The sequence below is a fragment of the Tubulanus polymorphus genome, chromosome 1 (genome assembly GCF_964204645.1).
Source record: "Tubulanus polymorphus chromosome 1, tnTubPoly1.2, whole genome shotgun sequence".
Classification (NCBI taxonomy): domain Eukaryota; kingdom Metazoa; phylum Nemertea; class Palaeonemertea; order Tubulaniformes; family Tubulanidae; genus Tubulanus; species Tubulanus polymorphus.
Genome location: NC_134025.1, coordinates 907,222 through 975,000, shown reverse-complemented (window position 1 = coordinate 975,000; position 67,779 = coordinate 907,222). Strand labels below are relative to the sequence as shown.

Here is a 67,779-nt window from a genome sequence, read left to right as displayed (position 1 = left end):
CTTTTACTTTTATCCCGTAGTTTATCTCTGCTTGTGAAAGGAAATCCATGTAGTTCGAACCATTCACGCAAATCTACCAATACCAATAACTCAATTTTACACGTGTGCATTGTTTCCCCGGTTTAAGACGCTACAGCATCAGCCGCAGCAATTCATTATTACTCCTAAAAGATATTTCTCGCACCAATCTCTCGAAAAAGCTCTTCTATTTCCTGCTCTTTTTTCTTCATTTCATCACTCGCGTGCGTTTCTGATTTGGCGAGAGATTTTGTGATAAGAGGTGTTCGTTGGTAATCCACCGAATGGTAAGGGTGTATCTCGTAGGTCTTGGAGTGAACGATCAAGACAGTGCCTCAGATGCTGCTCTGTGGGTCATGGGTGCTTCGTGAGATTTCCTTCCCTGATTTTGTGATAAGAGGTGTTCTGATAAGATATCCTATAATAGTTTCATATTCGGTATTGCGGTCAGTTCCTGGAGAATATAGTCAAAGCGTTAGATAGATTTCAGTTCAAGGAACCATTTCGGACTGTTGTTCTTGATGTGGGATTTTATGGTATCGTTACAACAGGCACTCAAGTTTCAAGTGTTTCAAGTGTTTATCTGCTGATTATTTGTTCATTGACAAAATCATGTCATTTGATAATTTAAAAAAAAACTAATCTAAACTTTATTATAATCTTATCTAAACTAAAGTTGTTCAGATATATCGGACCCGTTGATTTATATAAGTGGAAAGCGCTCTTCAACTTATCATTCATAGATATATTTCTATCGTTTTTGAATTGTTTTTTCCATCGGGTTTTTCTGTGTAATGAATATTGAATTGAATCCATAGGCCGGTTCAACTCAGTAAAACCTAGAGGCAGGTTCAACTCAGTAAAACTTAGAGGCAGGTTCTACTCAGTAAAACCTAGAGGCAGGTTCAACTCAGTAAAACTTAGAGGCAGGTTCTACTTGGTTTAAGATCGTTCGCTGCTATACATTAGTACTGAGTGTACATTCAGTCTCTACGTTTTACTGATTCGATTCCAGGTTAACATTGACAACTTTCTATATCAGACTCTTAACCGTGTTTTATATTTTGTCATTTCAGATCCGTCGATGTTGCATCCGTTTATGTTGAACCACCCCGCACTACAACCACCCCGTTCGAGTACCGCGTCCCAATCGAGTAAAGATGTTAACGATCAGCTGATGTATTTACCGATGATGCCGCAGTATTTCCCCTGGCCCATGATGCCCGGACAATACCAAGATTTCGCCCACCTACAAGCTTTATACCCCGATCTGAAATCCAGCGCGCCATCGAAACCAGACAAACCGACCGAACAACCACCGTCGGCTCCGATGTTTGCGCACCCGATGTTCATGCCATACATGCACCACGCCGGATTACCATTCATGTATCCGACTGACCCGATGTTATTACACGCCATGCCACATTTACTTCAACAGCAGGAACTAGCCGCCGCCGCTGCCAGAGCACAAGCAGACATATCAACTAAATCCAAATCATCGTCTCATTCTAGTCCTTATTCGCTTGAAGCGCTTTATCAAGCGGCTAAAGGCGGAAACAGCTCCAGTCATACTAGTCACACATCGTCATCTCTGAGTCGATCTTCATCATCGAGAACGTCTGGATCTCCATCGAAACATTCCGATCGGGACCGTGACCGTGACCGTGACCGTGACCGTGACCGTGACCGCGACCGCGACCGAGATGTACCTTCAAGGTCGAGTTCGACGAGCGGTTCGACCGGATCTCCCAGAACAGTATCCGGCGGAAGTCCGTCAGTCGCAGCCCACCAGCACGCGTTAGGTGGTAAAGATTCGGGTCGCATTAAAATAGAATCCGTTGTCAGTTTAGCGATTGAAAACGCTTATAAAGAAATGATGAAAAGAGATGACAAAGCGGATGCTCGTAGCGGCAGTAGTGGTAGCACTAAATCATCATCAGATGGCGCTACTAGTAGCAGCAGCAGCTCGACCAAGAGGAAACATTCCGTTGACTCTTACACGCCGCTGTATCTAGACCCGAAACGCGCTCGATATCCGGACGATCTATCCAAGAAAACCCCGAGTCCGGCGCATAGCCATAAAGAATCTCAATCGAATAAATATCGATCATCGCAGTACGACCAGTACGCTAAACATTCAAATTTCTCCGTAAAATCAATGGCAACTTCGATGTATTCGTCGAATAATTCTCGATCTCGAGACAGTAGTATCTACACTAGTCTGAACATTCCACGTGTCTCTTCTTCTGTCGTTAAATGTGAAGGCGACAGTACGAGTAATAGTAATACGAGTTATCCGAGGTTTGATCTACCGTCGTCGTCGACACCGTGTCGTGATGACGTAATACGTGGCGAGGAGCATCAGGTCAGAGCGGCTCGATACGCCGTACAGAATCTATCTATGGACATTTATAAGAAAGCGGACGATCGTATCGAGCTGGTGGAACCTGAATACATGGAGGACGATCCGGTTTATAGTAAACAAGACAATAATAAACACTCCGAACAATCAACCGCAAATACAGCGTCATCGTCATCTTCATCATATCCTAGTGTTATTAAACGAGCACCTGAGTATAAGGGTCACCACGATAAACCTGAAACCACTGAAGTTATCGATAAACTACGTCACAAATTAGACCGACGTCGAAGTGATTTGTCTCTAGCGGAGAAAGAGTCCACTCCCAATCAGCAAGAATCGGTTACTGATTCGTCGTACGACGCGCCGTTAAACCTGGTGTGTACGCGACGGCGCGATGATGATCCACCCGGACAATCCACTGACCAAGACAAAACCACTTTAACTAATTCTAAACTGGACGAAGAAAGTAATCAACAGTCGGTTTCGGTAGCGGAGAGTTCAGTATCGGGAGAACAGTCGGATACAAGCGATGAGAAGTTCGAAGAATCTGACGCTAACAAGGATGCGTCAGGTGATGTCGTCTCTAACTCAGATGTCGTAAACAGTATGGATAAAGCGGCTACGAATCAGGTAAATGGTGAAATGAAAGAAGACACGAGTCCAGCAGAGACCGAGGAGAATATAAAACCAGAGGAACGCGTTGATGTTTTACCGATAAGTTCCACTCAAAGCGGCGTCGATTCAACGGAATTAGTCGATTGTAAGGAAGAATTATCGCGTCCCGACGCGACGAATGACGAAACACAAGTGGAAACCACCGTAAACAGTAAGTCTGATGAGCAAGATGGCGATGAAAGCAACATTAATGATTTAGACTCTACAAATGTCGACACAAATGAGTCAAAACTCGATAACGATAAATATGAAGATGAAGCTATCGTTGTTGCTAGTAATGGTATCGAAAATAACGAACTCGATGATTTAAACGAATGCGAATTTACGACGGATAAAGATGGAAGTATTCTATCGGCTGTTAATAAAACGAAACGACCAAGTGATGAAGGTGACGATACCGTTCGAATAGATACCGATACTGATGTTCCGAACGGAGTGAACGGAATCTGCAAAACTGATCCGATCGATTGTAACAAGAACGCGATGAAGAATCAAAGCGCAGATTCGTCCCCGACCGAGAACGATTCGGACATAAACCAACAACCGATAAGTCCCGATACAAGTTACGAGCGCGTTTTGAACTGTTATAACGTGTCCATATCGCCGTCTGATCACCTGAAATCACTGCCTAAACTTACCGGCGCTCCATGGCTTCCCGATACTCTCAAATCGAAAAAGCGATCACTCGTCGATAGTTCGGATTTATTGCGATCGGTAAAACCGAAAAAATCCGAGAAGATCTGTACGCAATTCGAAATGGCCGGCGGTGATACGGTTAGGAATGACGAGGTTATTAGCTGTAGCGAAACATCTGTGAAAGATGATGTTACAACTATGAAACCTAGACTTCTTTTACGGCTACGGAACGTGTGTAGCGGTAATAGCAGACTGTCTGCCGGTAGTGTTGGTGAATCAGAAATGTCTGAATACGAGAGCGACATTGATCCCGATATAAACGACCAAGAGATGAATGTTTATAGTGATCGTATGCTCAATGAGAAGGTATTCTGGCCCGAAGAGAATGAGTCGGATATCGCTAACGTATATGAAAGTGCAAATGCGAATCCTGCTAGTCAATGTAACAGTGGCAGCGGCGGCGCGGATGCTGTTTATTCTAATTCGCAGAAGAAATGCGGTAAACGGCGAAAGTCAAAGAAATCGAGGAAATCTACTGGGACAAAAAATACTAGTGATACAACATTGATTCGTGAGGATTTAACCGATGAAATATCAGCGCAACCATTAACTGAAGATAATTCATCATCGCCATATTCTCAGAATCAGTCGGATAAATCGAACCCAACTGAGCCATCCTCCTCGTCAATCTCCTCCTCGTCAATCTCATCCTCTTTCGCGGACTGTTGTTCATCGAACTCGGCCGCCAAATCAAAAAACAAATCCAAGTCGAAAAAACAGGAAGATAGAATTTCAAAATTGAAAGAGAAACTACGCGAACAACAAGAAGCGCTCGATAAAATTCGTGTTAAACCGAATGATTCAGATAAAAATGACGGGTAAAAAAAAACACTGAATCGAGGCAGTCAAATACAGTAGAAATCCTTTAGAATGCCACTGGTGGGATGATAGATGAAAAAAATAACGTTATAACGTTATAACGGCACTATGAAAAATGGTATTTTCATTGAGTTTGAATAAGATTGGACAAATTTGTTCTTAGAAAAATGTAGGCGTAAAGAGAGTAAAGGTTGGCGTTATAACGAACATCGACTGTATATTGAAATATGTAATGACTTTTCGATGTTCCTGTTTTTTCAGCTTGTGCGTTATTTCAGTTTCTGAAAACGTTAAGTGTAAATAATTACCTAAATTAAACTCTAGTTACAATAGAAAGAAAATGGTCAGAATTAATGTGCAGCTTACATAACGCGTCAATTCAAAGGTACTTATACTTTCTTCCTGATTATTGAGTTTAACTTTAAAATGTCCTCTGAATTCAGGGATAGATGATTATTATTTCATTTTCTCAGATCATGAAAATAAAAACACTTAATGATTAATAATTCTTTTACGAAATAAAGAATTAGATAAGGAAATTAGAAATCTAGATTTTATCTCTTGGTGTCGTCAATTTTACGTCTATTTCATCTTGAAAATGAAGATGATTCTCTTCACGTTTATGTAAGAAACTTCAACTCATTATTTAAAGTGATTGTATTCATAATGTATATGAATAGATATCTTGTAATTAATTTATTAATGATATGCAAATATATGCTGTATATATCAAAATATATAATGAGGTCATCACTTCAAGGTGAATCAAAAGTAATTTATCGTATATTTTTGTATAATTAGTGTCTGAAGTAAAACTAGTGTTTTAATGAATTTTACTGGATGTTTTACTTATTGAATGATACCTACCTAATCTCCTTTGTACCTACTTTTTACCTACTAAATTTAAATATCAGGGACCCTAATTTGATCCTGAAATACCAGATAATATGATTTATTTCTAACTGACTCTGAATTTCACGTATCTATCATGAAGTTTGAAGACGTTGAAACCGAAACGCTTACTGATTTTCACTTCTGAAAGCTTAAACTTTTAACGAGGAAGCTTTGAACTGTCTGAGACTATTGTATATGTATGAGACTGTGTATATAGTCAAATATGTTTGAATTATTACTCGAACGAACTAACTGCACCAGGCCAAGAGGTTGTTGCAATCTTTAAAACAAACTCGTCAATGATTATTTATTCGTGTACAGTTTTAAATTGTGGTGTTATGTATAATGAAGGTTTTGTCCACTTTGTAATGATACATATTACAATATGTTGTTTCGTCGTCAAAAATCATGTAACAAATAAACGCATTTTTATTGCAAATCGTTCTCGTTTTCCTCTAACGTCGGAGGCGTCACATCGGAAGAAAACGGATAATCAAGGAGCATCAGAAATACTGATGTCGGATCTGATCAACTCATCCTCGCTTGCCAGGGGTCCGGTATCGCTCCCGAACTCGCTTTTCCACCAGTACGACGCGCGATTTCATTACTGGCGCATGATGTCATATATCGACTTGCGAGATACTTCCTTGTTCTGCAAAACGTTCGCTGATTGGTCCATTTATCGGGAATTCCAACAGAAGCCTAATATCGTTTGTTACAAGCGCTGTGATTGGTACGACCGGATTCTACTTCAACTAGTAACGACTCGCGATGTCAAGGGGTTCGGGTAACGGCTTTAGCGTAGTGGGTTCGAATCCCTTGACGGGTGAAGGTAGTGAGACACGTTATATCTAACCATCCTCGCTTGCCAGGGGTCCGGTATCACTCCCGAACTCGCTTCCACCAGCCCCCTGGCCTCACGAAGTGTGATTTCATTACTGGCGCTGTTGCGCGTGACATCATATATCGATTTGCGAAATACTTCCTTGTTCGGTAAAACGTTCGCTGATTGGTCCATTTATCGGGAATTCCAACAGAAGCCTAATATCGTTTGTTACAAGCGCTGTGATTGGTACGACCGGATTCTACTTCAACTAGTAACGACTCGCGATGTCAAGGGGTTCGGGTAACGGCTTTAGCGTAGTGGGTTCGAATCCCTTGACGGGTGAAGGTAGTGAGACACGTTATATCTAACCATCCTCGCTTGCCAGGGGTCCGGTATCACTCCCGAACTCGCTTCCACCAGCCCCCTGGCCTCACGAAGCGTGATTTCATTACTGGCGCTGTTGCGCGTGACGTCATATATCGATTTGCGAAATACTTCCTTGTTCGGTAAAACGTTCGCTGATTGGTCAATTTAACGGGAAAACCAACAGAAGTCTACTGACGGTTTGTTACAAGCGCTGTGATTGGTACGACCGGATTCTGGTCGGCTAGTAACGACTCCAACGACTCGTGAGGTCAAGGGGTTCGGGGAACAGCTTTAGCGTAGTGGGTTCGAATCCCTTGATGGGTGAAGATGTATCTAACGCGCATATCCATTCTCAAGTCGGCTAATCACAAGGTCTAAGAGGTTACCTTTGATGGTGGAAAAGTTCCCGTCATTGAAAAAAATGGCTCGTAATCAGTGGTATTGTGGTAAGCGCATGCTGGAGCACCGGGGTTCAATTATTTATGGTGGCTCGATTGGTTTCTCGGAGGGGCTGCCACCGCCTCGAGTCTTTTCTAATCGCATTGATTCCCCCGCCCCCTCACGTAGCAATCCCCATTGATAATGAGACGAACGATGAGGGAAATCCCAAAAATCTATTCTTGTACTTCCTGTTTTAAAAATGAAAAGGAAACGGGGGAATTCGTTCCTTTCGTTATCTATATGCGACACTCGGCTTTTGGAATCGGCAGGGCGCAGACGTAAAATTCAAAATGTGCGTCTTTTCGAAACAGATGGGAGAAGTAGAGGCCGTTTACAAACAGAAATATGCAAAATTTCTGCGGTCTAGAAAGAGCTTATGTCAAATGATTCTGACAATTGCTGCAGGTTACAAAAAACACGACAGAAATGTGAGAAAAGCTAAGATTACGATGGCTGCAGTTGGTTTAGGGGTCGGTCTTCCGCTGTCGGTGGCTACGTTGGTACTGTTCATTGTGACTGCTGGTATAGCTGTACCAATCGTTGGTGGTGTTGCTGCCGGAGTTGGTGTAACTACAGGAGTTGCTGGATCTGGTAGCGATTTGACGCTATGGATAATCGGCAGAAAGATCAGAAAACTGGTGAGACGAACTATTGAGGCTCATATCAAAGAAATGGAAGAGTTGAGGAATTCGCGAGCTAGATTATCTAAGATTTATGAAGAGCTGAAGATTGAGCAGATTAAACTAGGTAAATAGATATCTAGATAGGAAATAGCATATGTAACAAAATAACGTAATCAATATCTCCAACCTTTGTTATTTGAACAGGTGTATTTGGAACAGCGGGCGTGTTGAAAGGAGTTGGTACAACAATCGTGAAACCCCTTTCCTTAGTTGATGAAGTCGCAGTTATAGGACGTATAGCCAGTGAAGGTCTCGAGGCAGGTGGCGCTGCATCGAAAGCCGGAACTTCGATGTTCAAAGCTGCAGGAACCGCGGGTAAAGTCTTCCAGATTGGTGGATTCGTATTTGCTCTTGTCGGGGCTGGAGTTGATATCTACACAATAGTCGACTCGGCTCGAGAGTTACAGAAGCCGGGTCCAGAGTTAGAGGCGAAACTTGTAAACTTAGTTTTTGATGAGATGGTTTTGGATGATGAGCACCGAGAAGAGCTGAAACTGTTTTGCATCGAAAACGACATTTCTGTGATTCCTGAACCAGTCCCTGAAACAGAAAATATTGAAAGTATTGAAATTGTTGAAAGTATTGAAAAAAATTGAAAATCGAAATTTGCAGTAAGTCTCTCAGAACAGTAACCTTTATAGATACAGACTATTATTTATGATTTGGCTTGTGATTAATTCTTGTACTCAAATTACATCAACATGTATATGTATCATGTAACCTAATTTCTTGTCGGATATCAATATCATGGAAACCCACTGGGTTTATTGCACAATTACTTGGGGAATATATAAAAAAAATATTTACATAACACAAATAATAGATTGTACGTAGTTGGAACTTGTCCAATCATGGTCAAAGTTAACAAATGATATGTGAAAATGTTCCATTTACCTAAATAAATCATATATTGCTGCTTAATTTAGTATTTCATACTAAATCATTTAACAGGACTCGGGCGCAATACGTCCAATTGGTGAAGATAGTGGTTACATATATTCATCCTGCCAAGGCCCCCGTTTAGCTTGCTCGAGGAGACCCACTGTCATCCTTCCTCGCTGTTGTCACGAACCTGTAACTTTCAAGACCCCCGAAATACCACCTAGATCTACCCCTACAGATGGTGCGGACACCTACAACCTCAAACATCTCCGCATCTTGTTTTAAATCTCACTCATTTCTGTGGATTATACCTCACTGATTTAATATCGAAATCTACGAATCGATAACGCGACTGCCGTGCTCAATATTAGATATTCGTATTAAACCGAAGCTGATTCAATTTCTAAAGGAGGAAATCTAAACGACGGTATGAACTATTCTCAACGTTATATCATTAAGTAATGAAAAAGTAGTTGAGGGTTGGCATGACAACGAGCCGGTGATGAACTGGCGAGAGGGTGCGCGATATTGTTTAATTTCATGTTTCAATATGAAACGTCTTGTTCGGTTTTAATGAGACGTGTTTGAATTCAGTGATTCCGACACTGATCACAGACAGCTGCAGCTGCTGCTGCTGCTGCTGGCGCAGCTGAAGATGTCGCCATAACAACAACATCGACATTGCATCTTTGATATACACCGTTAAATACATTCGATTAAAACTAATCGAAACACGTATTTAAGATATCTACGTTTAAACATCTTTCGCCAATTAGTTGTTTCAAAAACTGTCTCACTTCAGAATAAACCTCCCGAAATTGTTATCAATGATTCAAAACAATCACCAGAAAAAAATAGATCACGGGTTTTGAAAATGAAAGCGTTATAATTTGAATATCCATTGTACTGTCGTCAATGAGATAAAAATCAAGATGGGACGCGAGTAACTGCCGTAATTTGACGCACATCTGCCATCTGGCGGACTTTATTATGGTTGACATAAAAATTGTTGCAATTCAAAATCACGGTTGCAATAAGTCTCACGAAGTTTATAGTCTCTCAGGGATGACTCTAAGCATATGCCCCGGCTGACTATGCAGAGGGTGCTGGATCGTTTTGAGTCAACATCGCTTGACTCCCCGGGATTTGGTCCTTTTTCGGATATTCAGTCGAGCCCGGGCATGGATCGATAGTCGAAATATAAAAACCTAGAATTATTTCAAATTTCATTCAAATTTTATTGTATTTCTTTTTTGACAGTAGTTTATATATCGTATTTTGACAGTGGCAAAACAAACACAGCAAGAATTTGTGAAACACACATGAACAGTACCCGCTCCAGCAGGATTTAGGTGCACCAATCAAGTTGTTGTTAGATTGATTATACATGTATCATTTGGTACAGTCTTTAGACTCGGGGGTGTCCTCTCAATAAATTATGTCAATGCTATATATTGTAATAATGTACATATTTATTGAGAAATATAATTCATATTCATATGTGGAAACCAAAGTTGGCCTTAGACTGAAATTCTAGGCCTCGCCTGTGCAACTGTTTTTTTTTACAACCCTAACTCCAAACTTTGACGCTTTCTGTTGTCTTGAATGTAGGTCTAACTTGTATGTTCTGTACGCTATCGGTCACTTTTGCCTTATTAGTCAAAGTTTTAGCTCCGTAGTGTAAAAACGCGTCTAATAATTCGCAGAACGTAATCAGACTCGCTCCAGCAAACAGTCCCATAGTTCCACCTATATCACCTAAAATACAATATTAAATAACAAAAGATTCAGATTTGGAATCAAGAGTGAAATGAGGTCGTTTCCGATGTTTTAACCCGCAAGCCAAAACTGAACGAAATCTCAGAAATAATATCTCAATTCAGGTTTCATCACTTACATAAACAAGCGAGACCTTCATAACCTTCCTGTTGGGTAATTGCCTGCACGTTCAGTTCTTCTTGGAAAATATCAACTTCCAAAAAGTTGTCCCTGAAATTTAAGCATAGTACGTATGGGTAGAATAGGACATATTCATACGGACAAAGTGCAGAGCTAATTGAAGTGCCTCAAAATGGTTTCTGGATCACTATCAACACTAAACAAAAAGCATTGTAAAAGGGAAAACAACTTGACGATCACGATCAAAACCCGTTATATGAAAATTCAAAAGATTAAAAACGACATTTATTTATCAAGAAAAAGAAACATGACATTTCAGACTCTCCTCAGAGATTATCGTCTTTTGAATTTGTACGGGTTTTAATCATGTTATCTCTTCCCCACGTGTGAGTGAACAGGGTTATCCTTCTACTTACTTGACGAATGTAGCGTCGATAGTATTTTCCTTCAAGAACTGAGCGTACGATTTTTTCAACGCGGCCAAAGCCGTTTTTAAAGTTTCATCGTTGCCGCCGATAGAACCGCGTATATCGTGAGTAGCGGCTAATCTGGAGAATTGATCGGTTATTTCGGAATTCTTCGCCGATACTGTAGTCCCGGTGATCGCCGTGTTACCTTTATACGTGTGGTACGGATTCAAAGCAGCGACCCCTAGGATCGTATCCCAGAACTGTTTATACTGGTAGGACAGTTTGTTCCAATTGTCATCAGTAGACTGCGACCGCGTCTTCAATGAAGTGATGAACGCCGATAATTCGGCGACTTTATCTTCCAACTCTAGAGATGTTACTCGTTTTGCGACGTGAGTTTTCTTCACGTTAGGATTCGTCAAATAAGAAGCCGTTAAATTCGAAACGGTTTCGATCGAAGGCCACGTTTCGGTTTGAATTCTATTGAGATCGTTTTTTAGAATGTTTACGGTAACTTGCATGTCTCTAATCTGCGTTAAAACTTCATCTTTAGCCGAGTCTAGGTCTAACATCAGTTGAATGAGGATCGGTTGAGGTCTGCTGTAATGGGAATTCTTCAGTTTATCGATATCGATGATAAAAGTCTTCGCGTTGCCGATATATCCGACCTTAGCGCTGTTATACAATGTAGTGTTCATCGTACGGCTATTCTGACACTCGTCAGCTATGGCCATCAGTTGCTCGACGCTCGATTTGAAATTCTCTAAATCGGTCAGTGTTATTTGGTGTCTGGTGGTTAACGCGGTGAAATCTTCGTTGATGTAATAAGTGGGAAAAGCTGCTGAATCTGCCTCGTACGACTCGCTACTCGAGACATTAGTATTCAAAGGCTGCATGAATTTGTAAGCGTTGTAGATCGTCTTCAAAGCTACATCGGCTTTCTCCGCCAGTACTTTCCTGGCTAACATGTCATGCGTGACGACACCGTGAAATACTTTACGATAGGCCGTGTCGTTAAATGTTAACAGTTCGTTCAATCGCGTTTCGAAAGTCTCGAACATCGTAGAATAACCGGGCGCAACTTGAGCGATCGTTTCCGAGTATCTCACTTCCACTCCGCTATAGAAATACTGCTCGAAACTCCAACCCATACGAGTTAAAGCGTGTCTCTGTAACGCGTAGATACGATTGGTCGTATTCGTCAATTCAATCAAATCGTGTTCGATTTTATTGATGACCCCTGCCAGTGACGTCATTATGACGTATCTAACAGTAGTAACCGATGACGTAAACGATGTAATGAGGGTTTTATCGAGTTGAATGAATTCTGGTAAGCGTCGGTTCATGGATTCCCTGGCGTTGATGAATCGTTCCTCTAAAGCGGCGGTATCGACTTGTCTCAGGAAGAGTTGTGTGTCGAAACTGGATGTTGTACCGTACGAGAGATTCGGGGCGTACAGAGTGCGATCGCACGGAGTCGGACAGTTACATTTCTCCTTTTCAACTCTTTCATATTCCTCTAAAGAAATAAAAACACTGTTAATTTCTAGTTAGTTTATACAGTAAATTTTTTTTGATTCGGCAGAGTTTGGTCGATGAAAATTTCACCGAGTTTAGAATCATACAGATTTCACCGAGTTGAGAATCAGACAGATTTCACCGAGTTGAGACAGGTCAGGAAAATGAACTCACTCGAAGATTAGATCATCTATTAACTTACCTAAAGCTGGTATTAGGCAATTGTAATAAGTTTCAATGTCACAAGTCGGTGGATTATCTGAAGATACAGAATATATTCAACAATCAAAGAAATTCCTAGTATGCACGTAATATCTCTAGGCTTCAACTGAATCTTTAATTAGTCATTTTCATTATCGTTATATATTCAATCATTGTTTATGCGTTTAGTTATTTGGAGAGCTGTGAAGAAGCCGTGTCAATCCGGTGTCGAATCACACGTTAAAACGTGATAGTACTTTGGAGGTTGTCTAGATTATTTTCGAAGTACGAACTTTCGCTAATTGTGAAGGTATCTTCATCAGGTGAATTAGTCAAATCGTGCTGTTTTCTTTAAATGAACTGTTTCATTGTTTAGTTTAGTATATAAGGAACACTTGACTGATTTTAACGTACTTGGTCCTTTCTGAGGCATGTCGATATCTTTACAGTTGCATTTCTTAACGACCCATCTCGTCTCGCAGTCGATGCGACAAGCCGTCATTGAATACACTGAGAAATATTCCAGTGTTTTCGTGCTCGTACAATTACCATACGGATGAGATAAACTAGATTCCTGTCGATAAATACAAATATTAATATTAATATTAATGTTGGTGATATTGATATTGATATTGATATTGATAATCTATTTATCCTTGCACAATAAGAATATAATAATCATATAGATGTTATTATACAAGTTGAAATAGAATGTATTCATGTCATTAAGGTTCAGTATCACAAATCTTTTTGAACTACTGTCAAAATCATAGATATTGTCATCGGATTTATCGCTAAACTACTGCTTTTTGAGTCCCAATTTGTATACATGATTCAATTTACCAAGTGTAAGTCGACATCACTGAAATCACTGAAGTTGTCCATCACTCATAATTTCTATTCAAACTTTGTATTTGCAATTCTAAAAATCATCATTCAGTCAGTCGTCAACTACAACTACGACTTTCAGTGTAATTCCTATATTTCTGAGAGTTTGTTTTATACCTGTCTAACTTGTAAACCCATGAATGCGTGTGTACCGGGAGAGACAGCCTGACCTAAATCTTTAACTAACGGGAATTCATCAGGATCGTGAACGAGTAATTTCAGGCCTGCTCCACTGTTCGGTCCTCGCATATACTCATATTGCTCAATGTTGATGATCAGATTCAAACCATTTTCGCTACCTATACAGAATATCAAATCACTATTATATAATTTCAAACCCCAGCTATGTATTAAATAAAACTTCATGTATCTCTTCATTGTACAAATCTCTGACATAAACAAATAATTCGAAGTGAATGTTTTGAAACCGCTGGTTCCAATATGCACATAATCAGTCAAATGCTAAACCATTTGACTTGAGACTCGTTTAGCTCCAGATCCAACTAGGAATCTAAGTTAGGAATTTGACTAAAAAAGCGCTATGATAAACGAGTTGAATACTTGCCGGTTTCGGCGACGTATAACTGATTTCTGGGGTTAGAATTGAAGGTGTAGCACAATCCATGATCGGTTACTGTCTCTACAAAATCATTTGTGGCAGAACAAGCTTGTCCATTCCATCTACAACTAATAGGAAAAATAAAAACGGCCTCAGGTAAATGATACGACAGTATTGCATAACGACCGCATGCAGGTTACTTAGGTACTGATTTTGAGAGCTCCTGGCAAGAGAATCATCATCACTTATTTACCTGACGATTATATCTTCTTTCAAATGCGCAGATTGTTTGTATAAATCATAAAGACTAATTCTTCCTCCGTTCAAATTATTAATGGTGGATACTTTCTGACCTGATGTCAATCCTGGATCAAACATGGCGTTGATGATGTCATAATGACCCAAAGAGTTCGCTTTAGATATTCTGAAATATGAACATTAAAGAAACGACGTTAATATTGATATAAATACTAATGATATGAAGTTGGAGTAACGGCCAGTGTGATGCCCTCACTGGACGTGTTAAATTCTATATTTACCGAAATGAATTCAAGTTACAGATTGTAACGGCTGGGAATTTCAGAGTCGTATTGTATTCCACATTGACATTAACAGTGACCGGGTATTCGTAGTAATAACTGGCGCGATCGATAATCTGATAGGTAAATCCTCCGAATCCTGCCGCACATAACAGAAACCATACAATCCTGAAAATATCACAGTCAGAAAAATCTCTAGCAAATCATATCGGTTTCGACGAGATTTTCTTTATATGTTAGATTGTATGGATATGAATTTTATTTCTCAATAAGTATTAAATCGTGTACATAATTATAATATATAAAAACTTGACAAAATAGATTTATTGAGAGGACACCCTAGAGACTGTACCAAATGATGGGGGAGGGGTGCTCCAAGAAATCAATAGTTATATTGAGTGTGTGGGCGACTGGGCCTCTCAGGTTATAAGCTTGCTTTAACTTCACCAGTCGTCCGGCGTCCTATTTTACATTATTTTGTACTAATTCCTGCTACATTAAATTGTAATTTAAATCGCGAATAAAACATTATTATAATCAATATTTTACAGAACCGGGTAGAATATGAACATGATCGAGATGTTGTTTCTTCAGTTTTCCGATGAAACTATAAAATCTCGGTTAAATACTGAAAATGAACTGATTTCGTGGGTACTGTTGATTTAAGATTCATATGATAAATCGATTATCTATTATCATTCAGACAGGTTAAGACAGATCGATACCTTCTCAGTGTAAACGGACTCGGTTCTGCGATGTAACGCCATCCGTGAAACGTAGTTCGACCCATAAACTCTTGAAAAGCATGTTTCCATGATTTAGGTGCATCGTCAGTGTGATCACTAAACGCCGTTTTTGGCCGCTCTGTCACCATTTTCTCGCCAAGAACCTGAATAATTTCATTAGCCGAAGAACTTTAAAGTGATGAAATACTCTTCCATTCAGAAAAAGCTGAAGAACTCGAAAGTAAATAGAATCGAGTTCCGCAGTTATCGGTTTACTCAATACAGCATTAAGTGTAATAAGTACTGATAGTTTTATATTTTTGTATTACTTTCACGAGCATGAAATCACAGAGATATCTGAAGATGAAGTTTAGAATTAACGTCGAAACTGTTAGAAAATAAACGTTTTCAACAATTTGTTAACTATAGGGCCTACTGATATTTCTATCAGTTCACTGCAATCATGAAATCACATGTAGCTGTTAATCTAATTCTGATGACGTACCTTAGAATTTATTCCATCAAATATTTCGAGTTGTTCTTGTTTCAGAATCCTGACGATAACTGAATCTTTATCTCACGAATAAGACCTGATTACGGTAATATTTACAGGTATCTTTCTTCGAGGGGGTCATCTTTGAATGCTCTTTTATCTTTCATATAATTGAATCATGATTCGTAACCGCAATAACCTTCCCTCCTATTGTTTACGTACAAACAAGAAACTGCAGTTGTTCATATTAATTTCTATTCTAATCAATCCTAATTATCCCGAACATTTATATCACATGTAATTCGTTCATTGTCAAAGATGATGAGTAGGGTGAGCTGAAAATCGATGATATAATCGTCTATTTCTCAATCCAGTTATTGCATTATTCTTAACATCCGAGACCTGAATATCCAGGTTCGAATCAATGCTGTTTTCCAAAAGAGTTTTGTGTTTCATTGATAGCCTAGAACTAGCTGACTCACAGAAGTGATAAATAGTCCTCGATAGACTCATAGACGACATGGAGAAAATACTATTAGATTAAAACCCAATATAGGTAAGTTTTGAAATATCGTTCCGTCTGATTTCACTTTTTGATTGATAGATTTTGCTTTTAACCTTTTACATTTGTATATGATAGTGGATTTTAATGAAATACTGTCATGGTATCGCGATATGAGTTAACTTTCATATCAAATTTGTGCAGAATTAGTGCATAAACAAAATGATGTAAGTAATTCTCAGAGTAGATATCGGTGATGTATCATTATCAGGACTAGTTTGAAGCAATAGGCAGATAATAAAATGAAAGCAGTCCTTAGAAAAGAAAGAAAATAAGAACGAGTTTTATCAATTTTTCGATTGAAGGATTTTATCGAGTACTTAGTTTTGACCTGCAACAAATCTTATTGAAAATATCGGTCGTCTCTGGCCAAATCGTCTCGATCGCGGCTATAGTTATCAAGTTTGTAAACCAAAATAGTTCTTGGGGAAGAAAAAGCCCATTTCATTTTTGTTACAAAATAAAGACAATAATTCGCTTCAATTGGTTGATATTGTTATTTTTTGCTTGGTTGTGAATTTTCTAACAGAAATGTTTATCGAGAAATAGAATGTAGTTTGTATTAGATTGATTCAGTGAGACTCGGTCCATCAGTAATCAAAAGTCCACATTTACAAATAACTCGACTAAATATAGCCATCTCCTGTATATAATACCCCCAGTTTCCAGGTCTTCGTCACAACGGACGATTATATCTGACGTGTCTTTGAATCCGTGTCTTTTAGATTTCGATAATAATAATGACGAAGTATCATTAGAATTGCTATTGTTCGCTTCTCAATAGTAAATATCGGCCTTCATATATCCAGCACGTTATATTCACCGCACTACCAAGACTTTACCGTTGTGTTATCTTTATTTATTTGCATTTCAATAAACTCTCATGAATATATACATATAAATTTCGATCACACAAAAAAAAATCAATAGGTCATAATAGGTCATTGTAACATCATAAATTCAACACTAAAATTCCAAGAACATGTTTATGACACATCAATATGTCACCATACAGAAAGTTAGTGACGTTTCCTCAGATAGTATCGCGTTTGGCCACCAGGAGGATTCTGAAATATGAAATAAAGAGGAAACATTCAATTTCAACCCGTTGAAGAAATGGGCTTGAAAACAATTCTCTGATTTAACAACGTACGTTCACTGCATCTATTTTCCTCTTGCGGCTCCTGACAGGAGTCGGATGTGAAGATGGTTCGGATGGTTCGTCTCTAGGTTTGTCTCGGCTCGGGTCTCTATAGGATCTGTTCTCTGATCGCTTACAGTCTGATGGGTTCAGCCTGTTGAAAACTGTTTCCATATCAGCTGAAAATATCCTACGCTTCCTCAATTCGGCTTCGTAATTCTGAAATGTATATTGGCCTTTTTTACTCACAGTTTTTGACTTTTTTACTAACAGTTCAAATCAGTTAATTTCCAAATATAAAACATAATTCTATAGCCAAAGCCCCTAGTTCAGAACTCAGTCATGCTTAACTAATTTAAACTCCTTAACCGATTAAGATGAGCCGAATTAATTAAAAACGAACTCATTCTTTGAGCGAAACCTTTTTGTGAAACTAGACTCAGGGTGGAAGAAGTTTAATTCTTAAATCTATTTAATTTCATCACTAGTTCATTTTATCCTTATTCGATTTTAGAATGAAACCGTTTTATGAAACTGATATTAGAACTGTTGAATAGTACGACGTACGGTACCGACATTGTTTACTGACCTTGAGAATTTGTTTGTTAAAGTGACTACAACAAACAGCGATTAAAGCATCAATGACGTCACGTTTATCAGATATCCGCAGATGAAATCCGTTTGTTCGAGCAGAAATTTCATCGAAGAATTGTTTCGTCCTGGATTCAGCCGAGCAATTTATACCACATATTCTAACATCCTGCAACAAGAGGTTTTGATTTTCGATAATGAAATTCGTTTTCTAAATTTGTCGATAATTGGTTTTTTCATTATTTCATTCCACAGATATTGATTTGTTTATAAGTGAGAAGGGGAATCGACGGAGTTAATTTCATCGAAATACGTGAATTTCACGCGAACATGTTTATATAGAATTTCTACTCACCATTGAAGATAAAGTTCGTACTTCTTTCCTCCAATCGATCACTTTTGGCTTCGGCGAAATCGCACATTTCTTGAAGAACGGTTTTTCATGAGGTGCCGAATCTGCTAATATTATCATCAAGCGATTCGAACCCGGGACCCACGATAGTCTGGTTGTCTCTTTCAGAACCAACTCGTAGCATTCCTCGACATCAAAGCCGCAAGTTCCACTTATACCAGTCACAAAACTACGCAATTTCTTGATATCATCCGTGAAATCCTGAATTTTAGTGACGTAACAGTTTTCACAATCTTGATCCGCGTAATCTCCGTGCGCGATGATAGCCACTCTAAGGTTGCTGCTAATCCGGAATAAACTGGATAAAATGTTACTGATATTTTCACGGATCATTTCAATATATGGATACATTGATCCGGTGGTATCCATAGAAATTACAATTTCCGCAACCTGCCGAGTTTCTTTCGAAGCCATTTTAGAAAATGTGAGATTTTTATAACTGAAAAAATAAAAAGATGATTTTGCACATTGATACAAGAAACATAATAGGATACGAATTTTGAGTCGCTGATATTTTGAGGGGTGCATGCCGCAGTTCGAATATATAAACACCGAATTAGGCCTACAAGAAATATAGATATAATCTAGCTACTGAATTCAGGATTGTATAATTTGTTACTTGAAGAAGGAAATAAAGGTAACACTTTGTCACATAAATCGCGTTTATCTTACCGCTCGTTCAAGCATCTGTTACTGCTACAGGTCGCATTATAAAAATACCGAATGGTTTACGTATTTAAATACGTCAGTAGGAATTCTCAATTTCGAATTGTGGTGACTGGATTCATGGTATCGGTTTCAATACGTGGTCATTACACGTGGTTGGTAAACTCTCTACCCGGTTTATACCCAGTAATGTTCAGAGCGTATCCCGAGTACAGGGTATAGCCGCACCACCTGTTTAGTAGAATTGATCCTGGGATTTCCTTACTTTCTATTCATGGTTCTTAAAAATAGTATAAATATTTAAATATAAATGGCTACTAATATAACTAACATGTTTTGTTGTTTATATAATTGTTGAATAATTAGCTAACCACATTTCAGCGTTTTATCAGGGCCATTGCGATCTTGAATGTTTGATAAATTTGCTCAATGAGTCGACATTCTTGTTCACTCTTGAACCGCTGCCAACAAACGTCACTGAATAAACCTCAATGATTAATCACTTGAAAAGTGGTTGACAATCAAATATTACTTTCCGAGGCGCTTATTATATAAAATGTCCTTGTAGAGGTCAACCTTTTGATGACGGAGTAGTTTTTGGTCCTGGATGAGATTTAATATGATTATATTTAGATAATGTCTAAGATCTCTATAGGCCTATATGTTACGATTTTACTTAAATGAAAATTTGGAACAAATCTTCGAGGCAACAATAATTTCCGTTAGTTGATTATGATGGTTGAATTTCTACCAAAAATGTCGGAAAATTTGGTTATATTTCTATTGCTACTTTTGTTCACAGTAGGTCGAGCCATTTCTGACAAGGAAGGCTTTCCAAGCAAGCAAGTGTTCTTAGAGAAACGGGCGTAAGTTCAGGGTCTATTTAGGATGTTAGTTTTATTCGTGAAATATTAGTGAGCTTTCCTGATTGATCGTTGATAATATTGGTCTTTGATGATATTTCCCTTCAGAGCGCTTGATTTCCTTGCCTCGAATAAGAACGGTCTCTTGCCGCGAGTTCGTCGAGGCGCAATTGATAAAAGTTCGACGAATCGAGAACTCGGGCCTAATGAGGTATTCTATCGACCGTGGAATTGGATACGGGGACCTGCGGGAGTTGGATGGTTTGATAATTACAAGTTTAAAGAACTTCGTGAAATTCGAAGATATCCAGGTGAACAATTATTCATATATCGAGGTTTCATGATCAAAATTGTTTTGTCTATAAGCCTAGTAATATACTTTCTGATAATCTGACATTGATCGTTTCTTTCATCAAATCAAATGATATGAAACATTTCATATCATTTATATTGTAACATAGGCTAATTTCTATTTCAACCTGACTTGAGAGCATTCCGGGTGGCCTAGCTCGCTAATTTTTGGTAGTACATGGTCGACTGCCTGTCCTTTCTGGTCCTAATAAGACTTTTATCAGGTGTGTACTACTAAAACTGACTGAGCTAGGCCACCAGGAATGCTCTCAAGTCAGGTTGAAATAGACATTACATGTTTATCAAACGCAGGAGCATGGTACAAGAAACCCGACAATTTTAGATTTTCCTACATGCCAAATAATGGAGAATTCCAGAATAAAATCATAAACGCGGGGGCCGGTAAAGGCGAGTGGATATACATGTATTTATGGGAAGTGAAAATGCAACCACAAATTGCCGATGAATATAATCATGATAGCGACTTCTTCGTAAGCAACTGAGTCAAAATAATGTCGATGAAAATTGATTGTGACTTATTTAGAAATATTAGTCATTCGCAAGTTTCATCTGAACTGCGGGGTCGTATTGTTTGTTCATTTCTTTTTTTTTCTAGTCTATCTATTGGCGATATGCCCAATGTGTGAGAAACGTGCAGCCGTACAGAAATTGTCCTGATCCGTGTAATGAAGACGGAATCTGCCAGAATGAACCGAACACTGTCCCCGGGATGTGTCGATCTGTTTATGATCCCAGTATCAAAGTTGATATGAATAAAGAGGCAAAAGCTACATTTGAGAATATTTTCCAGAACCGATATGAGTGTATCTGCGTAGATGGTTTCGCTTGGGATATAAATCAGACGAAATGCATTGACGGTAAATTATAGCCCCGGCAGTTTCACAATCTGGGTTAAAGCGTCAATGTATTAGATCGTGTTGAGCGTGGATACAAACACTTTTAGCACTGGGTGAAGGTTAAACTTGAATCTCTAACTGAGAATTGTAAAACTGGACCCCAGTGGCTCTTCAGCAAGAACCTTAGTGTCTGATGTACCACTGTGGGTACACTAGGGTCGTAGAGCAACGCTATCACTGTGGAGACAGCCACACTGCAGGACTGTGTAAATGTGGCTCAAGAACATTTACCTGGTTTCGTACGTGGCTCTATGACTTCAATTTCAGTTTTTGTGATTTTGCATCAACCGAATGATAACAAATAGACCCCTAATTAGAGAATCTTAATTTTTTTCAACAACTACACTAGAAACTGGCTCTAGGAATTTTCACTAACTGAAGATTTGCGGTCTTTCCAAAAAACAAACCTCAAAAGGCTGGCAATAACTTACCGGTACTTGAAATCTAATATAAACTATTTTTCAACAGTTCGTGACGACTGCAAGATGAGGATCTCAGGTGAAAATCCGTGCAGAAATGGAGGGACCTGTCAGGTAGGAAATATTCTATCCCTCTTATATAGAAATTATAAATTAAAGTACTGTAACTATTTATATTTGTATTGTTTTATTCCAGAACGTTGATAATTCGGAACGATACAAATGTAAATGTCCTCCGGCTTATGAAGGACATTCTTGTCAGTTACCACGAGACGCATGTCGCGGTCATACCGTATGCGGTCGATTCAACTGTAAAAGAGACCCATCGAATTGGTTACTGGGTTACACTTGTCTTTGTAAAGAGAAAAAAGGTTTCGAAAGATATGCAGGTAAATAATTGTGATGTTTATGAGATCCTGTATAAACAGTTAAAACAATTATTCTAGTTATAAACGAGCTTGTGAACTTTTTGTTTATGAAATCCATGAAATTTATTATAATATTGTTTCGAAATTGAATGATTCGAATTTCGCAAGAATTTAGACTCTCATCCGAAGGAACTCTTGTAATCAGAGAATGATAGAGCGTGTATAGTTAACGAGTGATTGACAACCAGTCACCACATCTAATTGGTCACCAGTCACCACACCTGATTGGTCACCAGTCACCACACCTGACTGGTCACTACGGCACAATGGTCATACCACTGACCAGAAAACTTTGAAACAACAGCTCAGTGGTCGTGTGGTTAGGACGTTTGACTGAATAACTGCAGGTCCCAAGTTCGAACCCTGGTCTACTTAATGATTTTTGTTTTGTTTATGCCAAGATACCTCTTCAGTTTCTTTTTTTTCGGAATAGATAATGCTTGATATGACATTAAATTACAATTTTATCTTTGTTTAGTTGAGAATCCATTTTGTTTGGATATAGATGAATGCAACACGACTAAACCATGCTTACGTGGATCTAAATGTGTGAATACAGACGGAAGTTATAACTGTGTTTGTAGGGATGGTTGGGCTGGAAAACACTGCGAAAATAGTAAGTCGGTTTTGTTGCGTAGATTAACTTAATCTCGACGGGCCAGTTGGTTAAGCCATTGACTTAATAGAGTCTGGTTACGCTAATCCACTGGTTCATCTAAATGAATAACCAATATCATCAGAAATTACCAGCGAATCAGGGGAATTAGCAGCTCTACAGATTTCTGGCTTCCTCCAGATTAAGCTGATATCAGCTTCTCCAAAACTAAACTGGTTGGGTTCTTCGCCTTTAAATAAATAATAATCAATTGTTTAAAATTCAACAGTTTTTCGAGAGTGAACTGGTTCCGGTAACGTATAGATATTTCATATAATTGTTTGATTTGAAGGGGCTGGTGGTAGACCGACGTGGAACTCGTGGGGTCCGTATGGCGCGTGTACGCAGACCTGTGGGACGGAAGGACGTGAAACAGCGTACAGAAAGTGTTCAATGGCGAATCAATGTTCCGGTATAAACCACAGAACGAGAAGATGTAGAGGAATTCCTGCTCATTGTAAGAATCTATCTAGAGTTCGAACATTCAGAACAATTTTCGAAATTTATAGGATATAAAATCCGTCACTAAGGGAATAATAGAATACGAAATATTTCATTGAGATGAATATCTTATTCAACGTTTCATATTCCTGAAGCTAAGAGGAAATAGTCAAAACGTTGAATAAACTATAATTAGCTCAAGGAAACAGTTCAGATTCTATATTCTATCCTTATAGTGAGGAATTTTATATCATCGTTCACAACACGCGATTCATGTTATATTTGAAGGTCCAGAAGAAGAGATATTCAATGAAAATGTTTTGAACCAAGGACAAAGTAATCATCGCCAGTCTAGCAGGGGTGATGGTGGAAACTGGGGCGGTGGAGGTGATGGTGGATGGGGTGGAAATAAAGGTGGATGGGATGGAGAGAATAATCCTGGTGGAAATGGTGACGAATGGAACAATGATTTGGACGTCAGTGTAAATACATGGGACGAAGAATCTCCGATAGATGACGTTGATGATGATTGGGATGATCCCAGTTTCAACTGTAAGTTTATATCAATGTAAATATTGTTTTTTTTTATTTTATTTTAAAGGTTCTGATGAATAATTCGATCTTCGTTTATTCGTTTTAGATAAACCCGGAAATCCACATGAAAAATCAGGTGCCGTAACCGTCATGTGATATTTGTCGTGAAGAATTTTGTGTTTTTCATGACATTTGATTTGGTTTCTAATTGTAGGTTGTGCAGAGAAGCATCAAATATCTCAAATCACTCCATTCTGTTTAGCAATATATATTATGATAACTATAGTTTAAACTAATAAATTACACGGTGATTCTCCTAGGCTTGTTGTTTATTATCTAACTCACTGTTTTGGTGGAGACCCCAGAACTCTATCCCGGGATACGGTGTTCTGGTACACCACTGAATAACCCATCCGGGTGTTCTGGTACACCACTGAATAACCCACCCATTCATTGCTCGCCAATAACGACTTCCCGATAGATGGCGAATATGGAATGTGGCTCATTGAAATCGATGAAAAACTGTCGTGAATTTCAGATATCTAATAGTCCAGCATAATTCCAATAGATGGCGCACATATCCTAATAAGGCCCACCCGACCAGTCAGGACAATCTTCTGCGATAGTGTCTCAACTCCTGTATTCATTGCTCTATCCCAACATACCCAACGGTTCACTCTGAAGTGCTAAACCGTCCACTAATGTGACATCTTTGGATGAATCGCCCAGAAATTAAAAATAAGTAAAAACCATTTCAATGAAATTCATTTTAATATCACAATTAACTTCAATTACAGTGAACACAAACTGTGGACAGAAATCAACATTGAATGTGAATCAAAGAGCAAGATCAGTTTTTATTCGTTTCATTAATACAATAAATCGATACATTATTATCATTTTTCGTTACTGTTTTAAAACTGTTTTCAATAAAATTCAAGTATCTCAAAGAATCATGTTTCATGTACGGGGGAGAGCTAGTCAATTCTCTCACAACGATCTAGGGATTAATCATCTCTTTCACAATGCTGCTATATACTGATTAGCATCTAACGGCTGTAAATACCTGTCAACAGAAAACAACATATTCTAGTTGTAATTGATGATCAACAGTTATATAACCACGCTAGATAATTAGACTTACTTAGGATTGTATTGTTCAACTCTTCCACGGAGAATGTTCGGACCGAGGTAACTACTCAACTGATTCAAACATTGACTGGCTGAACTAGACGTTAAAGCATTATCGCATGACTACAATAGAAATACAACCGTTAATCATCTGCATCAGATTTCAATTAGAAAACCTCAAGCCTAACTGAGATTTTTTACTAAATGCAACAAAAACGAAATCATTTTCTGATTTTGTCTGATCTTTCTAATCCTTGTCTCGGGCTAATTTTGCAAGTGGTCGAATTTTAGGAGAGGTTTACTGTATAGGGATTGTGAATACATTCAGGGCTTGCGCACACCAGGGATACACCTCCCTGCACACCTGCACATCCTCCAGGGAGACACCTCCCTGCACACCCCCCCCCCAGGGATACACCTCCCTGCACACCTGCACACACTTACCAAACTGTAAAATATCGCATCAAAAAATGCTTCCAGATTTGGTTTGAAGAAACGTTTTCCAATTCCTTTAGCAACAGTTGGCAACTAGAAATAAACACAATTAATGCTTACACAGTTGATTATAAATGAATTTGAATGTTGAATAGTTTGAACACACTCACTGATTTACAAATCGTTTCAAGGAAATTGACGTGATTGGCGTAATTGTGAATATTAGCAGCCTTCGCCACCAGAGGGAGTAATAGTGCGACCTTCTGAGTTTCAGATTGAATCTGACTCAATTCAGCGACTAAATTTACACATCTACAAAAACAAAAAATTTTCAAATTCTGAACAAATTAGTTCCACACAAACCTACAGTAGACTCCGCTCTGCTTATGATTGATCTTAGAAAATTGAATTTGGATATTATCTTCAAGTTAAATGGTTATCACTAACGGTTGACTGAAGCAGAGTCTGCTGTATAACTAATAATGATAGATAGATAATAGATACCCATCAGCTAACTCCCACGGTTGAGCTGGACGACGGAACTGATGATCCATACAACCACCTCCTCGCTTTCCTCGACCCATTTTCGGTGCCAATGAACCACACGAATACATCTATAAATACAGATAGACTGATCTACTGTAGACTGTGTGGTTATCACTGATCTACAGTAGACTGTGTGTGCTTATCTCTCATCTACAGTAGACTGTGTGGTTATCACTGATCTACAGTAGACTGTGTGTGCTTATCTCTCATCTACAGTAGACTGTGTGGTTATCACTGATCTACTGTAGACTGTGTGTGCTTGTCTCTCATCTACAGTAGACTGTGTGGTTATCACTGATCTACTGTAGACTGTGTGTGCTTGTCTCTCATCTACAGTAGACTGTGTGGTTATCACTGATCTACTGTAGACTCAGCACTTATCACTGACCTACAGTAGATTCAGCACTTATCACTGATCTACAGTAGACTACCTGCTTGTCTCTCATCTACAATAGACTGCCTGCACTACACTTGCCTCTGATCTTGTGGAATTATCAAAGGCAGTAAGCGAATACTGGTGCAGTTGATTTGGTTCTCATTGCAAGCATTTCCGTAAGATGATTTGATTTGATATAAGAATCTATGACTTACGGGCATATTAGAATGTAAATCCATATCATTATCACGCGCTTTCTTCACAACACCATAAACAGCAGGTCCTTTCTCTAAACTAGAATATTTCTCCGAATCGGGAGCTTGTTTCTCAATACCTTCTAATCCTTCTTTAACCTTAGCGATTACAACAGTGATTGCTTCGTGACCTGTAACACACATCAGTGTCTAGATCTAATTACAGGGTTCATTCAGAATTGATAGAGGAGAGATGAGAGAGAGAAATTACCGTAAGCCTTGCATACATTCGTCAGTGCTACTGCTGCCCCCTGGCGGACAGACGGAATATTATCTTGTAGATTCTCGAAGAATAGCGGGTATAAACTGGACATCATATGTTTAGACTCGGCAGGGAAACAAAGTATAAAATTACCACACGCGACGCAAGATGCTGAAATTATAATCAATTACAGTAAATAAACAACGATAATTCATCGCAGTAAAAACTCTTCAGTGTCGTAAGTACTGAAAATTGTGTTCATTTTCAGCTATACACTAAATACACAATTATAAGAACTAAGGCAGGGTCCGATCTAAGCACTTGTCTGATTGCCCGGTCCAAGTATATTCTCATCAGGGCAAGTAGGTTATCATAATCACTTGTCCTCCGGGCTAGTGCAATTTCATGTCACAAAGCTTTTTTCCCAGTCGATACAACAGATGATAGTGCCACCAATCGGACTGCCCGTGTAGGGCAAGTAGCTTTTGGAGGGGGCAAGCAAAATATCATTTCCTTCCTTTCTCCATTAAGGGCCTGAAGGGGCGAATTTAGGAGGTACCCAATACAGGCTGCTTCAGGTGAGAAATTCCCTTCCTTTTCTTCTAAACCACAATCTATTACTTACCATCCCTGACAGGCCAGCTGTCATCTTTAAAACACACAAGTAAAGCATCCAGTAGTCGAGAAACGTACGGTTTTACAGCATCATGACTGATCTATAAATAATAACAATATCCTCGTTTAATATCATCATCTTCAACTGGTGGTAAGGGATTATTCATTTATTATGTACGCATGAAATTTGAATTTTTCAACCCCCCTCCCCCTCTGAACGCAAAATCGGCCATTTTTTCATATAAGTACATTAAGCATTACAGTACACAACTGCACTGACCCCTCCCCCTCCCCTAATGCGTACGTAATAAGTGAATGATCCCTTAGTTAAAAACAGAGAGAGTGTTTCTCATACCTTTGTTCCTAACTCAGCGATACAAGCACAAGCAGCTTCTCTTACCGCATGATTATCAGCTTCAGTTTGACTGATATAAAAATCCACCTGAAAATACACACAATTCAAACTACTCAAATGTGAAATAGAATTGAAAATAAAACCTGCGATTATGAAGAAATACTAAGAGAGCAGAGACGTTTCGGCCATTTTCTTAAAGAGTAGTGAAATTACGCCTCAATTCTATGAGCCATTTTCAGCACTAATAAAGTCGGAATGTCACTACTCTCTAGGTACCGGTAGTTGGTTGTATTGTGGGTTATTTCTTTATTTTAAACAGACAGGTAGATAGAAACCAGAATGTCTTAATTGACTGAACTTACCACATGTTTGATATGTGTTTCTACTAGTTGTTTACCAGCTCCGGCGGTGCACTGACGCCATGTCTCCTGCGAGTACAACCTCACACCTTCAGCAACGTAATATCTACATCAAAATATAACAACAATATCATCCCTCTGCTTTAACCCTTTCCGTGCTGACTAATCAATTCCGTGCTGACTAATCAAAAATTTTTAAAAATTCCACCCTAGTGTGTTGAATAAAGGGAATACCACTATAGTGCGTCTACACCAAGGTGCATTGTATCGTTAGTTACTAATATTTCACTATGTTTGACAGGTGCTACCATTTTACAAGAGAGATAATTACTAATTATTAACTACATCAATACACCACTGCGGTGTACTAGCAAAATCCATCACTGATTCGTACAACGCACTGCGGTGAAGACGCACTGAAAGGGTTAACTGATCTGTTATTAGTGGAATGGTAAATTTACCTATTGAGACACATTCGCGGAATAAGTAAAGCATAAAACTTCTCTTTAGCTGCTTCATCGGGCATACTGTGTAAAAACTTCCTCGTAGCTACAGATGCTGCAAGTCTCACCTATTCATTAAAATCAATCATAAATTATAAAATATTAAACAGCAAATTTTTATGAAAGGGATAAAAATCGTAGCGTAATTTTGATAATACACCGTCGTATGAAAGACAAACTCAAGCTTAAACACAAATAACAATTTTCAGAAAAATTCTTTAAAAGTATCAAAAAAATTTTGGAAATAAAATAAACCTACCTGACTCCAATTATCGGCGAGACCGACGGCTAACATACGAGCGAATTGATCACCGTGGAATAAAACAGCGTTACCAGTCGTTAATACAGGTTTACCATCTGTAATTAACACAATTACAATAAAAAACTCAACTTGATAAAAACTGACAAATATCGGTGTGGAATTCCGGGAATGAATACCCTCAGTTTGAGCAGCGACATTTACAATAGCTCCGCACACTTGATATCCTGTCTCTCTTACAAATCGATTTGTATGTTCTAATGCTTGAAATATTAAATCAACTAGATCTTGATCTATAAAACTGTTAAATTGTTGTCCACATCCTTCAACTACTAACTGTAAACATCTGAAATATAGAACACAGTATAAAATAGCTATTGAAGATGGATATTAGATTGAGAGTGAAATCTGTCTCTTACTTCATCCATGTTTCCAGACACTTCCAACCAGCTGTATCATGAAATATCTGAGCTGCATCTTTCTATAAATAAATAACATAGCATCATTAAATACAATTCAGGAGCCAGTTCTACAGATCAGGAGCCAGTTCTACAGATCAGGAACCAGTTCCACAGATCAGGAACCAGTTCTACAGATCAGGAACCAGTTCTACAGATCAGGAGCCAGTTCCACAGATCAGGAGCCAGTTCCACAGATCAGGAACCAGTTCTACAGATCAGGAACCAGTTCTACAGATCAGGAACCAGTTCCACAGATCAGGAACCAGTTCCACAGATCAGGAACCAGTTCTACAGATCAGGAACCAGTTCTACAGATCAGGAGCCAGTTCCACAGATCAGGAGCCAGTTCTACAGATCAGGAACCAGTTCTACAGATCAGAAGCCAGTTCCACAGATCAGGAGCCAGTTCTACAGATCAGGAACCAGTTCTACAGATCAGGAACCAGTTCTACAGATCAGGAGCCAATTCCACAGATCAGGGGCCAGTTCCACAGATCAGGGGCCAGTTCCACAGATCAGGAACCAGTTCCACAGATCAGGAACCAGTTCTACAGATCAGGAACCAGTTCTACAGATCAGGAGCCAGTTCCACAGATCAGGAGCCAGTTCTACAGATCAGGAGCCAGTTCCACAGATCAGGAGCCATGTCTACAGATCAGGAACCAGTTCCACAGATCAGGAGCCAGTTCTACAGATCAGGAGCCAGTTCTACAGATCAGGAGCCAGTTCTACAGATCAGGAGCCAGTTCTACAGATCAGGAACCAGTTCTACAGATCAGGAGCCAGTTCTACACATCAGGAGCCAGTACTACAGTTCTGAACGTTCCACACTGAACCCAGTTCCAAAATGTTGTGTATTTTTATACTTACTGGAACCAAATCATTTTCTTCTGAATCGGATGCTAATTTTTCCACCAATTTGTCTGATATTTCTTGATCTTTTAAAGCTTGTCGTTCTAAATTATTCCTAACACCATTAAGGATAGTCGAACGATGTTTCACGTAAACGCTGGTTCCCAGTTTCATACACAGAGTCTTCAATGATTCTCCTACAATCAATAATAACTACTGAAAATTGCTCCTGTTCGGATTGAGACGTGAAAACTGCTCTGATCCCGTGAGTGGGTTAGATTGCTCTAGGTTTGAAGGTTGGAGTGAGATGCTCAAACCACTTCAGGTCAGTGCTCCAAGAGACTCCATGGACTCTCTGACTTGGAGCACCTTGACCTGAAGTGGTTTGAGGTTGGAGTGAGACACTCAAACCATTCTAAAATAGGTTTGAGTGCTCCAGGCGGGATTGCTCCAGGTTGGATTCCTTCAGGTTGGATTGCTCCAGGTTGGAGTGCTCCAGGTTGGATTGCTCCAGGTTGGATTGCTCCAGGTTGGATTGCTCACGTACCTGCTGTTAATCGAACTCGAGACTCATTGTGTTCTAATAATCTAATCGCGTGGTGTTGAAATTTCTCAATGAAGTCATCAGAACAACGACTGTTTAATATCAGTAGATTAGACGCTAATAAACAACCATGATATGACTCCCAGTTAGAGCAGGAGTCATTCCCCGTGGTCGAGCAGGAGTCATTCCCCGCGGCCGAGGCGGAGTCATTCCCCGAGGTCGTTGAGGGGTCAGAACGACCCGTGGAGAGAACAGTCAATAATACACGTTCAAACTCTCCAACGACAGTAGTTTCCCGATCGTCCACTGTTGCAGCTGCTGCTATTGTTGTGTTGTCATGGAGATATTTTTCTAACTGATTCACTCCACGGTCTCGTTCTATTTTTGCACTGCTACACAATAATTCGATGATTTTTCCAGCGGTTGAGCCGGACTCTGCTGCTGCCATTTCTTGACTTTTAACACAAATCGTCTTAAAACAGTTCTTAAAATAAAAGTGTAAAAATTACTAATTCGTCTTTCGTTGCAGTTTATTTTCAGCTTCTGCTGCTGTTGAAGTCGTGTGCTTTGCCTTTAATCCAGACTAAATAAGTCGAATCTAGGCCTATTACACTTTTCTACGGTCAGGCCACAGGGGCTCGTCACGATAGCTGGGGGTCCAAAATCAAAGATTTGACCCAGTATCCTAGGTACCACCTATAAAAAAAGAAAAAAGTTCTTTTTTTATAGGTGGTACCTAGGATACTGGGTCAAATCTTTGATTTTGGACCCCCAGCTATCGTAACGAGCCCCTGTGGGTCAGGCCACTAACGAACGTTACCTCAAAACCCGCGTTCTAACAATCAAGTCTACCCTCTGCGTCACCGATTGTCAAATACGCGTCAACGCGGTCATAGACGCAGTAAAATATCAAGATCAAGATCAAGATCGCTTTTTAGGGGAAATATAGTTTAATTGAATTGATTGTATTTTCGGTCCACCGGAAGTTCACATTTTAATACTTTGATATTGCGTCATAGTGAACCTTAGACTGGTTGCCGGTCTCTACCTTCAGCTATTCAGGGCCAAATCTGGTTTTCGTATCTAGTCGACAAGTGGTCGGAACTAATAACCGAATGCGCTTGATTTTCGAACTATAACTAGATACGAAAACCGAATTTGGTCCTGACTGCGAATGCAGGTGGCGCAGAATTGGACAGGCAACCAGTCCATAGACATTTTATTCCATATTCCGATAGATGGCGCTTGTGAAATGCGGTACATAACGAATATTTACAACGGTTAATTCTAGCTATTTGATAGTTTATCGAAATTCCAATAGGTGGCGATGATAGTTATATGTATAATTGTATCGTACAGTCCTATTTAACTTCATTTCAACATTAGGACCATTCCCAGTATAAGTGGTATCTACGTTCGAACCCAGAACACCTTTACATGTCCTTTTTGTCTGCATCAGGACCACTCTGAATAATTACTGGGACACCCCAGCTCATAGTCTACTTCAGCATCAGGCCCTATCAGAAACAGCTCGAGCAACTATCGATGGAGTTCGTACCTGACACAGTTATTTTTCAGCCTGACACAGTTATTTTTCAGTGTAGAACAAACTGTATTCAAGGAAACAATTGCGAAAAGACAAATAAATTATTCCATTAATGGCAGGGAATCAGTGTCCAAAATGCAGGTTGATAGCTGCATAAATAGTCAAATAAACTGAAAGTCTCTGAGACCTAGACAAGATCGGTCTGGATTACTCCAAGCCAAGAGAAAGGTGTCGATCTGTTGCCTGGACACCTGACATTCTATCTGAAAGGGGGTGGGAGGAGGGTTCAAGCTGTCTTTGAAGAGCGAGTACTTCAGATTATGTAGAAGGTCTAAAGTCTAAACGAGTGTCTGAAGGGTATGGGTAGGTACTGGAGTATCCTCAGCAGATAGGGTAGTGCCAAGCTGCGGCAGATTGATATATGCATAATTCATGAGTAATCAGACTGATAACTTTAATAAAAGAAAGTCTCTACATCAGTGAGAATGGTTTGAAGTCCTCATTTTACAATGGATCCTTAGTTAAATACAAATCTTATGGTTGAAAGTGAAATTGTCGTATTATCAAAATAAGGATCGATGTAAATTAGCCGGGGCATGCTGGAAATCTGATCGTAATAAACGGTTTTCGTCCTAAACACAATCGTATTAATGGGGTTCAACTGTCGTCTCGTTTCATTTAATTCACTTCCAGAGAAAAAAAGAATCCATGTACAATAGACTTGACTAACTCGAATCAATTAAGACAAGGTGATAATTGTCACCTGCAGATAAAAGAATTTCAATGCAATAGTTTAATGTCTTTATGTCCGAGTTGATGTAAGCTTGGAGAATCATTACTCCAAGATAAAAGTGACTGGACTTGAAATGATTCTAGTTAAGGGAGTCCACCGTACATTATATAAAGAAAAAAAAATAACACATACGATTTGTAGTGAACAACTGACCACTAATGATACTGATGTTAAAACAACTCGTGGTTAGTCGTTCAAATGGTATTCATAAACAATAGTTCAACAGATAATCAAACACCATAAAATCAATGTATTCATCAATATCATAATCAAACAAGTCAAGAGCAAACTGAGTATCTTGAGTTAAGAGTTTAACATCCTCAGAATGAGATGCAACACAAAAACAATCATTTTAAAGAAATATTTGTATTTACAAAAACAAACGCAAAGTCACAAGTACATAATCTCCACATATACAGTGCATTCATTCATAACTGTAACAAAACTCTAAACCAAAGTTTGACATCCTCAATTATCAAGAGAAGCCCTTTGAAATGTATGCATTTAAAACGCAAAGTCGCAGCAAATCAGTAATTAATAACCCACAATCAGATTCAACAACAAACCAGCCAATCAAACAATCAATTCATATTTATTTTTCAATAGACGTACAATGTGTATTTACATTTAACCTATGCTGAAGCTATCAGCCTTGGAGAAATTGGTCGGCATCTCTGGAACCACGATAACTCGCGGTAACAAACACTGAAAGTCCCGATTTCACAGAGAAATTGGTCGGCATCTCTGGAACTACGATAACTCGCGGTAACAAACACTGAAAGTCCCGATTTGACGGAGAAATTGGTCGGCATCTACGGAACTGCGCTAACTCGTGGTAACAATCACTGAAAGTCCCGAATTGACGGAGAACTTGGTCGGCATCTACGGAACTGCGCTAACTCGTGGTAACAATCACTGAAAGTTCCGATTTGACAGAGAAATTGGTCGGCATCTCTAATCTGATCTTTTCACGTCGTCTGATATTCTACAGCCAACCACAAGCTCAATACATGTGCTACAATGTGAAAACACAAAATATGAATAATGATATCATTTTTGAGACTTCTTCAAAGTAAATTTCAACCAACCTGCTTTTTAGTAGATTCAGACACATGACTCTTAGGTTTTTCATGAGGAAATTAATCCTCATCATCGGTATCGTTTCCATCTTGATATCTGGTATTGTGTGACGAATAACTCAATACTAACTACAACAACAATGTACTAAATAAACTGTGATTTTCTTTCATAAGACTCTTCATAAAAACAAAAATTCATCTAATTTCAATTTTACCTGATTTATAGTCAATTCAGATTTATGACTCGGACCTTGAGGAATTTGCTCAATTCTTCCTAAACTCTGATGTTTTCCTCTGGTTTTGAGCATCTCTTACAAAAACAGTCCACTGGCTACAACAAAAATACATAAAAGTAACCAGTTTCATTGAGACGACTGTTCCTGCAAAGAAATTCAAGTTCAATTTTACCTGATTAATAGTCAATTTAGACACACGACTTAGAAGAGAAATTGCTCAGAACTTCAGCAACTTTTCGTATCTTCTTGAACTTTCTGTTTGATGTGGAGATTCCGTATTTCGATTTCTGGGTACAAACACTGAAAGATGTCCCGAATTGACGGAGAAATTTGTCAGCATCTCTGATCTGATCTTTTCCTGTCATCTGATATTCTACGGCCAACCACAAGCTCAATACTACACAGACAAAATATTTATAATGATATCATTTTTGAGACTCTTCTTAAAAATAAATTTCAATTATACCTGCTTTATAGTCAATTCAGATTCATGACTCGGACCTTGAGGAATTTGCTCAACACTTCCTGAACTCTGATGTTTCCTTTCCTCTGATTTTGAGCATCTCTTACAACAACAGTCCACTGGCTACAACAAAAGTACATAAAATAAACATAACCATCTTCTTTAAGTCAACTGTTCCAGCAAAGAAGTTCATATCAAGTACAATTTTACCTGATTCATAGTCAATTCAGACTTGATCGTGACACTTAAACATTTCTCAACAACAACTGGAACAATCCTGGATGTTTCCTGTCAATCGTTTGGTATTTTGTACTTGATGACCAAATCAATACACGCTACAACAGGGAAATATGAAATACATGTAATACTAACTTACCGTCCTAGTTGAGAACATTCTTATCTACAAAGAAATTTATAGCAATTTATACTATACCTGATTAATAGTCTTTACTTAGTGAAAAGAACCTCAGGAACTTTCAGTATCATCTTGAACTCTCTGTTTGGGGAGTAGAGATTCCTCAGTAAAGTACCTCAGATTTCTGCTGACAACAGACACCAATCCAACACTTCTCTTTCTGGTACTTTCATCTTTCTCTTTCCTCTCGTTTTACAAATTGATATTTAATTATTTGACATTTTGATATTTTTACCATCATAAAATTGATATTATGTTTATCTTTACATAATCGTAACATTTGAGATTGTACAAGGAATGATACAAATAATACATTCCTCCCAGCTAAATTCTTTCCACACACAAAGATGGCATGCTGCATGCTGATCGATTTGCTAACTATGCGCATGGACCCGCGGGTGTGCCAGTGCTGTTTAGTGCAATTGATGCAAGTGCAAAGTGAGACGTCAAGTGCAGAGTGAGACGTCAAGTGCAAAGTGGGACGTCAAGTGCAAAGTGAGACATCAAGTGCAAATTGGGATATCAAGTGTAAATTGGGACGGCACGTGCAAATTGAGATGTCACTTGTTTTCACCAGTGTTTACCAGTGATCGACCATCTTTCTGAAGATGCTTAAAGCAATTTGAATTCTAACAGTTTTTTACACTGTCGGCTCACAGACTTAGAAACTGGTTTACCTCATCATCAGAGTTTAGACGCCGACAATTTTATCACTCCTTAAGTGGAGTAATATAATCAAGTCACTAACAATTCAGTTTATGTCACAATTTAATTGTCAATTCAAGAAGAGAAAGGTGGGAAGGCATTAAACCTCAATATCACCCCAGCCTTAAGTCACTTACAATTCAGTTTATGGCACAATTAACTTGACAATTCAAGAGGGGAAGGGAGGGATCACTAAATCTCAATTTCAACACTAAACTTTCATCATTATCATTGATTTAGCAGTAAATCACCAACAGTGTTTTGTAACACTAAACTTTCATCACCACCAATTGATTTAGCAGTAATTCACCCTCAGTGTTTTGTAACACTTAACTCTTATCACCACCAAATGATTTAGCAGTAATTCATCCAGTGTTTTGTAACTTTTAACTTTCGTCACCGCCAATTGATTTAGCAGTAATTCATCCAGTGTTTTGTAACACTTAACATTCATCACCACCAAATGACTTAGCAGTAATTCACCCTCAGTGTTTTGTAACACTTAACTTTCATCACCACCAAATGACTTAGCAGTAATTCACCCTCAGTGTTTTGTAACACTTAACATTCATCACCGCCAATTGATTTAGCAGTAATTCACCCTCAGTGTTTTGTAACACTTAACTTTCATCACCACCAAATGACTTAGCAGTAATTCACCCTCAGTGTTTTGTAACACTTAACTTTCATCACCACCAAATGATTTAGCAGTAATTCATCCAGTGTTTTGTAACACTTAACATTCATCACCACCAAATGACTTAGCAGTAATTCACCCTCAGTGTTTTGTAACACTTAACTTTCATCACCACCAAATGACTTAGCAGTAATTCACCCTCAGTGTTTTGTAACACTTAACTTTCATCACCACCAATTGATTTAGCAGTAATCTACCCACAGTGTTTTGTAACACTTTACTCTTATCACCACCAATCTATTTAGCAGTAATTCAACCACAGTGTTTTGTAACACTTAACTAACTTTCATCACCACCAATTGACTGACATATATATCATTATATACACAAAACCAACACCAGCGATATTTCAATAATACAACCACCACAAAGCTATCAATGGATATCTGCTTTGAATATTCATACATTTAAAACGTTAAGTCACAATGAGGATGATCAGGAAACATAATCAATCCCAATTCACCGGCATATATTACAATATATACAAATAACCGACACCAGCGACATTTCAATGATTCAACCACCACAAAGCTATCGATGGATAGCTGTTTTGAATATTTATACATTCAAAACGTTAAGTCGCAATAAGGATGATCACAAAACATGATCAATCCCATTTCACCGACATATATTACAATATATACAAAGAACCAACACCAGCGATATTTCAAAGATTCAACCACCACAAAGCTATCAATGGATATCTGCTTTGAATATTCATACATTTAAAACGTTAAGTCACAATGAGGATGATCAGGAAACATAATCAATCCCAATTCACCGGCATATATTACAATATATACAAATAACCGACACCAGCGACATTTCAATGATTCAACCACCACAAAGCTATCGATGGATAGCTGTTTTAAATATTTATATACTTAAAACGTAAAGTCGCAATAAGGACGATCAGGAAACATAATCAATCCCATTTCACTGACATATATTACAATATATACACAGAACCAACACCAGCGATATTTCAAAGATTCAACCACCACAAAGCTATCGATGGATAGCTGTTTTGAATATTTATACATTTAAAACGTTAAGTCGCAATAAGGATGATCAGGGAACATAATCAATCCCATTTCACTGACATATATTACAATATATACAAATAACCAACACCAGTGACATTTCAATGATTCAACCACCACAAAGCTATCGATGGATAGCTGTTTTGAATATTTATACATTTAAAACGTTAAGTCGCAATAAGGATGATCAGGAAACATAATCAATCCCATTTCACCATCATATATTACAATATATACAATTAACCAACACCAGCGACATTTCAATGATTCAACCACCACAAAGCTATCGATGGATAGCTGTTTTGAATATCTATACATTTAAAACGTTAAGTCGTAATTAGGACGTTCAGGAAGCAAAACTCGCCAAAACTCAATATCACCCCATAACAGAGTGTATTAATTAACACCCAGCAGCAAGCAGCAGTATTAAAGGAGGTTATCAGTGTTGTAACACACTGACAATTCAGTTTGTTTGTCACGTTTCTACATGACAGTTGAAGAAGGAAGGAGGAGACTCCTGCACTCAATATCACCCCAATACAGCGTGTATTAATTAACACCCAGCAGCAAGCAGCAGTATTAAAGGAGGTCATCCGTGTTGTAACACACTGATAATTCAGTTTGTTAGTCACGTTTCTACATGACAGTGGAAGAAGGAAGGAGACTCCTGAACTCAATATCACCCCTGAACAGAGTGTATTGATTAACATCCAGCAGCAAGCAGCAGTATTAGAGGAGGTTATCAGTGTTGTAACACACTGACAATTCAGTTTGTTTGTCACGTTTCTACATGACAGTTGAAGGAAGGAGGAGACTCCTGCACTCAATATCACCCCAAAACAGAGTGTATCAATTAACACCCAGCAGCAAGCAGCAGTATTAAAGGAGGTCATCAGTCTTGTAACACACTGACAATTCAGTTTGTTTGTCACGTTTCTACATGACAGTTGAAGAAGGAAGGAGAAGACTCCTGCACTCAATATCACCCCAAAACAGAGCCAGCAGCAAGCAGCAGTATTTAAGGAGGATGATTCATGATGTTATAATGTTTAATGTAATAATTTTAATTGTAATAATGTTTAATGTAATAATTCAAGATGTTAAGGGAAGGAGGTAAGAATTAACACGCTGCAGCAAGCAGCAGTATTAAAGGAGGCCATCAGTGTTGTAACACACTGACAATTCAGTTTGTTTGTCACGTTTCTACATGACAGTTGAAGAAGGAAGGAGAAGACTCCTGCACTCAATATCACCCCAAAACAGAGTGTATTAATTAACACCCAGCAGCAAGCAGCAGCATTAAAGGAGGTCATCAGTGTTGTAACACACTGACAATTCAGTTTGTTTGTCACGTTTCTACATGACAGTTGAAGAAGGAAGGAGAAGACTCCTGAACTCAATATCACCCCAAAACAGAGCAGCAGCAAGCAGCAGTATTTAAGGATGATTCATGATGTTATAATGTTTAATGTAATAATTTTTATTGTAATAATGTTTAATATAATAATTCAAGAAGTTAAGGGAAGGAGGTAAGAATTAACACCCAGCAGCAAGCAGCAGTATTTAAGGAGGATGATTCATGATGTTATAATGTTTAATGTAATAATTTTTATTGTAATAATGTTTAATATAATAATTCAAGAAGTTAAGGGAAGGAGGTAAGAATTAACACGCTGCACCAAGCAGCAGTATTAAAGGAGACAAGTGTTGTACCGCACTGTCCATTTAGTTTGTTTGTCATGTTTCTACATGACAGTTGAAGAAGGAAGGAGGAGACTCCTGCACTCAATATCACCCCAAAACAGAGTGTATCAATTAACACCCAGCAGCAAGCAGCAGTATTAAAGGAGGTCATCAGTGTTGAAACACATTGAAAATTCAGTTTGTTTGTCACGTTTCTACATGACAGTTAACAACTTTCAGATGCAAGGAACCAAAGTGAAGCTATCAAACAATAGCATATTTGAGTATAACACTTTTAAAATCAGTAATATGATAATAATTTGCTGATACAATATATACACAGAACCAACACCAGCGATATTTCAATGATTCAACCACCACAAAGCTATCGATGGATAGCTGTTTTGAATATTTATACATTTAAAACGTTAAGTCGCAATAAGGATGATCACAAAACATGATCAATCCCATTTCACCATCATATATTACAATATATACAATGAACCAACACCAGCGATATTTCAATGATTCAACCACCACAAAGCTATCGATGGATAGCTGTTTTGAATATTTATACATTTAAAACGTTAAGTCGCAATAAGGATGATCACAAAACATGATCAATCCCATTTCACCATCATATATTACAATATATACAATGAACCAACACCAGCGACATTTCAATGATTCAACCACCACAAAGCTATCGATGGATAGCTGTTTTAAATATTTATATACTTAAAACGTAAAGTCGCAATAAGGATGATCACAAAACATGATCAATCCCATTTCACTGATATATATTACAATATATACACAGAACCAACACCAGCGACATTTCAATGATTCAACCACCACAAAGCTATCGATGGATAGCTGTATTGAATATTTATACATTTAAAACGTTAAGTCGCAATAAGGATGATCACAAAACATGATCAATCCCATTTCACCATCATATATTACAATATATACAATGAACCAACACCAGCGATATTTCAAAGATTCAACCACCACAAAGCTATCGATGGATAGCTGTTTTAAATATTTATATACTTAAAACGTAAAGTCGCAATAAGGATGATCACAAAACATGATCAATCCCATTTCACTGATATATATTACAATATATACACAGAACCAACACCAGCGACATTTCAATGATTCAACCACCACAAAGCTATCGATGGATAGCTGTATTGAATATTTATACATTTAAAACGTTAAGTCGCAATAAGGATGATCACAAAACATGATCAATCCCATTTCACCATCATATATTACAATATATACAATGAACCAACACCAGTGACATTTCAATGATTCAACCACCACAAAGCTATCAATGGATAGCTGTATTGAATATTTATACATTTAAAACGTTAAGTCGCAATAAGGATGATCAGGGAACATAATCAATCCCATTTCACTGACATATATTACAATATATACAAATAACTAACACCAGCGACATTTCAATGATTCAACCACCACAAAGCTATCGATGGATAGCTGTTTTGAATATCTATACATTTAAAACGTTAAGTCGTAATTAGGACGTTCAGGAAGCAAAACTCGCCAAAACTCAATATCACCCCATAACAGAGTGTATTAATTAACACCCAGCAGCAAGCAGCAGTATTAAAGGAGGTTATCAGTGTTGTAACACACTGACAATTCAGTTTGTTTGTCACGTTTCTACATGACAGTTGAAGAAGGAAGGAGGAGACTCCTGCACTCAATATCACCCCAAAACAGAGTGTATTAATTAACATCCAGCAGCAAGCAGCAGTATTAGAGGAGGTTATCAGTGTTGTAACACACTGACAATTCAGTTTGTTTGTCACGTTTCTACATGACAGTTGAAGGAAGGAGGAGACTCCTGCACTCAATATCACCCCAAAACAGAGTGTATCAATTAACACCCAGCAGCAAGCAGCAGTATTAAAGGAGGTCATCAGTGTTGTAACACACTGACAATTCAGTTTGTTTGTCCACGTTTCTACATGACAGTTGAAGAAGGAAGGAGAAGACTCCTGCACTCAATATCACCCCAAAACAGAGCAGCAAGCAGCAAGCAGCAGTATTTAAGGAGGATGATTCATGATGTTATAATGTTTAATGTAATAATTTTAATTGTAATAATGTTTAATGTAATAATTCAAGATGTTAAGGGAAGGAGGTAAGAATTAACACCCAGCAGCAAGCAGCAGTATTAAAGGAGGCCATCAGTGTTGTAACACACTGACAATTCAGTTTGTTTGTCACGTTTCTACATGACAGTTGAAGAAGGAAGGAGAAGACTCCTGCACTCAATATCACCCCAACGCAGAGCCAGCAGCAAGCAGCAGTATTTAAGGATGATTCATGATGTTACAATGTTTAATGTAATAATTTTTATTGTAATAATGTTTAATGTAATAATTCAAGATGTTAAGGGAAGGAGGTAAGAATTAACACCCAGCAGCAAGCAGCAGTATTAAAGGAGGTCATCAGTGTTGTAACACACTGACAATTCAGTTTGTTTGTCACGTTTCTACATGACAGTTGAAGAAGGAAGGAGGAGACTCCTGCGCTCAATATCACCCCAATACAGAGTGTATCAGTGTTTGTAACACTTAGCTTTCATCACCACCAAATGATTTAGCAGTAATTCACCCTCAGTGTTTTGTAACACTTAACTTTCAGCACCACCAATTGATTTAGCAGTAATTCACCCTCAGTGTTTTGTAACACTTAACTCTTATCACCACCAAATGATTTAGCAGTAATTCATCCAGTGTTTTGTAACTTTTAACTTTCGTCACCGCCAATTGATTTAGCAGTAATTCATCCAGTGTTTTGTAACACTTAACATTCATCACCACCAAATGACTTAGCAGTAATTCACCCTCAGTGTTTTGTAACACTTAACATTCATCACCGCCAATTGATTTAGCAGTAATTCACCCTCAGTGTTTTGTAACACTTAACTTTCATCACCACCAAATGACTTAGCAGTAATTCACCCTCAGTGTTTTGTAACACTTAACTTTCATCACCACCAAATGATTTAGCAGTAATTCATCCAGTGTTTTGTAACACTTAACATTCATCACCACCAAATGACTTAGCAGTAATTCACCCTCAGTGTTTTGTAACACTTAACTTTCATCACCACCAAATGACTTAGCAGTAATTCACCCTCAGTGTTTTGTAACACTTAACATTCATCACCGCCAATTGATTTAGCAGTAATTCACCCTCAGTGTTTTGTAACACTTAACTTTCATCACCACCAAATGACTTAGCAGTAATTCACCCTCAGTGTTTTGTAACACTTAACTTTCATCACCACCAAATGATTTAGCAGTAATTCACCCTCAGTGTTTTGTAACACTTAACTTTCATCACCACCAAATGACTAAGCAGTAATTCACCCTCAGTGTTTTGTAACACTTAACATTCATCACCACCAATTGATTTAGCAGTAATTCACCCTCAGTGTTTTGTAACACTTAACTTTCATCACCCCCAATTGATTTAGCAGTAATTCATCCAGTGTTTTGTAACACTAAAACATTCATCACCACCAAATGACTTAGCAGTAATTCACCCTCAGTGTTTTGTAACACTTAACTTTCATCACCACCAAATGATTTAGCAGTAATTCACCCTCAGTGTTTTGTAACACTTAACTTTCATCACCACCAAATGATTTAGCAGTAATTCATCCAGTGTTTTGTAACACTTATCTTTCATCACCACCAAATGATTGCGTAGTAATTAACCCAATTTCAGTGTTTTTGAACACTAAACGAGGAATTTCAATCAATCCTATTCTGGAAACCACAGCAAAACAACTACATCAAGTCATTCAATATCACCCCTAAACAGAGTGCAATGATTAAACATGGAGAAGGAACTTGCGAGTTTTTTAGATGTTCATAATGTGTAATCTAATAACGTAATAATGTAATAATGTTTAATGTAATAATTCAAGAAGGTAAGGGACAGAAATACAACTCTCATTATCACCCCTAAGACAGAGGGTAATAATCATCACGCAGTCAGCAATGAACAGTATTTGAATAAAGCAGCAATAAATGTTGTAAGTCACTGAAAATTCAGTAAATGTCATTTCTTTTTGACATTTGAAGAAGGCAAGAAGAGATATTGATTTAGCAATAATTTACCCACTTACGATGTTTTTAACACTTAATTTTCATCACTATCAACTCATTCAACAGTAATTTACCAACTTTCAGTGTTTTAAACATTTCCCCTTTATCATAGTTTGAAATGCGCCGCAACCAATGAGCAATTTCAAACTTTTCTATTGAGGAAACCACAGCAAAAAACTAAAGGTATTCAAACAATGAGTGTCTATTTAATTGTTGATGAGAGAGGAGAGAGAGGAGGCATGTACACCTAACACAACGTTTTAAACTCAATATCAAAACCAAAACAGAGTTGAATGATAGCAAGCATCAGCAACATGTAGTTTTAAAAGAAGGTGGTAATCAGTATTGTAAGTCACATCTATTTGACAATTCAAGAAGGCAAGGGAAGGAGATGAGACTCCAAAACTCAATATCACCCCTTAAACAGAGTGGAATGAGCAACATGCAGTAGCAAACAACAGTATTTGCCATAGTAGCAAACAACAGTATTTGCCGTTTTTAAAGGAGAAGAAAGGAGTATCTTCTTTAGTTGATACTCGTTTGATGTCATAGCAAGGCCATTACCTGGAGTTATAGAGAACAAAAGCAGAAGCCATGCCACCACAAGATTTTAATTGTCTATGATTTTGATATTGTATATAAAAATGACATGACTTATCACCTCGCAGCAGAGGAAGGAGGTAGAACAAACCACAAGATCAGTACATCTATCAATGTTTCATTACATGTATCATTGTTTCAAGACACCCACTTTCAGTGTTTTGTAGCGCTTAACTTTTATCACCACCAATTGATTTAGCAGTAATTTACACACTTTCATTGTGTCTGAACACTAAACGTTCGCTACTATCAATTGATTCAGCAGTCAACTGTGTCTTACTTATTTCGTGATGAGAGAGGAGAGAGAGGAGAGAGAGGAGTCTTGCAGGAAATGTAGCGATACACCTATCTAAGACGTCTTTTGCTGGAGGAGACAAAACTGTATTTCAATCGAAACCCCAAGATGTCTGGCAAAGGCTTCAAACATTTTGATAACTGTTCGCATAGAGCCAATGATAAAACCAGCATTTATCATCATCAAACCAAAGCTGCAAACTGCAAACCAGTGAGAGGAAGTATGCACAATCAATGAGATGATTTTTCATAGCTGCAACCAATGGAGTGAACTGCAACCAGTGAGGAGAAAGTATGCACAATCAATGAGATGATTGTTCATAGCTGCAACCAATGAAGTACCAACCAGTGAGGGGAAAGTAAGCACAATCAATGAGATGATTGTTCATAGCTGCAACCAATGAAGTACCAACCAGTGAGGGGAAATATGCACAATCAATGAGATGATTGTTCATAGCTGCAACCAATGAAGTACCAACCAGTGAGGGGAAGTATGCACAATCAATGAGATGATTGTTCATAGCTGCAACCAATGGAGTGAACTGCAACCAATGAGGGGAAAGTAAGCACAATCAATGAGATGATTGTTCATAGCTGCAACCAATGAAGTACCAACCAGTGAGGGGAAGTATGCACAATCAATGAGATGATTGTTCATAGCTGCAACCAATGGAGTGAACTGCAACCAATGAGGGGAAAGTAAGCACAATCAATGAGATGATTGTTCATAGCTGCAACCAATGAAGTAACAACCAGTGAGGGGAAGTCTGCACAATCAATGAGATGATTGTTCATAGCTGCAACCAATGAAGTAACAACCAGTGAGGGGAAGTATGCACAATCGATGAGATGATTGTTCATAGCTGCAACCAATGGAGTGAACTGCAACCAGTAAGGAGAAATTATATTTTAAACCAGTAAGGGTAAATTAGCTCAATCATTAAGATGATTGTTCATAGCTGCAACCAATGAAGTTACAACCAGTAAGGGGGAAGTATGCACAATTAATGAGATGATTGTTCATAGCTGCAACCAATCAAGTGAACTGCAACCAGTGAGGGGAAAGTATGCACAATCAGTGAGATGATTGTTCACAGCTGAAATCAATCAAGTGAACAGCGACCAGTGAGGGGAAATTATATTACAAACCAGTGCACAATCAATGGGATGATTGTTCATAGCTGCAATCAATGAAGTGAAATGCAACCAGTGAGGGGGAAGTATGCACAGTCAATGAGATGATTGTTCATAGCTGCAACCAATGGAGTGCCAAGCAGTGAGGGGAAGTATGCACAGTCAATGAGATGATTGTTCATAGCTGCAACCAATGAAGTGAAATGCAACCAGTGAGGGGAAAGTACACTCAATCACAAACAAGTGATGGTTAAATGCACTTGTGAGCTAACAGATCAGAGATCACAGGAAGCATCGTTGCTCCAATCCTTGTTTCTTAACATATGATATAAAATGCTCTTCAGCCTGCGACAAAATGTCTTTGATGTAAAACGCTTATTACTATATGCTTAACTAGAATCTTATTTCAAATATTAATTCAAAAGGAGGAGGGACTTATCTAATGTAATGGTACGAATCAATGCTACGAATGTATGTGAAAAGTGAAAAGTAATAGTTTGAAACCAAGATTGAATGCATTCATTCTGTTGTATTGAATAAAGTGAGATCTGATGAAAATTACGTATAGGCCTATTAAAATTGGCTCTAAAAAAGTAAATAAAACAAACTACTATCTACAAATTTACAATATTTACAAGAAAGTTAAAAAGAGAAATAAAAACTACTATTTACAAATTTACAATATTTACAAGAGAAATAAAAACTAATATTTACAAATTTACAATATTTACAAGAGAAATGAAAACTACTATTTACAAATTTACAATATTTACAAGAGAAATAAAAACTACTATTTACAAATTTACAATATTTACAAGATAGAGAGAAAGAAAGAGAAAGAGAGAGATAGGAGAGTGAGGAGAGAGAGAGGAGGGAGAGAGGAGGAAGGATGAAGGAGAGGGGTGAGAGGAAGAAAGGAGAGAGAGGAGAGAGTTAGTGGGTTAGAGAAAGAGGAAGAGAAAGTTAGTGGGTTAGAGAAAGAGGGAGAGAGTTAGTGGGTTAGAGAAAGAGGAAGAGAGTTAGTGGGTTAGAGAAAGAGGGGGAAAGGATAGAGAGAGTGAAAGGATAGAGACAGGGAGGGAAAGGATAGAGACAGAGAGGGAAAGGATAGAGACAGAGAGTGAAAGGATAGAGACAGGGAGGGAAAGAATAGAGAAAGGTAGAAAAAGAAGGGGTGATAAAAACGATAAAACATATGATAAAAACAATAAAACATATGGGTAAAAACAATAAAAAAATGGTTAAAAAGAGGCAGTTTAACGTCGTACCACAGGACAAATAGATAAAAATCACTGATAAAATGTATGGATAAAACGTATTGTTTAAAAGAGGCAGTTTAAAGTCGTACCACAGGACAACTTGAAAATAGAGGGACACTAGCAATACTACTTATATGTTAGGTTTTTCAGATAATTCTATATAATTATATACCTGTAGGCCTAATTATTTCAACCTCTGCACTACCAAATATCAATTCGACAATAAGTCATCCTTAAAAACGTTCGTATGAAATATAACCAACAAAACAGAACGTAGCATTGAATTAATATTATTATTATCAGAAGCTGTAAATCTGAAATCAACCATCAGCCATAAATAAGGAGGCAGGACTAATGCAATGAAATAATATCAATGCTCCAAACTTATAGGTTAAAATGTCGTTAAAACAATAATCAGTATCAATATCAGTATCGAACTAAGATTGAATGCATTCATTCTGTTGTTTTGAATATCAAAATCATTCAATAGAATTAAAAATATTAATTATCAATTAAATCTAAAATAGTTTGATTTGATGTATAGGTATTATGAAGTTTAGAAAATTAAAAAGTTTTAAGATAATATTTGAAATGTTTAAATAATCATTAAAATCTTAAGTTAAAAAGATATCTAAAAATATTTAAAGTAGAAATCAAAATCAATAAAAAAATCAAAAAAGAAATATAATATATATAAATAAAAAGCTATTTATATATTTACAATTTGTACAAGTACTGATAAAATGTGTCGATCAATTTGATGAAATACTTTGTCAATCATAATCGGAACCCAAGTGATTTCGGAATGGAATAACTGGGCCAGGCCAATCACTCACTCGATGATCATCAATTACTGGTACTACACAACCACAGAAAGAGTGGTTTTTACCGCGCGGTATATTAGGCCAGGTTCACCTCACAATAATAATGCTGCCTATTATATTGGGCTTTTGTGTGTTGATATGTACATCCTCAATCACCAGGGTTTTATTGCCGCCCACCGGCACTCACGCTTACATAAACCCTGGTCACAAACCCTACATTGGTCTCTTACATTGTCCAAGATATCTCGGGTCGACAGGTTGCTGCTAAGCGGCCACCAGTCTTTTTATCTAGTCAATCAGATGTGTAGCGAATCTGCCGGCGAAACATAGATATAAAGACTAGTGGCCGCTCAGTGGTAACCTGTCTACCAAAGAAATCTTGAGCAACGTAAGAGACCAATGAAGAGTTGGCAGCCGGGGTTTATGTTGGCATGAGCTTCGGCAGACGACAATTAAAACCTGGCAAGTGAGGATGATATTGATATATATTGAATGAAAAAGCTGCATGTAAATATGAAATGTGTACGAGAACCTTGAAAGCAGTGAAAAAAAGAGAAAAACTAGAGGTGCACGGACACCTTGCCCACTCGGTGAAATTGCTTGACAATCGGACAATTTCAATATTTTATGCCCCTGGTAAACATAACAAAAACCAATGCTAAAAATTTGCAATTGATTGCATTAAAATGCATAGGTACCAAAACTAATGAGAAATATTGTCTATAGTTCAATTCCCCTGATGAAGATGAAGAACAGAAAATGGTGTAAGCCTGATTCCATGTAAGTGGTGTCCTATAACAATGGCTTACGCTTATCAAATGTCAACAACCCAATAATTCTAATGATGATGGGCCCTGGGGGCATACGTATCCATATTTAACATCAATTGTTGAAGACATCTTCAAAACTTCCCTTGAAAACACTTCAAATCTGTAAAAGTGCTCATTTTGGCCAATGAAAATGACCACCAGTCAGCTATCTTGATTCTCTGTCAGTTTTTGGGCTGCAGATGAATCTAGGGTAGATATGTGCATAAACCAAATCTCAAGACAATCCATTGAAAAGTTTTCAAAACAGAAAAATGACGGATGAAAAGTGAACACACTTAGGTCCCAAGTGTTGGAAAAAAATTAGAATCTAGAAAAAACCCAAAAAATGAAAAGTCTAAAAACTAAAAAAAAGAAAAGAAAAATTCCCTAACAGTAAACCTAAGAAAAAGTAAAATAACAATCTTATTTTAGTATAAAAACCCTAGATCCTTAATTAAGATAACGTTAAAAAGATTATGGTTCAATGACCTGAGAGTAATTTTATTATTAATTAATCTAATTAACTGCAAGTTCATCGAACAATAAAAATTAAATCATCTATTCTATAACTTCTGATGTAATTATCAATAACAAGAAAACAAGGGAGTAATCAAAACTGCTGTTAACACTAAAATATTTTCAATGAACTGAGAGTAATTTCAACAATGATGAATTTACCCTCAGTTCATTCATTGTTTTAATGATGATCCTGAGAGTAATTTCAACAATGATGAATTTACCCTCAGTTCATTCATTGTTTCAATAATGATCCTGAGAGTAATTTCATCAATGATGAATTTACCCTCAGTTTATTCATTGTTTTAATGATGATCCTGAGAGTAATTTCAACAATGATGAATTTACCCTCAGTTCATTCATTGTTTTAATGATGATCCTGAGAGTGATTTCAACAATGATGAATTTACCCTCAGTTCATTCATTGTTTCAATAATGATCCTGAGAGTAATTTCAACAATGATGAATTTACCCTCAGTTCATTCATTGTTTCAATGATGATCCTGAGAGTGATTTCAACAATGATGAATTTACCCTCAGTTCATTCATTGTTTTAATGATGATCCTGAGAGTAGTTTCATCAATGATGAATTTACCCTCAGTTCATCACATTCTAAGATGTTACTATTTTATTCAGTGAAAATCTCTGAACTGCAAAAAATAATGAGATCTTAAATGGGATTATTGATTAATAACCTGAGCGTAACTTATCACAAGATAAATTCACCCTCAGTTTATCAGAGGTTTATACGTACTTTAAGTTAACATCAATAGTTACGACTTAATCAACTTGACCTAAACGAACTTAAACTTAAACTAAACTAGAGTTAAATCAACTGGAACGAATTAAATTTAAAACAGCGAAAATAAATAAAATGACTAAACAAAAACCAACTAATCTAAACTAAGCCTAACTTGAAACACACTAGTGATTAATTATAAACGTCATGCTCGCAATTTAACAAATCCCAGTTTAACAGTTGTGCAATTGTATGTATTTAAATTCTTGCATCCAAATCAAACTGTGGAACTGAGTACGGTTTTGTATGGAACGAAATAAATAAAATAAAAAAATCCGATTGTATTTTTATATGATGTTTTCAGCGACATATTTTGTTATGATGATATCAAATTTGCGTGGATTTATATAAATTCCAAAAACACTATAGATTATCATTACGTTCAAAGACGAGTTTTGAAAAAGCCGAGATGACGTCCAATAAAAATAATAATATGACCGCTAGCCTTTAGGCTAGAGGAAATTCAAAGATAGTATTGGACTTTACTACTATTTGTATATTGTGCAGGAAAATAAAGTTTGTTGTTACTGTTTGTACTACAAGTGGTTGTATTATCATATTCATCTGATGTCATTGAACTAATAATCTGACACGCCACCTAGTAGTGATTTTCTGAATCTACGCTTCAATAATCTATGTCAATTTCATACGTCAAGACGCTGAAAATATCATATGAAAAATACCCTTGGACTGTTTTTTTTTTACTTATCGCATTCCATGATAGTGAAACACCGACTAAAAATGAGTGGATTTACTGTAGCTAATAGAAAATTGAAAAAAGCTATAAGAAAAAAGGTAAAGAAAGTATGAGAAAAAGTTCTCAATCACATTTCACATTTACTAAGCCTATATCAACTACGAGTAAAAGCTCTTTATGCGTGCACTATATACAACATGGGCCTTTTATATAACCACTATTTATATCTGTGTTGTGGACCACGTAATTGTGTCAAAGAGTATTCGGTGATAAAACCTGGACCTTCAGTTATTCCATTCTCATGAAATCACTGGGGTTCGAATATACACAGTGATAGTCGAATATAGAATATTTCATAAAATTGATCTTTTAGTAAGTATTGAAATACAAATAAAACATTGTTCTTAAAGAATACATACAAATTATATAGTTTTTAAATATATACAAATCAAATAGCTTTTAAAACATATACAAATTAAATAGCTTTTAAAATACATACAAACAAAATAGTTTAAAAAGATACTTTGAGATAAAATATATACAAATGAAATAGTATGATATTCGGATAAAATAGTTTTTAGATATCATAGGTATTTAAAAATTCAGATATAAAATAGTTTCTTTAATAGATTAAAATTCAAATAAAATAGTTCTCAGATATCATAGGTATTTTAAAATTCAGATATAAAATAGTTACTTTCATAGATAAAATTTCAGATAAAATAGTTACATTAAAATTGAAATAATTTAAAATCGTTCTAGAATAGTAATAAGATACGTGTAAAATTGTTTTTAGAATTTTTTTAGAATTACTAGTTTAGAAATATCAATGAAATTGTTTTCAGATATGAATATTTCAAAATTAATACAGATGAAATAGTTTTAGATGGATCACCTTGATCAATCACAATATCGAACCAAACCCGAAAAGACCTTTAATCAATCAGTGAAAGAATCAAATTATAGTGATAATAATTCATATAAGATTTGATTTTGGCCAATAGTAAAAACGAAACCAGGAAAATAATTTATCATATTCCGCAGATATTCAAAAACCGCAAATAATTTTGAGAACTGGAATGAAATTTTCGACAAGAAATAGGATAGGAAAAGTTAAAATTTTTGGAAAGTTAAGATTAGGAAAATTTGTATTAAATTGGAATTTCAGCACTGAAGGACTCAAAATTTGGGAATTTTGTTCATTCGCATCAAGTGAAAAAACTGGTACCACAAAAATACAACAAACTGTTCGACATGAGCAGTATGACTGGATCTCAGTCAGTAGAAATCTATTGATGATGCTGGTTTTAGTTTGGATTTTGTGACCTCTTCACAACAATAATTACAAAGTAGCTGAGAAACTACAAGTAGCCTCTTTTCATGCAATAAATTAGTAGAATATATCACATACTTTGATACAACTTATGCCGTTTTTGGGGACCAAGGAAGCACCTGAGAACCTGATCTGATTAACTGCTATATGAATGATCGACCTCTTGGAAACAACTTCATCGTAGATTTCTTAAATCTATTGATAATTCACTCTCAACAGCCTTAATCTGAGTGTGTTTTATGCATTGCTCGCCTACATGGAAACAATTCCACGCTCTATCAACCATATTTCAATCGCTGAACACAATTACTGCAATCTAGATCCCAATCGAGGGACCAGAAGTTACTTTATCAAAGCGATGTCTATTACTGAGTTGCTCGATTGTTATGTACTTAACAATTTTCCTTTTAGACCATCTCCTCTATCATATCTCCTTAAACTCCTCTCTCTCTCCATAAACTCCTCTATCATATCTCCATAAACTCCTCTATCATATCTCCATAAACTCCTCTATCATATCTCAATAAACTCTCATATTCCCTGAACCTCCTCTCTCATACCTCCCTGGACCTCCTTTCTCATACCTCCCTGAACCTGCTCTCTCATATGCCTTATTGATTTCAACAAGAGATGCAGATTAATCTAACAAGAATCTTAAACTCAAATCTTCATCCTGGTGATTGTTAGGATAAGTAGAGATCAATATCAATCAATAAAACCTGATCACTGAAGTGATTACGACTAATTCTCTAGTCCAAGATCTTTATTTTATTCTTTTTTTATCTAAGATTCTTTATCATTGCATTTTTGCAGATTTTTGCATGTTCAATTAAGAACTCGTAAATTCATGCATAGATCACTGATCCAGTGAACTTTCACACCCAAGAAATGTAATGAAATTGATTACCATAGTCTTTGCTGTGGTTTCCTTTCTTGTGCAATTTTCAATCCAGGCAATCTCACGTATATAAATATATATTCCTTTTCCTTATGAGTAAACATTTTAAATCCTTCCGATCACATGTGAAGGATTTCCCTCCGTTGTTGAGCATTAGATATTAACATTTCAATCATTCAAGTTTTCGCATCATATTAAATTAATCTTTAATTCTGTAATTAGAAAAACAAGTATGTTAATAACGATATAATGGTTTTGCACTTGACGTATAAACGTCATAGTATTGGGGGAGGGGGCAACATGGAACATTGAACAATCTGTTTCAATGTAGTTTCCTAAGGAATCGCATTATGTGAAACATAGCTGTTCCTTCTCCATGTTATTTTCAGCTTCATAAGGAAACGCATTATGTGTGAAACATAGCTATTCCTTCTCCATGTTCCAAGTTTGATAAGGAAACACATTATGTGAATCATAGCTGTTCTTTTTGATTTGAAAAATCTACATTTTTCAAACTCCATAGGACTTATTGTAGGAATTGATTCCCTGCATATCCCGAAAGACATTTGAAAAGGCTGACCATAGCATTAGAATTGATGACTCCTAAGAAGGCTACTGCCACAATTAGGTGGTATGGATGGCTACTGCTGCAAAGTAGTGGCAAGGATGGTAAATGCTTCAGCATCATGAGAAGCAAAATCAACCTTAATGATTAAGGTATTGTAATGGAAGTAGTAGCAAGGATGGTATATGCTTCAGCATCATGAGAAGCAAAATCAACCTTAATGATTAAGGTACTGTAATGGAAGTAGTAGCAAGGATGGTAAATGCTTCAGCATCGTGAGAAGCAAAATGAACCTTAATTAAAAAGGTGTTGCAATGGAATAAGTGGCAAGAATGGTAAATGCTTCAGCATCGTGAGAAGCAAAATGAACCTTAATTAATAAGGTGTTGTAGTAGCAAGGATGGTCTATATCCCGAAAGACATTTGAAAAGGCTGACCATAGCATTAGAATTGATGACTCCTTAGAAGGCTACTGCCACAATTAGGTGGTATGGATAATTACTGATGCGAAGTAGTAGCAAGGATGGTAAATGCTTCAGCATCGTGAGAACGAAAATGAAACGGGTATTGTAATGAAATGGTGTGGAACACAGTGGGACGTACAGTCAAATAAAATGTTAAGAATAAATAAATAAATGATTTAAAATATAAATGAATGATGAGATGGATAAATATCTAATTTTATCCATAGAAATAAATAAATTGATGAAATGATAAATGACTTTTTTTCATTTTTAGTTTTTAATTATTTTTTTGGAGATTAACCGTAAAACTCCATAAAATCCATATTCACATGTCTGGTTTTTATTTTTTCATTATTTTTTTTTCAAATAAAAATAAGGAAGGACTGCACGCCCACTGGTTCAAGGAGTGTTGACAGATATTTAACACTGCGCAACCTGCAGATCGACGAAGGAGGAAGGGAAAACTGAGTTTCAAGAAGTGCCGATCTGCAGACGTGCTGGGCTGATGTTGTTGCCCGGGTGATGGCGAGTGAAGGGGCTGATATTATACTATTGTGTTCGCCGACGTTTAACCATTTGAAATTTACCTTTAAATGCCCCTTCAACATCGCGGAGCATTCTTATTGGATCTTTAAAATCGATGTTACGAGACCAACCAGGGCCGCGCGCGATAAGCTCGACAGCGGGGGAAGGTGGTGCCCCCGCTGGAGCGCCCGATGTCGAAGCCTGGGCGGGCGTTACAAAAATATCATCATCATCATCTTCTTCTTCATCTTCTTCAAGTGCTCTTTTTTTAGTTTGTCTTTTCTTACTCTTAGTCTTAGTCTTAGATGGCGGTGGTGGAGGTGGTGGAGGTGTTGCGTGAAGTGGTGGAGGTGTTGCGTGAAGTGGTGGAGGTGTTGCGGGCCCTGGTGGTGGTGGTGTTTGTGCTCCAGGATTGGCGAGATCCTCATCACTGCTCTCCTCTTCAAAGTTGAGCTGTTTCGGTGGAAGAGGATGAGCGGCACGCTTGCCTTTCTTTTTTGTTTTCGGACGCCCCGTACCTATTGCGTAATTTATATCTTTTGTCTTTCGACGGGGCGACCGACGCAGTGAAGGCGTCTGAAGCTGTGGCGCCTCTGTCGGGGTCACCACTGCAGGGGCGACCTCCTGCTCCACATTTACGGGAGAAGCAGGGTCCACCTCCTGCAAAGGAACCAACTCAAATGGTGGAATTATTTTAGGAGGAGTTGGCTCCTTAGGCCCGCAGATATTTGCAACGCACCTTTTGTAAACGTTTTTCAATCCCGGAAGTGCTCTGCGGGCTGCTTCAGACTGGTCTTTCATAATATTTTCAATTATATCCAAATCTGGAATGAAAAAAAAAAACATTAAGGATCATGCATATTACACATAAATGACATGTTCGCATATAATTATCATATTTGTAAATAGTAACCTATAAAATAATGCAGTTATCCAATAGTTGAATGTGATGTGATGGAAAAAACGAAGAGAGTTGGGTAAGAAGGGTCATTTGAACGTTTGGAAGCGATCGTAAGCTTATTTTGCGAGAAGTGATCATGTCACTGGTTGTACGATACGGTTGTACAACTAACTCCGTTGTAACTACACTTTTAACCCCTTTCATGATTTGCATCATCCATTACATAATAACGATAAGTCGACAGTATATTATCAGTGAGGCTGATGATTGAATCTTTCAATACACATTTTATGTCTTATATACTTACATATTTCAGAACCAACCCTGTATGTGGACGGGTACACTTTTGTTAATCCATTAATGGAACTACTGATTGTAATAAATTACATCCTACCATTACCTTGACAATCAATTTTGGTAGCAAATCATGAATCAAAAATACACTTGATTTTTTTTCTGGGGTGATGATGTACCAGGTTCCAGGTGACAAAAACTATACATTATAATGAATGGAATTGTTACCCATGACCCTGGTTTCAAAATCTGGGAACCTCTTTGGAATAACACGCATGATAACTTTTCATTTATCAACCAATTGAAGTGGAAACTTTGCAACGATAAAAGATCTAATTTAAAACAACAGATGTCGCGCTGTATCAACAAAAAATTAATTGATAATTCCTTTTATTCAGTAATTACTTTTCAAATGGACGAGTAAAAAATGAGTCCAAACTTCAGAAATGTATTCAATTATTTTGTAGAACACTTTTTTATTGCATACAGGGCCACACTCCATCCACGGTAAGTGGGAGAACTTACATTTCATTTCCTCTGAACATGAGGCAAGTGTGAACATATTATATTTTCTTCTGAATTTTCTCAAAAATGAAGATAAAAATATGACTGATTTTTTTTTGATTTTATTGTTTAAACTATTTACAGCATGAATTAAAACAGAAAAACGACACAAATAATTTCACTTCGCTGAATCTAAAACCAGTAAAAACCATTTCACACAACACTGCCCACTACTGCACCTTCAGAAACAACACTCGCTACAAATATAATACATTCATTTTGAAGAACAATATTTCACTATCAACATAAATGGCTGTAATTCATTTTTCCCAATAGAATATTCATTGTCAGCAATAGGCCTATTGGTACTCCACATATTCATTACATAACTCACCTAGAATGTATAATTCATCGTACAGCAGCCATTCATTTATTCAGATCAACAAAATTCCATGCACAGCCATTTCAGCTGATATTCACCATACAGTAGCCTCCGCCTAAACTGCTACAGTTGCACCGGGTTTGTAAGAATTGCAAAAATCAATTGATGAAAAGATTTATTGAACCTAATAGCGGTCAAAATTAGGATAGGATAGGATAGGATAGGATTGTAAATTTCTATAGCGCCTTGTAAATAGCAGGGCGATTATCAAAGGCGCTCTCCAGACGAAGATGATAACCTGAACAGAAATGTCTTGAGCTGTGCTTTGAATGCTGGCAGAGAGTCAATATCACGGAGAGGTTGCGGAAGGGAGTTCCACACTGTAGGTGCAAATGTCTCAAATGCGCGTCCGCCGAATGACCTAAGACGACATGATTTGACTAACAGAAGGTTCTGCGACTCGGAACAAAGTGTTCGCACTGGTCTGTAAACTGTTAACAGGCTGGAGAGGTAAGAGGGTGCCAAGTTATGGAGGCACTTGAAAACCAGCAAAGCAACTTTAAATAAGATCCGTTTGCGTACTGGAAGTGAACAGAGAATCAGAGAGATGTGATCACGTGACTTAGTGAGTGTAATAATCACGTGATTATCAAGTTCTTTGTATTTTATACAATCTGACCATGTAGTGAATCCCCAAATTTCTTCTATAACTCTTTCAGAGCCCAGTCCACTTTCGTCTACAGATTATTTCAGGTCGTACTGTGCCCTGTCGACTTTCGTCGACATTTCTTATAGCAGTTTTATTTTTAGTTTTTCGCATAGAATTCAGCAGAGAACCTGCGGCTAGACGGCTTGATTAAATGGCAGCGCCCGTTAGTTTGTTTTTATGCTGCGTTTTTGTGGTGTTGCTATTCAAAATCATTGAGTTTTTTGCGTTTGAAAGGTCACGTGATTTAATTATTAGCTCATTTTCTAATTATAATTACCCATATAATTTATATTTCTGACCGTAGACATTGAATATTCCAATGTCAGCTGTTAGCTGAGGCTAGATACCCGATTTGTTCATTTTGATACATGAAATTTAGGGGGTTATCAAATAAAAAGGTAACCGATTATAATTTATGCAAATTAGCTCATTTGCATAGGACGTCACTTTCAGTCAGAAAAATTACCACCAAAATTTTCCAAGGGTCATACCCTACAAACTTAATGTTTCTTTATCCCATTTTCATAATGGAAATTATGACCAGTTTAAGTCATGCGTGTGCATTAATAGAACATAAGGCCTAATCACTAACAGTAAAAATACATAAAGATGTTCTCATGTTTTTATGTATTTTTGCTAACAGAGATAGAAGGTTGATAGTACATACACGTATTCTATAATATAGGCGAACAGCCATTACAGTTTACCGGTTCAGGCAGATAATAAACGGAAATGAAGTGAACATTAACGGGATATGGGAAGCATTCTGGGAAACCAGGTCATCATGGATTTGAACCCTGTACATTACCATTGCGTCCCCGGCAAGACACTTATCCTCATTTCCTCTCTCCACCCAGAAGTAAATGGGTACCTGGCCCGATAGATGACCCCTGAGCGCCTAGCGGCTGTTCGGATGTTGCTTCTCCCCAGGGGCGGGTCCATAGTCATGGCTTAGACTTAAGACTAGTCTAAGACAATTTTAGTTATATAGCTAATCTAACAGCTTAAGATCAGTCTTAAGATTTAAGACCACTTTTGGACTTAAGTCTCGACTATGGAACCGGCCCCAGGAGACTATTAAATGGCTGGGGCAATAAAACCGAAAATGTAAAGCGCTCTGAGCAGCAGCTGGATTTAGGGCTATATTAGACACATAATATTATTGTTATTATTATCATCGAACAGAGCAATATACCATAAAAGGCAAAACATATGTATTGAAAAACAACATTTCATCTTTATTTCATCGAATTGAACAGATTATACCAGGTATAGACCGTCTACCAGTTTAAGTGAAGTCTACAGTATCATTAAGGGCAAAAAATCCATCAAAATGCGATACGTTTGAAAATATGTTTTTGTAATATGAATTTTCACCGAATTTTATTTCGAAAAATTGTGATACACAGTATTTCCTTAGAGTACTGCACATTTCCATATGGTTTTTGCTAAGTAAGTCTAGTTCATTTCCATTTCATGACAAACAGAAAAAGGACACAAAAAATTTCATTCAAATTTCTTCTGTATTTTCTGTATTTTCATCATCAATCAAAAAACTTAAACTTTTACTTTCAGAAACAACTGCCGGGGTAAGATCCATTTCACTCGACACTGCCCGCTGCTGTACAATCATGCTGTACCTTCAGAAACTACCACTAGGGGTGCAAACCATTTCGCACGACACTGTCTGTTGCTGTACCTTTAGAAACAACCACCAGGGGTAAAAACCATTTCACACGACTCTGTCCACTGCTGCAACTTCATACAATCAAATCCATTCACTACAAATTATAATAAGATTTTTGTCTATAAAAATCAAACGTCATTATACAGCGAACAATAAACGATATTTAGAATTAGGCCTATATCACATGAATTCATTAAGTATTTCAAATAATCACTACTTACCCTTCAAGTATAGAATTATTCAGTGGAATAATTCACTATAAATACAGCTGCAGCCGTTTACAGAAAAAACAATATGAAATGTCCCTGTCGAACTTGTAAGGTGTAAAACAGGATAGACCTAGATAAATGTCAGGCCTGGATAACGGTAGAGGAAATACTTTTTATGGCTTCAAGAAAATAAAAGAATTCTGAAAAATAAAACATTAAGTCAAAAGGTAGGCCTATCTGAAGACATCCTCGCTTGCCAGGGGTCTGGTATCACTCCCGAACTCGCTTCCACCAGCCCCCCTGGCTTCACGACGCGTGATTTCATTACTGGCGCTGTTGCGCATGACGTCATATATCGACTTGCGAAATACTTCCTTGTTCGCTGATTGGTCCATTTATCGGGAATTCCAACAGAAGCCTAATATCGTTTGTAACAAGCGCTGTGATTGGTACAACCGGATTCTGGTCAGCTAGTAACGACTCGCGAGGTCAAGAGATTCGGCGAACAGCTTTAGCGTAGTGGGTTCGAATCCCTTGACGGGTGAAGATTATCTGAAGAACAGCTAGAGGAAGTTTGATAATATCTGGTCTCAGAACGAAATGAATCACACAGTTCCGTTACTGACTAAACTGTAATCCGGATACTGAGTAAACTGTGGTCCGGATACTGAGTAAACTGTGGTCCGGATACTGAGTAAACTGTGATCCGGATACTGAGTAAACTGTGGTCCGGATACTGAGTAAACTGTAATCCGGATACTGAGTAAACTGTGGTCCGGATACTGAGTAAACTGTGATCCGGATACTGAGTAAACTGTGATCCGGATACTGAGTAAACTGTGGTCCGGATACTGAGTAAACTGTCATCCGGATGCTGAGTAAACTGTGGTCTGGATACTGAGTAAACTGTGGTCCGGATACTGAGTAAACTGTGGTCCGGATACTGAGTAAACTCACTGTATAAGACTCAGTACCTAACAAGGTGCCAACCTTTGACCGTAATAATGAATCCATTACAAAATAAATCGTGTGCAAACTGTATTTGCCGCAAGGCCACAATATCTAGGATTCGCCAACAATTAGACGATGAAGATTCTGACTATGAGCCCAGTTAGTGAACGACATTTGTATCAAACATCAGTTTAGATCTAGTATAAACATTGAGTGGGTGCGGCTTGAGACTAGTTCACAGATAAGCTCATGATAGCAGTGGCGAGATGTACCTCCTTCCTGCCATAATCTCAGGATCTCAAACTGTTTTGAGCAACTACCTTGAGATACGAGGAATAAAGTTTAACCAATCAATCAAAAATAGTGATCCTGAATTTCCTGACGGTTGATGAATGATTAATAAAAAAAGAAAATCACATGTTTTCGGATCCTGGAGTCGCAGAGAAAAACGAAAGTAACGTAAATACTAGTGCTACTTTTCAGCGGTATCTAAAAAGTTGGTCCCATAATGTGACGGGTATCTGGATATGAACTAAACAGCCGTGCGGTTCCTGACTAAACTATCAACTAAACCGCAGTCCAGTTATTGACTAAAATATGGACTAAAATATGGACTACACCGCAGTCCAGTTATTGACTAAAATATGGACTAAACCGTAGTCCACTAAAACATGGACTACACCGCAGTCCAGTTATTGACTAAAATATGGATTAAACGGTAGTACAGTTATTGACTAAAATATGGACTACACCACAGTCCGGTTACTGATTAAAATAAGGACTAAACTGCAGTCTGCTTCCTGACTAAATGGACTGAACCGCGCAGTCCAGTTACCTTGATTTATTAAACATAAATCAGGATTTTCTATGAAATGCATTGGTCTGGAAGCCTACACAGTTTAAATAATTTATGTTGTAACTTATCTCTATTGACTGGAATATGAATAACATGATGAACATTTCACAATTTGGACAATATTTGGAACCGAAACCAGGAAATGAAGTTACTTCCTCGAGTTAATTCTCATCCACCAGAGCCTCTACTCACTATTCAATTCAATTCAATTCAAACTTAATTCACCATAGATTCGATAGCAAATTCAATTAAGTTTGAGAGTTTTCCAAAATTAAAAAGAGTATTGAAAGAAATTGACATTAGATGATATTAGATTTTTTAATTGATGATATTCGAAATAATTGAGATTTAGACAATTTGAGATTTAGGAAATCAAATAATGCGGAGATTTGAGATAAAATAATTGTGATTGTGAATTTGAGATCAAATAATTTCGGATGTTGGAAATCAAATAATTTGAGATGTTCATGAAAAATAATCGAGAATTTGAGATACCCCAGATTGAGATTGATGAAGTAGACTTTGTACTTACTCAAATCAAAAAACGCGCCGAGGGTTTCAGGGTCGAGCGTCAGCACCTCGGCGCGAACCAGCTTCAACAGTCCCGAAAAAAGGTCATATTTTGTAGACATATTCAAAGTTGAAGTTCAAGTTTTAATTGTTGAAGTTGTAATTGTTGTAGTTGTCGTTGTACTGCTGCTGTTGCTTTTATAACTGTTGCTTTTTTAACTGCTGCTGTTGATGCTGCTGCTGCTACTGCAATGTAAAAACAATCTTATTAAAATCAAGAAAATCGAAAATTATTGATTCTAAGAAATAGCTAAATCGAGTTTCTATTAAGTAATAATAATAATTAACATTAAATTATTTTATCATTATTTTCTTAATAATAGATATAGAAGCCAGCAGGATTAAGTTGAACGACGCTTCGAATGAAAGGTTTCTATGGATTCGAGTCATGGTTCAATAGACTGAGCTGTCTGTGTATTACACCTAGGCATGTCAACTAGCCGCTTTACCGCGTAGATCTGAACACCAGAAAAACTGCTTCCGAAAATTTCATAAATAAAATTAATAAATTTCCTCAATAAAATCACAATAACGTCTTCATTATTACGAGAGCGAAATTGCAAATCAAATGTTGAAATTTACTTCTAAATGTTAAAAACACCATTTGGACAATTTAGAGCAAAAGGAAAGTCAAAATGGAAATGTCATAATTAAACACCTATATGATATAATCCGAACTTTCGGAACTCTTGAAATTGTCTTACATAAAGCCGTATGCGAAACCTAAGGTCTATATGTATAAAACTTACAAGTAAGATTGATAAATAAATTTGATCGAAAGAATTAAATAAAATGGACGACGTTTGCTCACCTGAAAAATGGCCGAACTGGAAAGAGGATCAGGTGACCTGAGTTTTTATACTGACAGTGTGACGTCACTGATCCTGGCCAATGAGAAGTACCAATATTACCGCCAAGTTTAGAAAATCATTTTCTGATGGGATTCGAACCTGATCAACGCCACAAAAAATTCCATTTGGTGCGAATCCACGCAAATTCAATTAATATTCCACTGATGTGTCCTCAGTTTACCCCAGTTATCTGTTTAACTTAATCCGTTAACAAACTGTTTAAGATTCATTCTGAAAATCGAATTTAAGCAAACTGAACACATACAAAATCACATACGAGACAAACTTACACACCCGAGTGGTTACCAAGATCTATGGTCTAGTGGTTAGAATTCCCGCCTGGTAAACCAGAGACCACAGCTTCGAGTCCTGCCACCGCTTAAATTCGCTTTTGATAATTTGCCCCAAGTCGTTTTCTTTTTTTTAATATTTCAGATTGTGATGAGGGGTTGGCTTACTCGGTGATATTGATTTGAAGATGAAATAATTTTAGTGGATCATGAATTTAGGAAAAAGATTACAGCACCACTGACCCATGTTTAAAACAAGAATTTTGGCCATACGGAAATGTTTCAGATGATGGATGTTATTTCAGAGGGCATAATTTGAAACGCCAATAACAGTAGCCCAAAATTGTGATCGGTAGTGTGAGTGAGTGAACCCGGTTCCCCCCACCTTTTCCGGTTCCTCCACCGGTCCCAGCTCCTCCTCCGGTCCCAGTTCCTCCACCGGTTCTGTGATGGCTCTCACTCTTAATTATGAATCTATTCAATTCTGTTTTTAACTGTAAGGTGCTGCCCCTATGTGTATCATAGGCGGTAAATTTGTGAACTAACTGATAGTTCAATTTTCCTGCTGCGGCGCGCGAGTAATAAGTTAGTTCATATATTCACCATCAGCGATATGTTTAGGGGCAGCACTTGACGCCACAGTACATCCTCTATTCAGCATCAGGGCCAGATTCCAGAACCACTTTCAGTAATTATTGGGTTCGAACCCGGGACACCCATGTACATCCTCCATTCAGCATTAGGAGGACCACTCTGAATAAGTGTCAGTAATTACTGGATTGGAACCCGGGACACCCCTGTACAGTCTAATTCAACATCAGGATCAATCTGGACTCGGACTCTATTCAATCCGGACGCGTCTGGATGTCTCCAATTACACTCTTTCATCGATCACGCGATCCTCCGGATGTCATCCGGATACAAGTTCATCATCAACAGCCAACCAGTCCAGGCTCAGGAAAACCATGTTAGCCTAACCGTAGACTGGTCGCCTGTCAAATTCTGCGCCACCGAACTTTAATTTGAATTGAAAGTCCGACTATTCCCGATTGCATCTAAACGCAACGGCATCACATTGTTGTGCGCATGCGTGGAATTTGTTTGCAAATATGAAGCGCTAAAATCATGTTTACTAATTATAAATATGATCTATAAACATCGATAAGCGTAAACGAACAGTAAGTGATGTTTATGAAATACTGTTGGGTGAATATTGGGGTTGAAGTAATTTATCAGATGAATATATATCTGTAGTTTTTAACCGGTTGACAGACACTCGTTTCATTCATTCATTCATTACTCTACTCCTATATTAGTCCAAGTCTTACTCTGCTCTGCGACCGTCGATTTGATCATCATCGTTATTATTGCCGTTTAGACACTCGGAGCCTGCTGTTAGTGCTCCTTTAGTAATTTAGTTTCAAGCACAGGGACATGTCTCAATTGATAGTGAATTCATTAAACCAGCGACCCCCCAGTTTAATTAACCTCTTCACTACCGCAGATAATGCAGATAACCCACCTCACCAGGAATCCAGGATTCGAGCCCAATGGCATCAATCAATTCAAATAAAATCGGTATTAGAGGCTGTTAGAGTTACTAATCCGCCATCTATGAGTAAAAATTGGAACTAAGTTGAGGCAGACAAGCCTTAGTACGGCTACACACCAGCGGTGCAATGGCTCACCACCACACCAGCAATTGTAGTAGATGAATATATTTGCGACGTTGATATACGTCGCGCATGGTAGCGAAGAGGTTAAAAACCAGTTACTTAAAAAAAAAAAACACGAAACATTACACAGTTCACAGACGGTCACAGTGTCAGTAGTAGGCTACGTAGTTTGGTATGACTGCAGTTTAGGTGTCCATAATGGTTATGTACCTAACCTTACCATAACACTAGGGCCACCCAGTGGATGGGTGACCCAAACTGCAGTCTAACTGCGGTTTAAGGTTACCTTTCCACAATGTGGTGCTTGTGTTATTGAATAATAAGTTAGGTACATAACCATCGGGACCTGAACGGCAGTCACTCCGATGATATTGAGGTCAACACCTAAACTATAATCACTACAACTTCTATTATCTCTACATACAGGAATAAGATGGCAGATGAGAGAAGTGAGAGTTGGACACCTCCGGGATGGGGAGAGGGTTCTCTCTTAGCGGGAGATGGACAGTTGTCTATGATTGATAACTGTACGTTACATCAAACCCCGGCTCCGCTAGCCGCTTCAACGGTTATGAGGAAAACACGTAAACAACTCGAGGACTCATCTGCGTGAGTTTCATCGTTTAATCCTTTCAGTGCTGACTAATTTATACCCTGTAGTGCTGGAGATAATTTGAAAATTTCTAAAAATTCCACCCTAGTGTGTTGAATAACGGGAGTATCACTATAGTGCGTCTACACCGCAGCGCGGTGTATCGTTAGTTACTAATATTTCACTATGTTTGACAGGTGCTGCCATCATAAAATAGAGATAAAAACTAATTACATCAATACTCCGCAGTGCAGTGTACTAGTAAAATCCATCACTGATTTATACACCGCACTGCGGTGTAGACGCACTGAAAGGGTTAAAATGCTATGGTAACACTGGTTGCTGGTGGAGTGGTTGTTGATATTTATCGTATCGATATTTTTAGGACGTCATTTGTTGAACCAAATCAGCTTCTCGCGTTTGGGAAACTCGATTTATTACCGAAGTTTTCTATGAGTGAATCAGACGTCGGGAAAAGTCGTGTTTCTGGTTTAGAATTCGCTCCGCGATACGAAAAATCGTAAGTCAATCAATAATCTATCGACACGTGGCGCCATCATGTCGTTTAGTACCGGCCTGAGTCCGTACTGCCTTATAGTATATAACTAATATACGGTTATATAACTAATATACTAAAATACGGTTGTGGACCTCATGGAGCCGATACTGCAGAAAACCTGTTATCACCGCTTTACATTTGATGTTTATTTAGGGATCCTTTGAGTAAAATTCAGAATGTTGAAGTGATGTTAAATAAAGATGGTTCATCCACAACGCGATCATCTTCACTGGGTATTATTAACCTTGACGATATGAGTGGTAAGTTGTTAATTGCGATGTTGATGAATTCCTCCAGGGATACAGTTCAGGAAATTAGAAATCAGGGAATTCTTTAGGTTAAAGATCTGATGATAGTAAGCCGTGTTGTTTTAATTGTTTGTTTTAGATGATTTTACCAGTGCTGGTTTGTTACCGATGACATCAGGATCTCGTGACCTCATCAGTCCTTGCGGTGGTTTCGATCAGCAATCAGTAGCAAAAACCGAACCAAAACAACCAGCAGCAGCTGCTGCAGCGCGACAGCTACAAGGTGCGATGAAACCAGCGCAGCGAGTTGCAGGAGCAGCGAAAGGAGCTGTTGGTCGACAGTTTCAGATCACTCTACAACAGGATGATAGCGATGAGGATAGTGATTTAGACGCGACTGTTCCTCACGTTCAGTTCGGCGTTGAACACATCAATGAATTAGACGGTGATTTCAGTGATTTTGATTTTAACAGTACGTGCACCGATGAGAATCAGATCGACCCCGATCAAACGATGACCGAGGACGATAAAAAACATTACAGTTTCATGGGAGGGAAATTAAAAACTACTGCAGAGAAATCTGTAGAATCCGGCACCACGAGACGAGATCCTGAACAACGCACATCAACAATTCATTTCAAAGATGATTCAATGCGTCAAAATGGTGTCAGTTTCAACAGGGATTCAATTGGATTTAAAGATGATTCAATGCGTCAAAATGGTGTCAGTTTCAACAGGGATTCAATTGGATTTAAAGATGATTCAATGCATCAAGATGGTGTCAGTTTCAACAGAGATTCCTCTATTGGATTTAAAGATGATTCAATGCGTCAAAATGGTGTCAGTTTCAACAGAGACTCCTCAATTGGATTTAAAGATTCGTTTGATTTTGATCACGTGCCGTTATCTGATAACATTAACAGACAGTCAATAATATCGAACGCTGATGACCGGTTTATAACGTACGATGATCGTCAATCTATCAACTTCGATGAATTCGGTCATCAACGTCTCGGAGTTGACTTATCGATATTAACCGATCGAGAATCGTTAGATATAGGTGGCGCTGGCCGTCGTGTTATGAGAGATTTCTCTGAGTGCGAGGGTCGAGAAGCGAATAGAACTGTGAATGATGGAGACGGAGAAGAGGAACAAGATATCGGTCAATATTTCAGTAAGTTCAGTCAAAACCTCAATGTGTTCAGTTGATATCTCAATGTGTCCAGTTGATATCTCAACGTGTCCAGTAGATATCTCAATGTGTCCAGTAGATATCCCAATGTGTCCAGTAGATATCTCAATGTGTTCAGTAGATATCTCAATGTGTCCAGTAGATATCTCAACATGTCCAGTAGATATCTCAATGTGTCCAGTAGATATCTCAACGTGTCTAGTAGATATCTCAACGTGTCCAGTAGATATCTCAATGTGTCCAGTAGATATCTCAACGTGTCCAGTAGATATCTCAATGTGTCCAGTAGATATCTCAATGTGTCCAGTTGATATCTCAATGTGTCCAGTAGATATCTCAGCGTGTCCAGTTGATATCTCAATGTGTCCAGTAGATATCTCAATGTGTCCAGTAGATATCTCAACGTGTCCAGTAGATATCTCAATGTGTCCAGTAGATATCTCAATGTGTCCAGTAGATATATCAATGTGTCCAGTAGATATCTCAATGTGTCCAGTAGATATCTCAATGTGTCCAGTAGATATCTCAATGTGTCCAGTAGATATCTCAATGTGTTAAGTCAATATCTCAATGAGTTCAGTAGATATCTCAATGTGTTTAGTCAATATCTCAATGAGTTCAGTAGATATATCAATGTGTTTAGTCAATCTCTCAATGTGTTTAGTCAATATCTCAATGAGTTCGGTCAATATCTCAATGAGTTAAATGTTTGATATTATTTCAGCAGCTCCTAGTGGTTTATTCCAGCGTGGTTTATCTAACAGACCTTCAATTCCATTCTCCAGTACGTATTAAAATAAACAATCATTTGTCAGCCATAGAGAGACATCAATGACATGATTTAATGATTTATTTTCTAGACGGGCTTCCGAACAGCAGTGAAATCGACACAGAAGATGAAATAGCAGCGGCTAGGATGGTAAATATAAAACCTACGTTCAGTTCAATATCTATGAGTTCAGGATAAACTCACGAGTTGAAATTAGTTTATTTGCAATGAG

At 37.7% G+C, this 67,779-nt stretch overlaps 7 protein-coding genes across 9 annotated transcripts in view; 3 read left to right on the top strand and 4 right to left on the bottom strand.

The window, feature by feature from the left end:
- Positions 1-7,331: 7,331 nt before the first annotated feature.
- Positions 7,332-8,379, top strand: LOC141909558 (uncharacterized). Its single transcript, XM_074800011.1, has 2 exons — positions 7,332-7,844; positions 7,925-8,379. Exons 1-2 carry the CDS (start codon positions 7,388-7,390, stop codon positions 8,374-8,376), a joined length of 909 nt encoding a protein of 302 aa, XP_074656112.1. The 5' UTR covers positions 7,332-7,387; the 3' UTR covers positions 8,377-8,379.
- Positions 8,380-10,232: 1,853 nt separating this feature from the next.
- Positions 10,233-15,550, bottom strand: LOC141915288 (uncharacterized). The gene is made up of 9 exons (XM_074806772.1): positions 15,402-15,550; positions 14,677-14,844; positions 14,391-14,561; positions 13,696-13,921; positions 13,105-13,264; positions 12,692-12,748; positions 10,978-12,490; positions 10,560-10,651; positions 10,233-10,420 (listed from the first exon to the last, which is right to left on the bottom strand). Exons 1-9 carry the CDS (start codon positions 15,548-15,550, stop codon positions 10,233-10,235), a joined length of 2,724 nt encoding a protein of 907 aa, XP_074662873.1.
- Positions 15,551-17,645: 2,095 nt separating this feature from the next.
- On the bottom strand, positions 17,646-19,743 carry LOC141915287 (uncharacterized; the record flags this gene model as incomplete). Its single annotated transcript, XM_074806771.1, has 4 exons — positions 19,638-19,743; positions 18,544-19,039; positions 18,187-18,357; positions 17,646-17,816 (listed from the first exon to the last, which is right to left on the bottom strand). Coding segments are annotated over exons 1-4 (843 nt in total), but the record flags the coding sequence as incomplete, so codon positions are not given.
- Positions 19,744-20,833: 1,090 nt separating this feature from the next.
- LOC141915286 (uncharacterized) lies at positions 20,834-24,180 on the top strand. Its single transcript, XM_074806770.1, has 9 exons — positions 20,834-20,971; positions 21,097-21,358; positions 21,866-21,930; positions 22,013-22,205; positions 22,723-22,860; positions 23,192-23,356; positions 23,629-23,892; positions 23,981-24,010; positions 24,089-24,180. Exons 1-9 carry the CDS (start codon positions 20,834-20,836, stop codon positions 24,163-24,165), a joined length of 1,332 nt encoding a protein of 443 aa, XP_074662871.1. The 3' UTR covers positions 24,166-24,180.
- A 446-nt stretch (positions 24,181-24,626) lies between these two features.
- On the bottom strand, positions 24,627-31,729 carry LOC141904570 (uncharacterized). The gene is made up of 17 exons (XM_074793183.1): positions 31,587-31,729; positions 30,770-31,250; positions 30,241-30,419; positions 29,329-29,390; positions 29,089-29,255; positions 28,910-29,007; positions 28,609-28,718; positions 28,151-28,253; positions 27,789-27,875; positions 27,444-27,534; positions 26,828-26,989; positions 26,578-26,747; positions 25,945-26,054; positions 25,611-25,752; positions 25,450-25,533; positions 25,019-25,128; positions 24,627-24,940 (listed from the first exon to the last, which is right to left on the bottom strand). Exons 2-17 carry the CDS (start codon positions 31,212-31,214, stop codon positions 24,895-24,897), a joined length of 2,166 nt encoding a protein of 721 aa, XP_074649284.1. The 5' UTR covers positions 31,215-31,250; positions 31,587-31,729; the 3' UTR covers positions 24,627-24,894.
- Positions 31,730-33,652: 1,923 nt separating this feature from the next.
- On the bottom strand, positions 33,653-35,677 carry LOC141915198 (uncharacterized). 3 transcript variants are annotated; one of them, XR_012620925.1, is made up of 7 exons: positions 35,317-35,677; positions 35,094-35,218; positions 34,887-35,006; positions 34,593-34,817; positions 34,400-34,515; positions 34,194-34,313; positions 33,653-34,120 (listed from the first exon to the last, which is right to left on the bottom strand). XR_012620925.1 is itself a non-coding variant. In XM_074806643.1 (7 exons), the coding sequence occupies exons 2-4, from the start codon at positions 35,100-35,102 to the stop codon at positions 34,609-34,611; spliced, it is 303 nt and encodes a 100-aa protein (XP_074662744.1). In that variant the 5' UTR covers positions 35,103-35,218; positions 35,317-35,677; the 3' UTR covers positions 33,653-34,120; positions 34,194-34,313; positions 34,400-34,515; positions 34,593-34,608. The 3 variants fall into 3 exon arrangements, 2 of the variants coding, with proteins under 2 accessions (XP_074662744.1, XP_074662746.1); XM_074806643.1 differs by having other exon boundaries at positions 34,922-35,006; XM_074806645.1 differs by having other exon boundaries at positions 34,400-34,511; positions 34,922-35,006.
- Positions 35,678-64,620: 28,943 nt separating this feature from the next.
- Positions 64,621-67,779, top strand: part of LOC141915284 (uncharacterized) — a 19,666-nt gene continuing 16,507 nt past the window's right edge. The window contains 6 exon segments of the mRNA XM_074806764.1: positions 64,621-64,796; positions 65,165-65,299; positions 65,492-65,598; positions 65,726-66,760; positions 67,503-67,562; positions 67,639-67,697. Of these exon segments, the coding sequence (XP_074662865.1) occupies positions 64,621-64,796; positions 65,165-65,299; positions 65,492-65,598; positions 65,726-66,760; positions 67,503-67,562; positions 67,639-67,697 (1,572 nt within the window).

What these genes read in the sequence shown, in the direction of transcription:
- LOC141909558 (XM_074800011.1), top strand. Translation starts at nt 7,388, where the DNA reads ATGTGCGTCTTTTCGAAACAGATGGGAGAAGTAGAGGCCGTTTACAAA. An exon ending in GATTGAGCAGATTAAACTAG is followed by an intron (nt 7,845 to 7,924) that starts GTAAATAGATAT and finishes TTATTTGAACAG; the next exon opens with GTGTATTTGGAACAGCGGGC.
- LOC141915288 (XM_074806772.1), bottom strand. Translation starts at nt 15,550, where the DNA reads ATGGTGACAGAGCGGCCAAAAACGGCGTTTAGTGATCACACTGACGAT. An exon ending in AGTCCGTTTACACTGAGAAG is followed by an intron (nt 14,845 to 15,401) that starts GTATCGATCTGT and finishes TGATATTTTCAG; the next exon opens with GATTGTATGGTTTCTGTTAT. An exon ending in CATGCCTCAGAAAGGACCAA is followed by an intron (nt 12,749 to 13,104) that starts GTACGTTAAAAT and finishes CTGTATCTTCAG; the next exon opens with ATAATCCACCGACTTGTGAC.
- LOC141915286 (XM_074806770.1), top strand. Translation starts at nt 20,834, where the DNA reads ATGCCAAATAATGGAGAATTCCAGAATAAAATCATAAACGCGGGGGCC. An exon ending in TCAGACGAAATGCATTGACG is followed by an intron (nt 21,359 to 21,865) that starts GTAAATTATAGC and finishes ATTTTTCAACAG; the next exon opens with TTCGTGACGACTGCAAGATG. An exon ending in TGGAAAACACTGCGAAAATA is followed by an intron (nt 22,861 to 23,191) that starts GTAAGTCGGTTT and finishes TTTGATTTGAAG; the next exon opens with GGGCTGGTGGTAGACCGACG.
- LOC141904570 (XM_074793183.1), bottom strand. Translation starts at nt 31,214, where the DNA reads ATGGCAGCAGCAGAGTCCGGCTCAACCGCTGGAAAAATCATCGAATTA. An exon ending in TCGCCGATAATTGGAGTCAG is followed by an intron (nt 28,719 to 28,909) that starts GTAGGTTTATTT and finishes TTTAATGAATAG; the next exon opens with GTGAGACTTGCAGCATCTGT. An exon ending in ATTTACATTCTAATATGCCC is followed by an intron (nt 26,055 to 26,577) that starts GTAAGTCATAGA and finishes CTGTATTTATAG; the next exon opens with ATGTATTCGTGTGGTTCATT.
- LOC141915198 (XM_074806643.1), bottom strand. An exon ending in TGTTGAGCAAATTCCTCAAG is followed by an intron (nt 34,818 to 34,921) that starts GTCCGAGTCATG and finishes TTGTCTGTGTAG; the next exon opens with TATTGAGCTTGTGGTTGGCC.